Source organism: Mytilus galloprovincialis, chromosome 11 (genome assembly GCF_965363235.1).
Source record: "Mytilus galloprovincialis chromosome 11, xbMytGall1.hap1.1, whole genome shotgun sequence".
Lineage (NCBI taxonomy): Eukaryota > Metazoa > Mollusca > Bivalvia > Mytilida > Mytilidae > Mytilus > Mytilus galloprovincialis.
The window spans coordinates 63,041,404-63,101,920 of NC_134848.1; the positions used below are offsets into that span (position 1 = coordinate 63,041,404).

Genomic DNA, 60,517 nt, shown 5'->3' on the forward strand with positions numbered 1-60,517 from the left:
CTCTATGAAATTTTACAAGAACAAGAAGGTTCAATACAACAAAAGAAAGGTTGGGATTTATTTAAGGGTTATGGTACCAACAGAATTGGGGGCCAAAAACAAGCGTTTTTTTAGTTTAATTACAAAATTAATTATTATACTTGTGTGAAAGTGTATGGATCTCTTAGAAATTTTACCACAAGGTTCCATATCATAAAAGGCAGGCTGGGATTGAGTTTGGGGGTAATTGCTCCAAACATGAACAAATTAAAGGCAAAAAAAAAAATTTCTAGTTTGCACAGTAGCTAGCATTATATACCTTATGAACCTGTCTCAAGCTTTAAACATGTTATTCAGTGGTAAAGTTGTTTGTTGCTGTTTAAATGCCCCATTTATGGGCTTTATGGTTTTTGGTTTGTGCATCTGTTCGTTTGTCCGTCTATTCGACTGTCTGTTTCGCTTCAGGTTAAAGTTTTTTGTTGAGGTATTTTTATGCAGTTAAGCTGCATTATGCAAGCACCCTAGATTTGTGTTCTACCCAACAAATGCTGAAATATGAAAAAAAACAAAAAACTTTTTAATGTTATATACTTGATTTGTATATGGTTGTTGGAAACGTAGTTCAGTACGTATCATACAGGAATCACAGGGGTGCTCCGGGATGATGTTTGTAAATAGTATAATCATCTATATATCCTCCATATCATATTACATTAGCATGCCTTCTCTCTCTTTACCACCGCATGTTAAGGTAGTCACACACAAATATATTGAGAGCAGTAAAATTAGTTTTTAGAAAAGATTTCGTCCTTTATTAGTCCCCCAAGGACGTTGAATGGTGGCCGGCATGGATGTTGGTAAACGTAGGTCAGAGAATATAAAACTAAAATAAGACAACAAACATTACGAAATTTTATGAATTTCTTTTTCTTTCGGGCCGGGGATGTTATATACTTGATTTGTATATGGTTGTTGGAAACGTAGTTCAGTACGTATCATACCGGAATCACAGGGGTGCTCCGGGATGATGTTTGTTACCGTATCACCATGGTGATACGGTCTGATTAGTCAGAGGCTAAACGTCAGGTTCGGGTAAATCTGTTAACGGTATTTCTGTTATTTCATTGGTTATAAATACTATCTAATGGCTGCTTCGTGGCTGTTTCCGGAATGATTATGGGGGAAATGAAGGTCATTTTAACGTCTGATTGGCTATTAATGAGTGGCATGCATTATATGTTCAACGCGTCCGTAAGTGTGGTCGGATTGAAATCATGATACTAGGTTATAGGTACATATTGTGATAAAGTGTTCATTTGCTATAGTGATTAGTTATGATGATAACTCATCACAAACTGTCAATTTGGTACAGATTATATAATCATGTGACAATGTGATGATTTAATTTTGAAATTATGTTGCTATTTTGGTAAGAAACTGTACATTTATGTATTATTGCTATTCTCTAAAAATAGAACAGTAATGTGTATAATTTACACTTTAAACTGCGTATTAAAACGGTTAAATGATTGAGATACTTTTGTGTTAGATTTCTTCGTATAAAGCTTAGATTTTAAACAGTTAATACACAAAACGTATGCTCTATGTATAAAAATAATAACCATTTATTTTCTATTGCTTGGACATATCGATTAGAAAATATTAAAATCACGGAATTTACCGAAGATGTAATTTCGTTTCCAGCACTTTCAACGCTTCATTGATTTCTGGTGTAAATAAACAAACTCGACGATACTGATTAGAAGAATACAAAAATTACAAGGTGAGCAATATGGTTTCTTATGTGCAAAGAAGCCTACACCAAGCATCACGGTATTGTTATTGGCAAGGGTTTCAGTGCACTATAGGATACTATAGTGTCAGCTGTTGCAAATTATATAATTTAGCTTTTTACAATGCACAGCTCTATATTTGACAATGACCCCCAAGGAAATCATTTTATACGATCCTTCGAACCCAAAAAAACTTGCAACACAGTGAACTCCCAAACAGATGTTTGCATGTGGGGTAGACAGTTTGATGATCTTTGATGTACTCGTACATGATGATTTATTCTTTGGAGTTGTCAGGAGGCTGATTTAGAAGGGGGCCAGGGGGCTTGCCATCCTTTTCTGGGAAATTTTGTGGGCCTGCACTTATGAAAATTTCTGGATCCGCCACTGGTTGTTGGACCATAATAGTCCCAGTTTGGACACAGTGGTGATCAGCAGTCATTATAAAAAAGAAGATGTGGTATGATTGCCAATGAGACAACTGTCTACAAGAGACCAAAATGACACAGACATTAACAACTATAGGTCACCGTACAGCCTTCAACAATGATCAAAGCCTATACAACACAGTCAGCTATAAAAGGCCCTGATATGACATGTATAACAATTCAAACCAGAAAACCAAGGACTTATTTATATACAAAAATGAAGGAAAAACAAATATGTAACACATAAACAAACGACAACAACTGAATTACAGGCTCCTGACTTGGGACAGAAACATACATAAATAATGTGGCGGGGTAAAACATGTTAGCGGGATTCCTATCCTCCCCCTAACCTTGGACAGTGGTACATGTATAACAGTACAACATAAGAACAAACTATAAAAATCAGTCAAAAAAGGCTTAACTCTTCAGATTGCCCATTGATATATCAAAAGCACTGAAAACTTCATTTGATATGTCTGATTTCAATTTATTCACATCATGATGATCATCAGGTCTTACACTTAGTATATTTTTTCGTGATGAACATTACTATTTGGTTGATTATGTAGGAAATCACTGAAGCATGACTAGAGAAGTCGCCCCTTCCCCCAGCCCCCCCCTTATTGTCCCAGCTGACCTGAGAATCTATCCCATTTTAACCATTAACGTCATACAACAATTACTTTTCCATTGTGGCATCATATATTTTGTATTAAAACATCAAAATTTTACATGGAATATATGTGATGTACATGCATGTACAGTTTGTAATGGCAGACATATACATATTGTAGCAATAAGGTGTATCCAAAGCAAAATAATTAATAATAAATCAACTCAATGGATAGAAGCATACTGGTAAGTCAATTTTTTTTTTCACACAGCATCTGCATAGAGTGATGAGATATAAATCAGAAGATCAATCACTGGTTTTAGAAGTCAAGAATTTTTATATTTTACTTATTTGGGTAGATACATGTACATGTAACACAACATTTATCTTGTCATAATACCTGTACGCTCAGTGTTCTTCATGAAAACTATCACACTGATTTTAAATCATTATAGGAAAGCACAGTGTATAAGCAAACATTTCAGGAGGCAAAGAGTCTATTATAGGTTGACTGCAATAGTCTGTATATTATCTGAAAAAGCTTAGTTCTTGTCAACTTTCTTATTATTTCAAACATTTAAATAGATGTCTCCCAAATTTGGTGTATTTCTATTAGCTTTTTTTAAAGTCATTTTCATTTATTTTTCAGCCTGGCCCAGAAATATGTTTAATATAGCTGATTTAGAGAAAGGCGACCTGGGTCACCTCTAACAAAGGCTATATTTATTGTCACTGCAAACATTTTACCTGTTCAACACCAAATGCTATCAAGTTTGGGGCCCCTGGCCATGGCCCTTTTTTTTCATAATTCATCTTACATACATGTACATCTCTTTTGAATTGTTTGCTTATTTGTTCTATGGTCTATCTATGCATATCTATCTATATACCACATTTTCATGGTCCCACAAAAATGTTTAAAATGTATACATTTGACTTTTTTCTAGCTTCTCTCGTGTGATAGCCATACCTTTTTGGTCACTATTTATGTGTTGCGTTTAAATATGAATTGTAACACTTTACAGTGACTGAACAGGTAAAACAAATACTTCTCAAGAAACAGAAAAAAGAAGACTACTTGGAACAGCACCAGACTACATGTATGTACATGTATGAATAAAAACTCAGATCGGAATAGCATGGAGGATATGATATGTCCTTGTGAATAAGCAAGGAAAGCTTTTAATAATAGTGCCTATTTTTTAATTTACTAGATTTTTCATTCATTATCTGTGCAAATTTCAACATAAATTGTCATAAATCCTTTTCTATTAACTTTACTCAAACTTTCAGTGGTGGATCCAGAAATTTTCATAAGCGGGAGCCTACTGACTGCCTAAGAAGGGGCCAACTCCAGTCATGCTTCAGTGATTCCCTATAAAAACAACAAAATTTTTCCTAAAAAAGGGGTGGCCCAGGCCCCCCGAAAAAAACCCTCTAACTCCACCTCTGACTTTAATTTAATATGACAAGTGTTTCATTCACCAAAATACTGGTGCGTTTCTGTGATAAATATCATGCACAATTTTATAAATGAGAGGGGAAAGAAGATCCACATGTGGTGTACCTGCACATGACAATTGCAAACTGCCCCATTTTTCTAATCACAACCAATCAACTGATCATGCTGATACTGACATTACCAGAGAGTACACATCAAATGAAAAATCACAAATAACTGATACATATTATCAGATATTACAGAATTAAATATGTTTTAAATTTATTACAAAAAAATGTGTTCTCAATCTTGTAGATAGATATTACTGGATCTCATATACATGTACAAATGTAAGTACCAAAGACAACTGTCTATCCAAGTCACAATTTATAAAAGTAAACTATTAAAGGTTGTAGTTTGGTCTTCAACGCAAAGCTTGCAATTGGTTCACACCAAACAGCAATTTTATATAGTCCATATCAATCATGACAATGGCGTTTGGGGTTAAACATGTTTTCGTAGGTAAATAATATTGCCATGGAACTTTTTTCATGAGAGTGTTATAGTCTATAGAGTATTACTTCCTGTTTGGTGGAATAGTGAAATAGAAGTCAATACGTTCTTGCTCAATCCTATGTCGCTTTGAAGGTGTCATGATTGTAATCCTCAGCTTAAGCAATGTGTTACTGTAATTTGAATTTCAAAATGACTGAGTGACGTTTTTCGAAGCACTGGTCACCTCCACCATAGCGAATCACATGACTTTGACAATCAGTAAATTCCAGCGAAAAATATCTCTATAAGTAAAGACTTGTCGGATAAAAAATAAATAATAGAGTACACAGGAAATGGCAAAGTTCACATAGTCGCGTATGATTAATCATTTAAAAAAAAAACGAGCAAAGGGGGGGGGGGGGATGGGGCGTACACACTTTACGTCCCCCTCTGGATCCGCCACTGCCTTCTGTTGTTGTCCATTTTGTCAAGTAGTAATCCTCAAAAGTATGTGTAGGTTATATGCTATTTTTATCAAGTTGATTATAGACACAGAATACATTTTATTATAATATTATTCCCCATTTCCATTCTCAATTTTATTAAGTCTCCTTCCATTATAACACAGGTCCACCAATAATACAACAAAAATGACAAATTAGTAGAAAAAAAGCGCTATGTTTTCATATTGCTTGAAGTGCAATATTCCAATAAAAATAAACTACTCACAAACCACTGATCTCAATATAATCAGCTAAAATACGGCAAGCTTTTTAGAAAAGCTATTACTTGTAAATAGTATAATCATCTATATATCCTCCGTATCATATTACATTAGCATGCCTTCTCTCTCTTTACCACCGCATGTTAAGGTAGTCACACACAAATATATTGAGAGCAGTAAAATTAGTTTTTAGAAACGATTTCGTCCTTTATTAGTCCCCCAAGGACGTTGAATTAATGTCCCCATCACATTTGAGTCCAGTACTACACAGATGTATATGCATACATAAATAAATATTACTTCTTAAAAAAGATTTTAAAGTCTTATGAACATTATGGAACTTCATATTTAACAAAAAATATAGATATCATGAAAGTAAAAATTTCAGCTGAATGAGAGTGTTCTGAGTAATTACTACTTTTATCACAAGTTTGCCAGTCAACATTGAGATTGTTAGTTTAAACACCCCTCTTGTGGATGCACTGACCTCTAACCTTAATGATCTTTATTGACTAGGAATGTCAGTTGTACTATTGAAGGTCATTGTTTTCTCTGGGCACTCCAGCTTCCTCTACCAATAAAAACTGGCCACCACGAAATAGCCTAAAAACATGCTTACAAGTGGCCTTAATTTAAACACCAAAAATCATAAATCAAATCGGCTGAATGATCATGTTGATTCTGATGCTATGTACATACCTTTTAATAGTTTAGAAACATAAATTTTAGGCTCAAACATAAACATGCATTTGTTACTCACATGTGGAAATGTTTTGCTATAATTATGATAATGTAAGAAAAGTTTGTGCAAATGTTACATGCTGGTTTAATTGAGAAGAGTTGTATAAGAAAAATCCTGGCTCACTTAAGCGTATACTGTTATTACTTTATTATTACATGATTTAATACATACATGTAAGTCAACTTCAGATTACAAATTTATAATGTAGTGGAACTAACTGTTATAATTTGAAGCTTGATTTACATATATTTATTTTCATCTTTTTTAGAAAGAAATTAATTTGAACAAGGCAAAAAGGTGCAGAGCAGATTGATATATACATTGAAGAAATGGATTTAGATCATATTGGAGATATACCCGTTAAAAGTAAGTTATTTAAGAGTTTTCATAGGCGGATCCAGGATGGGGGGTGGGTGCCTGGGACCCCCCTTTTGTTGGACAAATTTGGTCGCTTATATAGGGAATCACTGAAGCATGACTGAAGTGGGCCTCCCTAAGGTCAGTCAGCGGGACCCCTTACAAAAAGTTCTGGATCACCACTGGTTTTGTTATACCCCTGCTGTAGTTGAGGGGGAAGTAAGTTCTACCCTTGTTTGTATGTCTGTCTTAGGGGCGGATCCAGCCATTTTAAAAAAGGGGGCTTCCTAACCCAGGACAAAGGGGTTGGGGTTGTTACAACTACATGTCCCCATTCAAATGCATTGATTGTCCAAAAAAAGGGGGGTTCCAACTTTTAATTTTTTGGTCAAGGTAGTTTTTGATGAAGTTTAAGTCCCATCAACTTAACACAGCTAATATCATTCAAATTAGTTTTTATAAGTACATGTATCCCTGTGATGAGAGTTGTAACTGGGAACTTTATCAATGGAAAATTAAAACTGAATAGATTTTTAAGTCCTCGCATTCTTGAGAAAAATTAAAAAATCTTGAGAGCACCATGAGCACTGACACAAAAATTGAGAATGGTACACAATTAAAATTCTAAAATATATTGTATTTTAATTTTAGATAATTAACTCCCAACTTTAATCAAATGTTTTGATTTAGGAGGTGCAGATCTCATTGGTCCAAATTGACTCCATGATGAATTCTTGACTAAGTAAACATGTAAATGAAATAACAATAAACCATGTAATTAGTTTCATTATTGTCAACCTTTCTATATGTTCTAGCTGTTCTTTGCTCATTCTTTGTATGTAGACTATCAAAAGATACCCCCAAAAAATAGAAACAATGGCCGTCTTTCCCTTAGAGCCCTTCAGCTCTTTAATCTTTTTTGAGAGGGGGGGGGTCTATTTTTTTTTTTGAGAGGGGGTTCTGGACCGAGATTCTTCTTATCGTTATGTCAGAATCCTTTATCCTGCTTATCGTTTGGTCAGATTACTGTATCAGGCTTCTTTTTGTCATAATAGCGCATGTAATTTCCACTGTCCAGCCCTACATCTTTTCTCCTATTCATGCTAAATTATTTGACTTTCATGTGTCTCATTTAAAAAAAAACGGTGAATCCTGCATCATGCTTGACCTCATTGATACCCTCTTTAGGGCAACAAGTGTCACCTGGTACGAGAGTAACAAAATTGGCTTAAGGATGTACTTAGGTGAGGTTTTGGAATTTGTGTCAAATGTTCGGACTCCTTGGTGTTTTTCCATTCAATACAATGTAAAATATTTTGCCCCATAATACCCATGGATTTATTTTTTCATATATGACTTAATATCTCATGAAAGGTCATTTACCAAAATTTTATAGGATTCTTGATTTTCTTTCTTCTGTTTTGAGACCCAAATAAAACAAATGCAAATATAAGGTAAAAGTACGAGTCAGCCTTTTCCCGCCATATTTTAAATCTTGAATATCAGAAAAGGAAGTCCATGATCTATCAATATTTTTAGCTTATCTCTGTGTATAATGTATAACCATGATAACAGATACTGATCAGCATGTTGAAAACTGATGATGTTGACCTGTTGATGTAATTATAGCTATTGATATTTTTTAAAAAGCAAATAAGTAAAGAACATTAAAATTTTGTCAGGAACTATAGACCCGAGTAGATGTCCAGAAACCTTATTTGCTGAATATTTTTAAGATTTAGTCCTGTTAAATAACAACCAAACAATATAGTTCCCTACATAAGATTACTTTTAGAAATGTTCAGCATGCTGAATGTTCTGTGTATTTTTTAGCCTGTCATCTGGTCATAGGGAGATTTACATGTATTTAACATCAAATAGTAGATATATACATTTCATGCATTTGTACAATTTGGTTACTGTAAATGTATTAATGATATATATATAAATGTATGTATACACTAGTGCAACCCTCAATTACTGTATTTGACATATATATAATTGTTAATTCATAGCTATTATTTGAGAATAAGAATTACTGAATAGTACAATTACGCCAATCTATGATTTAAGCCAAGAATTTTTTCCCTTACAGCCAGCTGCACTGTATTATGAATTGAAACATATTTTTTTCTTTCTTTATTTAGGTTATTTAAACGACATGACCTGGGATCCAACAGGTATTTATATATGTTTATATGATGAGTATTAAATTTTCTGTTTGAAATAGTTTGTGACATCAGAACAGATAAAATTGAGAAAGGAAATGGGGAATGTGTCAAAGCCACAACAACCGACCATAGAGCAGACAACAGCCGAAGGCCACCAACGGGTCTTCAATGTAGCGAGAAATTTCCGCACCCGTAGGCGTCCTTCAGCTGGCCCCTTAAAAATATGTATACTAGTACGTACAGTGATAATGGACGTCATTCTAAACTCCAAATTATACACAAGAAACTTAAATTAGAAATCATACAAGACTTTACTACTTTTTAGCTAACCTGGCTTTTCTCATCACTTGGTGTCCTTCATCGTCAGTTAACGTTCGTCGTCATTTACTTTTACAGAAATCTTCTTCTCTGAAACTACTGGGCTAAATTAAACCAAACTTAGCCACAATCATCATTGGGGTATCTAGTTTAAAAATTGTGTCATGTGACTCCGCCAAATTTAAACTGTTACCAACCAAAGTGGCCACCTGACTGCTTAAAATAGAACATAGGGGTAATATGTAGATTTTGGCATATATCTCTGAAACCAAAGCATTTAGAGCAAATCTGACAGGGGTAAAAATGTTAATCAGGTCAAGCAAGATCTATCCGATGAATCCTTGGGTTGCTGCCCTGAATTGGTAATTTTAAAGAAATTTTGCAGTTTTTGGTTATTATCTCAAATATGTAAACATCAATATTGTTCTGAAAAGTTAAAGATCTACAAATAAGTCAACATGACCAAAATGGTCAGTTGACCCCTTTAGGAATAATTGCCCTGTATAGTCAACAATTTTTTGTTAATTTTTAACTCACCTGGACCGAAGTATTAATATAGATAGAGATAAACTGTAATAAACAGCAATAATGTACAGCAAAGTAAGAGCTACAGATAAGTCAACATGACCAAAGTGGTCAATTGACCCCTTAAGGAGTTATTGCCCTTTATAGTCAATTTTGTGCTCACCTGGCCTAAAAGGCCAAGTGAGCTTTTCTCATCACTTGGCGTCCGTCGTCGTCCGTCATCTGTCGTCTGTCGTTGTCGTTAACTTTTACAAAAATCTTCTCCTCTGAAACTACTGAGCCAAATTAAACCAAACTTGGCCACAATCATCATTGGGATATCTAGTTTAAAAAATGTGTCCGGTGACCCGGCCAACCATCCAAGATGGCCGCCATGGCTAAAAATAGAACATAGGGGTAAAGTGCAGTTAGAACTCAAAAACCATTTAAAGCATTTAGAGCAAATCTGACATGGGGTAGAATTGTTAAACAGGTGAAGATCTATCGACCCTGAAATTTTCAGATGAATCGGATAACCCGTTGTTGGGTTGCTGCCCCTGAATTAGTAATTTTAAGGAAATTTTGCTGTTTTTGGTTATTATCTTGAATATTATTATAGAAAGAGATAAACAGTAAACAGCAATAATGTTCAGCAAAGTAAGATTTACAAATAAGTCAACATGACTGAAATGGTCAGTTGACCCCTTTAGGAGTTATTGCCCTTTATAGTCAATTTTTAACCATTTTTCGTAAATCTTAGTAATCTTTTACAAAAATCTTCTCCTCTGAAACTACTGGGCCAAATTAATCCAAACTTGGCCACAATCATCTTTTGGGTTAGTAGTTTGAAAAATGTGTCCGGTGACCCGGCCATCCAACCAAGATGGCCACCATGGCTAAAAATAGAACATGGGGTAAAATGCAGTTTTTGGCTTATAACTCAAAACCCAAAGCATTTAGAGCAAATCTGACATGGGGTAAAATTGTTTATCAGGTCAACATTTATCTGCTCTGAAATTTTTAGATGAATCGGACAACCCGTTGTTGGGTTGCTGACCATGAATTGTTAGTTTTAAGGAAATTTTGCTGTTTTTGGTCATTATCTTGAATATTATTATTGATAGAGATAAACTGTAAACAACAATAATGTTCAGCAAAGTAAGATTTACAAATAAGTCAACAGGACCGAAATGGTCAATTGACCCCCTTAGGAGTTATTGTTCTTTATAGTCAATTTTTAACAATTTTCATAAAATTTGTAAATTTTTACTAACATTTTCCACTGAAACTAATGGGCCAAGTTCATTATAGATAAAGATAATTTTAAGCAGCAAGAATGTTCAATAAAGTACGTAAGATGTACAAACACATCACCATCACCAAAACACAATTTTGTCATGAATCCATCTGCTTCCTTTAATATTCACATAGACCAAGGTGAGCGACACAGGCTCTTTAGAGCCTCTAGTTAACAATTTTCATAAATTTTGTAATTTTTGTAAATTTTTAGAAAATATTTGCCACTGTCACTTCTGGACCAATTTGATTATGCCTATAATAACATATTGTTTGTTTCCCCAATCCCGACCGACCTTGCATAAACGGTGCTACTCATAAAATTTTATTGTCCAAACTTAGTCATTCATTCAAGATGTTCAGGCTTGCCGCATCTTCCGATACTATTCAGGATTTTTGGAAAATATATTTTACCAAAATTTTGATCTGCCCATTTCTACCTAGACTCACTATTTTTTTTAAAATTTTGTGACAAGTAGACAGTGCCATAAGACAAACTCTTCTGAGACTGTATGACCTTGTTGCCATCATGTGTAGTTATTGTACCAAATTTTGATACAACCTTTTAAGGCATGTTATCGGCAAGTTTGTTCTAAGGATTTTTGTCGAGCCTGCAACTGTTGTTGCAGAAAGCTCGACATATTGATAGTGATCTGGTGGCGGCAGTGTTAATTAACTTCTTAAACGATTTATATTTAAGAAGGTGGAAGACCTGGATGCTTCATACTTTGAATATCGATGCCTCATGTTACAAAGTTTCTGTCGGTCACATGTCCAATGTCCTTGACCTCATTTTCATGGTGGTCCAGTCCATATCTCAGATACTTTAAGCAATATAGGTCTAGTATATTCAGTGTATGGAAGGACTGTAAGGTGTACATGTCCAACTGGCAAGTGTCATCTGACCTTGACCTCATTTTCATGGTTCAGTGGTTATAGTTCAGTGTTTGTGTTTTGGTCTGTTTTTCTTATATTACACATGTATATGCAATATGTCTACTATATTTGGTATATGGAATTCGAATGATTGAAAGGTGTAAATGTCTAGTTGGCAGGTGTGATCTGACCTTGACCTCAGTTTAAGGTTTAGTGGTCAAAGTTTAGTTTTTGAGTTTTTTTTTTTCTAATACTAATTGCAATAGGTCAACTATTTGGTGTATAGAAATATTTTATGATCTATTTGTCAGTTGTGCAGGTTTTATTTGACCTTGATCTCATTTTCACGGTTCATTGCTTTGTGTTAAGTTTTTGTGTTTTGGTCTGTTTTTCTTAAACTATAAGCAATCTAGCTCAACTATATTTGTTGTATGGATTGTATGGAAGAATTGTTAGCTGTACATGCCTGCCTGAAATGGTTCATATGACCTTGACCTCATTTTCATGGTTCATTGGTTTTATGTTTAGTTTTCTTGGTAAAGTTTATGTGACAGTTGTAATTAAGCTTTATATTTAGGACTATCAACATAATATCAATGAATAGTAAAGAAGGCGAGACATTTCAGCGTGTGCACTCTTGTTTTTGTAAAGGTATTCAACTCTTGTAATTGGTAGACTTTTTGCCATTTTGGTGTAATATATACCACCATTGAGTTTCCCCTAAATATTATCCTTGTTAAAGGTAAGGTCTGATATTGGCCTCAAATTTCAGGTTCATCTTACGAAAGATATTTGACATTTTTATGCCCCACCTACGATAGTAGAGGGGCATTATGTTTTCTGATCTGTGCGTTCGTTCGTTCGTCCGTCCGTCCGTTCGTCCGTCCGTCCGTTCGTCCGTCCGTCCGTTCGTTCGTTCGTTCGTTCGTTCGTCCGTCTGTCCCGCTTCAGGTTAAAGTTTTTGGTTGAGGTAGTTTTTGATGAAGTTGAAGTCCAATCGACTTCAAACTTGGTACACATGTTCCCTATGATATGATCTTTCTAATTTTAATGCCAAATTAGAGATTTTACCCCAATTTCACGGTCCACTGAACATAGAAAATGATAGTGCGAGTGGGGCATTCGTGTACTGAGGACACATTCTTGTTTAAACATTATTTAGTGTCTTTCAATTGAATCAAGCTTTAACATGAAAAAATCTATCAAATATGCCACAAAATGTCACTTTTCATATGGTTTTTGTCTAAAATGAAAGTGGCCGCATCCGTGTTCATCCTCAACCTATATAGCTTGTCAGAGCTCAGACATAAACAAGTCTTTTTTTATGCCCCACCTACAATAGTAGAGGGGCATTATGTTTTCTGGTCTGTGCGTCCGTTCGTCCGTCCGTCTGTCCCGCTTCAGGTTAAAGTTTTTGGTCAAGGTAGTTTTTGATGAAGTTGAAGTCCAATCAACTTGAAACTTAGTACACATGTTCCTTATGATATGATCTTTCTAATTTTAAAGCCAAATTAAACTTTTGACCCCAATTTCACTGTCCACTGAACATAGAAAATGAAAGTGCATGTTTCAGGTTAAAGTTTTTGGTCAAGGTAGTTTTTGATGAAGTTGAAGTCCAATCAACTTGAAACTTAGTACACATGTTCCCTATGATATTATCTTTCTAATTTTAATGCCTAATTATATTTTTTATCCAATTTCACGGTCCATTGAACATGGAAAATGATAGTGGGAGTGGGGCATCCGTGTACTTTGGACACATTCTTGTTGTTTTTGACTTAAAGAAGTCAAAACATGTATTTATTATAAAAATGTATTTTCAATTTTAGACTTATCTAAGTCAGAAAATGACAGACTTGTTTAGGTCTATTTATGTTGATGAAAAAACTTAATTTTACTTGGTGGCCAAAGTACACCACCTATGACAGCAAAAAGAGAGTTCTTGAGCTAGCTATATTTAATTGTCTAATTTAATATCCTTACTATACAGATGTTTTACCTCATTAAGTGTGGTTCCAGGTGGTTGCATTGTAAGGTTTATTAACATTATCTCTGATTTTTTAGACTCTCATTCATATTTTTCTTTAGAAGACAAAGCATTGTCTTTCAATGTTGTCATTATTTGATTTAGATGCATGACCTTTTTATAAATATGCGTTGGTCTTGAAGTTAACCAATTTTGTAGGAGTCGATAGTAAATGCAACTTTTTGATTCTGGTCAATTATTTCTTGCTTAACAATATTTGACTTATTAAAGTCGTATTTTGTCTTGCATTAAAGGAAGACAAATCCTAAAACTTACAAATTTAGTCCTCCACGAGTCAAAAGCAGATTCAGACTTATTTGTGTCTGAGCTCTGACTGACCTATGTTATGTACTATCATCAAATACAACTTTTAATTTCAATATTATGAATGAACACGAATGCGGCCACTTTCATTTAACACGGAAACTGTCTAAAATTTAACTAAAATACTATAATTGTGAAGATTTCAGTAATTTAGCACGACTTAATGATGCTAGTATACCTGATATATGTGCATTGTATTGTCAAAAACAGCCCATATTTATGTAGCAGAAGCATTCTACTTTCCAATAAATAGCTAAAAGATTACAGTTTCACAATTTTGTAAAACTGCTATATTTTGGGGCCAAAAAGGGGTCATACTGAACCTACTTCTTCGCACTTTTCAAAATATTGTGCAGAACTTATCTTTGTTTCATAATAAAGAATTGTCTTGAACATCTTAAGTAAAGTTTTATCCTGTCCAGTACTATAGACAATATTTTACATATCATTTCAATGCAAGTGGACATGACATACTATGATTTGGTGGTACAACATGTATTTCACCTGTTGTGCAGTTGAACATACTGTACAATCTTTTATTTATTCAACCACTTTTATGAGATTTAAACAATACATTAACTATCATAGTACAAGGACACATTGTGACACACAAATAAATTCCTCATTTATACGGTACTGATTTGAAAATAGTGCACATTTTGTTTCACTTATCACAGAATTTAATGATACTTCCACAGATTTTATGTTGTGCCTACTTAAAAAAAAACACTTTTATTTATAGATTTGGTAGTTGATGTTGAGGACAAAGTAAAAGATGTACATAATGTAGGACAAGAAGATAAGACAGGATTTCTGAATAAAAGCTACATGTATCAATTAGGTTTGTATCAAAATAAGTAAACTAACATTTCAATATGAATTTGTATTATGTCAGCACTTTAGTTAAACTGACAAAGTTTATTGTATATTGGTATCCCGTCATCGTCGTCTCATTGTTGTCAGTGTCGTCCAAAGACAACTAAACTTTAGTATAAGTAAATAGAAATCATTAAAAGTTTAATACCGGGTTTATAATCACTTAAGGAAGATTGATATTGGGGCCGGTTTCGGTCCCAATAGTTTAGAATTAGGGGCCAAAAACGGGCACAAATAAGCATTTTTCTTAGTTTTCGCACAAGAACTTTAGTATAAGTACGGTAAATAGAAATCAATGAAATTCAAACACAAGGTTTGTGACTACAAAAAGATTTGGATTGATTTTGGGAGAGTTGGTCCAAACAATTTAGGAGTTAGGGGCCAAAAGGGTCCAAATGACCTCTGCAGTCATATCAAGCTGCGCACTGCAGAGCATCCTGTTTTAGCAAAGTGTTTTGATTTTTTTCAGTCCAGTGAGTATTGATGTGCAATTTGTTACACGATGGTACCATATAGCAGGTTTTTTTTGCTGGTGTATAATTTCACGATTATTATTGAATAAGGTATTTTGGGCAGATTCAAAACCATTATCAACCTTTGCATGTACACTATTAAAATTTGAGGAATTTTATTTTGGCGATTTTGTTATATCTGCAAAAAATTTACACCCCATCAAAATAACCAGCTATACAGTATACATACTATTTTATTTGATCCAAATTAACATACCTGTCATGTAGGGCTGTTTTGGAAAATAGTTATGACTCCAATTACATCATCATGATCATGTACTATATATGTTTACTGAAAATAAGAATGGGAAACAAGCACATGAGGCATGTAGTCTTTTGAACTATTCTTATGTTTTACACTTTTTTGTATTTTACTAATAAATTATACATGTTGAATGAACTTTTAAAATTTTCTTTGAATTCATGGTAGAAATTTATGTCAAGATGTTATAATAAACATGATTTATAGACCATAGACTTACCATTACTTTGATTTGGAATTTTCTTCATGAGTTTCAATTGACTAATCATAGAACTACTGCATCTACTGCAGGGGTTGTTATCTTGTTTCAGATTTATATACCATAAATATATAACTTCATACAAACTCACAATCCCTATTAACCTTCTATAGAATAATGAAATTTGATTAATAATTTTTATCATGTATAGTTTGTTTGTTTTTTAATTTCAGAAGTCAATTTGACTGTAAAGTCAGATTTATTTAGTTGCAAGCAAAATCCATCTGTGGATGTTGTGGCCAATTTCATAGATGTTATGTGGAAGCAGGAAGATCAGAAAAAATGTCTGCCAACATTTTGCAATCTTAAAGTTTCCCAGTTTGAAATGGGTTTGAATGAAGGTAACTAGATTTAAGTTAAATACAATTTTCAGATCATGTCTGTATTTTGACCATACGATACAATAACGACCACCAATAAATGTTCTGATAACTGCCTTTTCTGGCTAGAGTGGCAGCAGTGTTGACAATTTATTAGTTTGTGATCAGGCCTAGTTTATGGTTAACCACAAATTGTAGGTCAATCATATTTTGCCTGAAGTTGTATTAGCATTTGCTCATCTCATTTCCATGGAGATTAGTTGGCCCTGTCCCCTCAGTCATGGTCTATTGACTTTGAAACTTTTGCTTATTTTACACGTATTAATTTGTGGTTAGGTCAGTTTATAGGGAACCACTAGTGGTAGGTCAATGATATTTTGCATGCAGTCCCGCCATCATTCAAATATCTTCCGCCATCCTCAAATAACCGTGCCATCGTTAAATTGTCTACTGCCATCATTCAAATTTGTTTTTCATTTTTTATAGCCTGATGCTATATTTATATGCTCCATTTATTATGCCCCATTTATGGGCGTTATGACATCTGGTCTGTGCGTCCGTTCGTCCTGCTTCAGGTTAAAGTTTTTTTCTTGAGGTAGTTTTTGATGAAGTTGAAGTCCAATCAACTTGAAACTTAGTTAACATGGTGCCTATGATATAATCTTTCTAATTTTAATGCCAAATTAGAAATTTTATACCATTTTCACAGTCCATTGAACATAGAAAATGATAGGGCAGATGGGGCATTCGTGTACTTGGGACACATTCTTGTTAAGCAATTATAATCAATTGGATGTAATTGCATAACCCTTAGGCTCTTTGTATTATAATCCAATCGGTGCATTACATTTGCGCGCATTACCACTACATTTGCGCGCAAAAATCATTACGTTTGCGCGCAGCTTTTGATTACAATTGCGCGCATTTTTTTGACAGGTAAACCCAGGTAAAATACAGGTATTAATAATACTTATTTATTTATGATTTGTTCAATTATTTACCCTGCTCACCAACGATGAGGTGGAAGTGGGATTTCGAGCAAGATAATTCCGTTTTATTTTGCACAAGCACTAAATCCTAGAAATCTATACAGATAAAATTGTAAAATGCTTAAACATAGCTAATCTTAAAAAAGGTAAAGGTATAATTGATAAATTCATTACTTCACATGTTGTTACGTGCCGAAACTCCATGTTTGTGCCTTGGTGTAACTTTAAAAAAATAACTTAAATTATTTACTAATTTTAAAAACGATCACTATTCATTGAAACACTTTTTATTCTGAAACATTCGCAATGAAGTTACATGTATGTCTTAAGCTATACTACGGAGTTTATAATGCTCACTTTAAAATTTGTTTTACAATTTTATATGAACAAATTATAATTTAAATTAAGAAATATTTTCAAAATTAATAATTGATAGTCATGTTTAATATGAAACTGAAAAATATATATAGTCAATTGTAATTTAATTTAAATTTTTACCTGAATTTACCTGTAAAATAAATGCGCGCAAATGTAATCAAAAGCTGCGCGCAAACGTAAAACATTTTAATCCCCAAATGCGCGCAAACGTAGTGCGCCCAATCCAATACAGTTCTAACGCCTGAGGGATATCCGGATTAAGATGGCTAATCACTTGTACAGGTACATCAACAAACCTGACTGAATAACACTTTCTGAAGATAGACGATTTATCGAATTATTCAACTAAGTTTCAGCAAAAGCTAATAATAATTTAGATTAAATAAATAAAATTATAATCCAGTTACAAAGTTAACAGTTTAACAAGTTGAGCACATGATTTTATACTGACTTAAGTAATCAGCATCCCCTTTTTAAGAAGTACAAAATAAGACGTAAAACATTAACATTATTTCATTGCAAATAACTGGAGTACTGCTGTAGCAATAATATAGAATTACTTTAAAAGTTAAAAAATTAACACTTAAATATTTACTGTGAAGAAACATCATATCTTAATTTTGAATTAATTTTTTGTAGTTTACAGTCAAATTGATACATCCGCGTCTCAGGTTTACATTCAGACTTGACGGATGAATGTTGCATATCATTAATGTGCTAAATAAAGACATTAAATACCTTGTCAATGTTTGTCCAACAAATGTCTTCAACCTTTTACATAACCCGTACTAATCGTTTTGTTGTTGCAAATCAGCAGTAGCGGTGATGTGTTCATTACTTCTGATTATTACAATGTCAATGAAAAATAAGCTTTACATGATTTTTAAACCTAACAAAACTTATGTTTAAGTGTATAAATCTCTCTTTCAATGAAATGCTATGAAACTCATACACAGTGCTTATTACAACAAAACAGAGAGAGTACAAATTAAGGTCACTTTTGCCGTTGTTGAGTTATGTCTCTTTATAATCTTCAATAAACATGATAAATGCATCATCTATGTCCCATGGACAAATTGCCCATTTATTTTTCCCTCTTTAGTGATTTTTTATAGCATAAATTAAAGAAGATAGAAAGGCAAAAGTTTCCATTCTGTGTTTTTTGTAGACTTGTAATAAAATTCACCAATTTAATTTTGAATCAATATTGAAATATAGAAAATATAGAAAAATGGGTTGAACTGACCTCCAAACGACCAATCATTCTGTAATGAGGAATAATCAAATTTTGGTACTTGAAGCTATTTGTGTACGGTCATTATACATTATGAATTGAAGTTCACATGAATACAGATTTAATGAGGTCAAATTATTCACTTGCAAGTGAACAATTCATAATCAATGTTTTTTTTAGCTTATTTTACAAAATTGAGCCATTTTGGCTGCTCAAAGTGAATTATTATTTCACTATTTGCATTTCATTAATAATTGAGCAAAAAAAATAAAAATTGAATTTTTAAAATATCTCGTAGCTAGTTCCCCTTTAACCTTTTATAGAATAATTAATAAGAAGACTGTAATAATGTACAATTTGCATGTTGTTTTTTTTTTTCAGATGTCAATTTGACTGTAAAGTCAGATTTATTTGGTTGCAAGCAAAATCCATCTGTGGATGGTGTAGCCAATTTCATAGATGTTATGTGGAAGCAGGAAGATCAGAAAAAATGTCTGCCAACATTTTGCAATATTAAAGTTTCCAAGTTTGAAATGGGTTTGAATGAAGGTAACTAAAGTTAAGTTAAATACAATTTTCAGATCGTGTCAGTATTTTGACCACATGATACAATAATGACCACCAATTAATGTAAGGTCTTTCCTAATTGAAATATATAAAATATACATAGTTTTACATGGTTAATCTTATGCAGTGTTCCAGTCTTTCCAAAATAAAAGGGTGAGCTGCCCTTGGTGCCCTTATCCCCATGCTTCTGCCCTTAAAATAAAAAAAATGCATCTAGTTATCAAATTACATGCATATCGTATTTCCTTGTGGTAAATGTGTTATCTTATTGTATAACACTCTTATTAATTGACAATGGCATAAAGCTTAATATCTCGGATTGGGCAATTCATCACCTGAGTCACTTATTCATTGTTATTGTTTACTGCTTATTAATTGATTAATGATCATTGAACAAATACTAAGTATTTAATGCAGAACGAAAATATCCACATGTAAGTCAAAGTAGTTTCAACTACTGAAACCATTCGCCAAATTTGTGTAGATCGTCATGAAAAAATATTTTTTTACATTAAATATGATAAGACAGGTGGATAGGTCTTTATACGACTGCAAAAAATTCACTTCATATAATGCTATCATGTTGCAATTGTAGTCCGAAAAAAACATTGGGTTTCTGACTAAAAATTTAGCAGGGTCAAATAGGGGTTAAAAACAAGCATGTTTGTAGTTTCTGGACAATAATTTATTAGCATTGACAAAACTCATTTCCATGGAGTTTGTTTAGCCCTGTACCTTCAGTCATGGTTCATGATCGTTCATTGACTTTGAATATTTGAAAAACTTACCTATATTGCTCTTTTGATTCCAACATTTGCATTATCCAAATGATAAAAAGGTGAAACATATCTCTGTGTTTACAGTTTATTTGTTTAATAGTCATCTTAAGTCTGCCTCTGGGGGCGTGATTTTCCTGCTGTGGCGAAGACCCATTGCTGGCCATTTGCTGTTTTCTGCTCTTTGGTCGGATTGTTGTCCCTTTAAAACATTACCCTTTTCCATTCACAATTTGATTGTAGATATAAGTTATATAGTATTTTTTACGGATTTATAAAAATGGTAAATTTTTGCATTGCCTGTATACATATATATGATGAAAATCTGAGTGTATAGTTAAGTTATAAACAAAAAAGTGAGAAGACAATTCTTCATGTGCACTCATGTTTTTTTTACCTGAGATTAATTCACCTATATTGGGATAGATGGTAATTGAAGAGGTGATATTCATGATATTGATTGGTTGCCTGTACGATCCTGTAGTCTATATTTATAAACAAATTTTAATTCATTTTTCAGGTTTCTGCAAGGTTGAAACATACCAGATCATTCAACGTGTTGGATGTGGGCAGAATAAGGAAGAAGAAAAAGTATTAGATTGGAATAAAAAAGACCCTGATAAAATGAACAAAATAAAAACAAGCACACTGAACAAGACAAAATATGGTAGGTTTTTGGATTTTTCATATTTTCATCATTAGAAATATGTTTAATTAAAGATAAATTATTAAATATTGTTCTGCTTTGACCTTATTTTACTATGATCATAGATTACAAAATTATTTCTATCTATGAGTTTCAAACACATCATGAAATTTTATTGTTGAGCCTGCAACATTTATGTTACAAAATAGAGACATAGCAATCCTATATTCTAGATCTGCATCATCAGCATTTAGGTTCTGTCTGTGGTTACGGTTTTTTTGTACAACCGCATTTTTTTTCCTTCATATAATGCTTTGATGTCATTGTCAGAGTCTGGAGACACATTTAGTTTCCAGACATTAACCATGTTAACTTTAGTTTAAGTTAATGGATCTCTATGAAATTTCACCAATACCACAAAAGAAAGGTTATTGAGTTGAGGGTAATGGTACCAACAGTTTAGGAAAAAAAGGGCCAAAAACAATTCTTTTCATAGTTTCTGGACAATATCTTGTGTGTAAGTGTATGGATCTCTCTAACATTGTTTCATATCACAAAGGGCAGGGAAGGCTTTGATTGCCTCAAACATGCAGGATCGTAAGGGCAAAAATGGGGTAAAAAACAAGCATATTCTTGTTTCCAGACAATAACTTGTGTTAAAGTGTATAAATCTCTCTTTCAACCAAATGCTATGAAACTCATACACAGTGCTTATTACAAAAAACAGAGAGAGAGTACAAATTAAGGTCACTTTTGCCATTGTTGAGTTATGTCTCTTTATAATCTTCAATAAACATGATAAATGCATCATCTATGTCCCATGGACAAATTGCCAATTTATTTTTCCCTCTTTAGTGATTTTTTATAGCATAAATTAAAGAAGATAGAAAGGCAAAAGTTTCCATTCTGTGTTTTTTGTAGACTTGTCCTTAAATTCACCAATTTAATTTTGAATCAATATTGAAATATAGAAAATATAGAAAAATGGGTTGAACTGACCTCCAAGCTACCCATCATTCTGTAATGAGGAATAATCAAATTTTGGTACTTGAAGCTATTTGTGTACGGTCATTATACATTATGAAATTTTCACTTAAGGGGGCTCGCAGGTCTAAATCTTTTTTTTTATTTAATATAGGATTTCTCTATTTTTCTATAAATGAACTTTATCTTATACTTAATAGAAAAATGAAATAAAAAAATGGGGTCACCGTTCATTTACGCTCACAATCTGCCTTCTAAAGAAGCATACATTTTTGTTAATGTCCTTTTTTTCTGTTGAACTAATAGAAGAAATAGTGGTAATATCGAAATAAAAAAAGAACTAAATTACAGAAATCTCTTAAATTTTAAATCATTTAGTTTATGTACAATTATTCGAAAACAACAGTAAAAAATATAGGTTACCGATGAGTTAAAAAAGATATTTCAATTTTATGCCAAAAAATGGCATTTTTGCACCAAAGGGAGATAATTTGGAGCTTTTTCAATGATATCTACATTTTAAAAATCACCTGGGGCCAACAAGAATTGATTTTTTGGAATAATTTTTATACGACCGCAAAATTTGAAAAATTTTTCGTCGTATATTGCTATCACGTTGGCGTCGTCGTCGTCGTCGTCGTCGTCCGAATACTTTTAGTTTTCGCACTCTAACTTTAGTAAAAGTGAATAGAAATCTATGAAATTTTAACACAAGGTTTATGACCACAAAAGGAAGGTTGGGATTGATTTTGGGAGTTTTAGTCCCAACATTTTAGGAATTAGGGGCCAAAAAGGGCCCAAATAAGCATTTTCTTGGTTTTCGCACTATAACTTTAGTTTAAGTAAATAGAAATCTATGAAATTTTGACATAAGGTTTATGACCACAAAAGAAAGGTTGGGATTGATTTTGGGAGTTTTGGTTCCAACAGTTTAGGAATTAGGGGCCAAAAAAGGGCCCAAATAAGCATTATTCTTGGTTTTCGCACAATAACTTTAGTTTAAGTAAATAGAAATCAATGAAATTTAAACACAATGTTTATGACCACAAAAGGAAGGTTGGTATTGATTTTGGGAGTTTAGGTCCCAACAGTTTAGGAATTAGGGGCCAAAAAGGGACCCAAATAAGCATTTTTTTTTGTTTTCGCACCATAACTTTAGTATAAGTAAATAGAAATCTATGAAATTTAAACACAAGGTTTATGACCATAAAAGGAAGGTTGGTATTGATTTTGGGAGTTTTGGTCCCAACAGTTTAGGAATAAAGGGCCCAAAGGGTCCAGATTTAAACTTTGTTTGATTTCATCAAAAATTGAATAATTGGGGTTCTTTGATATGCCGAATCTAACCGTGTATGTAGATTCTTAATTTTTGGTCCCGTTTTCAAATTGGTCTACATTAAGGTCCAAAGGGTCCAAAATTAAACTTAGTTTGATTTTAACAAAAATTGAATCCTTGGGGTTCTTTGATATGCTGAATCTAAAAATGTACTTAGATTTTTATACGACCGCAAATTTTGAAAAAATTTTCGTCGTATATTGCTATCACGTTGGCGTCGGCGTCGTCGTCGTCGTCGTCGTCGTCCGGCGTCCGAATACTTTTAGTTTTCGCACTCTAACTTTAGTAAAAGTGAATGGAAATCTATGAAATTTTAACACAAGGTTTATGACCACAAAAGGAAGGTTGGTATTGATTTTGGGAGTTTTGGTCCCAACATTTTAGGAATTAGGGGCCAAAAAGGGCCCAAATAAGCATTTTCTTGGTTTTCGCACTATAACTTTAGTTTAAGTTAATAGAAATCTATGAAATTTTGACACAAGGTTTATGACCACAAAAGAACGGTTGGGATTGATTTTGGGAGTTTTGGTCTCAACAGTTTAGGAATTAGGGGCCAAAAAAGGGCCTAAATAAGCATTATTCTTGGTTTTCGCACAATAACATTAGTTTAAGTAAATAGAAATCAATGAAATTTAAACACAATGTTAATGACTACAAAAGGAAGGTTGGTATTGATTTTGGGAGTTTAGTTCCCAACAGTTTAGGAATTAGGGGCCAAAAAGGGACCCAAATAAGCATTTTTCTTGGTTTTCGCACCATAACGTTAGTATAAGTAAATAGAAATCTATGAAATTTAAACACAAGGTTTATGACCATAAAAGAAAGGTTGGGTTTGATTTTGGGAGTTTTGGTCCCAACATAATAAGGGGCCCAAAGGGTCCAAAATTAAACTTTTGTTTGATTTCATCAAAATTGAATAATTGGGGTTCTTTGATATGCTGAATCTAACTGTCATGACTGTGTATGTAGATTCTTAACTTTTGGTCCCGTTTTCAAATTGGTCTACATTAAGGTCCAAAGGGTCCAAAATTAAACTTAGTTTGATTTTGACAAAAAATGAATCAGTTAGGTTCTTTGATATGCTGAATCTAAAAATGTACTTAGATTCTTGATTATTGGCCCAGTTTTCAAGTTGGTCCAAATCGGGGTCCAAAATTAAACTTTGTTTGATTTCATCAAAAATTGAATAAATGGGGTTCTTTGATATACCAAATCTAACTGTGTATGTAGATTCTTCATTTTTGGTCCTGTTTTCAAATTGGTCTACACTAAAGTCCAAAGGGTCCAAAATTAAACTTAGTCTGATTTTAACAAAAATTGAAATCTTGAAGTTCTTTGATATGCTGAATCCAAAAATGTACTTAGATTTTTTATTATGGGCCCAGTTTTCAAGTTGGTCCAAATCAGGATCTAAAATTATTATATTAAGTATTGTGCAATAGCAAGTCTTTTCAATTGCACAGTATTGCGCAATGGCAAGAAATATCTAATTGCACAATATTGTGAAATATCAAATTTTTTTTTAATTAGAGTTATCTTTCTTTGTCCAGAATAGTAAGCAAGAAATATCTAATTGCAAAATATTGTGCAATAGCAAGATTTTTTTTTAATTGGAGTTATCTTTCTTTGTCCAGAATCAACTTAAATCTTTGTTATATACAATATACAATGTATATTCACTTTTTACTACCAACTGATAAATTAAAATAATCTTTACCATTCAGTGATAACAAGCAGTTTTTTTACATCTTAATATTTTATGATGTATTTAAATGAGTAGTTATTGTTGCAAACTCCATTAGAAATTTTAATTGAGATTAGTTTTGGAATAAGGGAAAGGGGGATGTGATTAAAAAAATTGGGTTCAATTTTTCTCATTTGAAATTTCATAAATAAAAAAGAAAATTTCTTCAAACATTTTTTTGAGAGGATTAATATTCAACAGCATAGTGAATTGCTCTAAGAGAAACAAAAATTTTAAGTTCATTAGAACACATTCATTCTGTGTCAGAAACCTATGCTGTGTCAACTATTTAATCACAATCCAAATTTAGAGCTGAATCCAGCTTGAATGTTGTGTCCATACTTGCCCTAACCATTCAGGGTTCAACCTCTGCGGTCGTATAAAGCTACGCCCTGCGGAGCATCTGGTTTATTATTGGCCCAGTTTTCAAGTTGGTCCAAATCGGGGTCCAAAATTAAACTTTGTTTGATTTCATCAAAAATTGAATAATTGGGGTTCTTTGATATGCCAAATCTAACTGTGTATGTAGATTCTTAATTTTTGGTCCCGTTTTCAAATTGGTTTACATTAACGTCCAAAGGGTCCAAAATTAAACTAAGTTTGATTTTAACAAAAATTGAATTCTTGGGCTTATTTGATATGCTTTATCTAAATATGTACTTTGATTTTTGATTATGGGCCCAGTTTTCAAATTGGTCCAAATCAGGATTCCATATCAAGTATTGTGCAATAGCAAGAAATTTTCAATTGCACAGTATTGCACAATAGCAAGAAATATCTAATTGCACAATATTGTGCAATAGCAATTAATTTTCAATTGGAGTTATCTTTCTTTGTATAGAATAGTAGTTGATAATATATGTTGGAAATTTACCAGACATGACTACGATGTCATTTTCTATTTTTATTTGCCAATAACTTTATGTAAATAACTTCATTGGAAATTTGCCAATATAAAATGTTGCTGATGAAGCTTTTTTTCCTTATCTTATCTAAAATGTTTTTAGATAATGTATGTTGGACATTTGCCAGACATGACTATGATGTCATTTTCTATTTTTATTTGCCAATAACTTTATGTAAATAACTTCATTGGAAATTTGCCAATATAAAATGTTGCTGATGAAGTTTTTTTTATTGTTTTATACAATAAACAATGTATATTCACTTTTACTACCAACCAATCTTTACCATTCAGTGATAACAAGCACTTTATTTTACATTTTAATATCTTATGATGTATTTAAAAGAGTAGTTATTGTTGCAAACTCAAACTCCATTAGAAATTTGAATTGATATCAGTTTTGGAAAAAGGGAAACGGGGATGTGAAAAAAAGGGGGGGGGGTTTAAATTTTTCTCATTTCAGATTTCATAAATAAAAAGAAAATTTCTTCAAACATTTTTTTGAGAGGATTAATATTCAACAGCATAGTGAATTGCTCAAAGGCAAAAAAAAAACTTTTAAGTTCATTAGACCACATTCATTCTGTGTCAGAAACCTATGCTGTGTCAACTATTTAATTTTAGATTTAAAAAGTTTGAAGAAATCTTTAATTGATTTGTAAAATCTTGACATTTGTTTTGTGTAAAAAAAAAACATTTAATGTCAAAAATTTGATCACAATCCAAATTCAGAGCTGTATCACGCTTGAATGTTTTGTCCATACTTGCCCCAACTGTTCAGGGTTCGACCTCTGCGGTCGTATAAAGCTGCGCCCTGCGGAGCACCTGGTTGTACCATATGATAAAGTAACAACTACTCAAGGTAATAAATAAAATTTGTAATGAAAAATTAATGTTTAATTTTTTTCTGAAAATCTTATACCTGCGAGCCTCCTTAAGTCCTAACAACACTGTTATGAACATCATGTAATAAATGAGACAGATAACACATGTAATTATAAGTTAATTGTAAGTTTAATTATTTTCTTTCTAGGTATGATTTTAGTGCTACTATTGAGTGCTTTTTGTTCAGTTTCAAGTGCTACAAAAATAGGTATGTATACATTGCTACACTCAGTTTATAATGTTCAAGGCATAGGCCAGGTGGGCCTTTGGTTTTCAAATTTTAAAGGCCCACATGAAATTTTACAGGCCCCAAAATTTTTACCATTACTACAACGGGTTTGTGTCACAAACCAAACAAACCCTCTTGAAAATTTTGGAAAATTAAATGTAAAATCCTCCATTCTGAGGTACATTTTTGTATCTTGAGGTAAGTATAACTTATAAAAAATGCTGTTTTTTTTCCTAGGGCAAATGAAATATTCTCAATGTTTCCAATGTAAAATTATAACAGTTCTTTTGCTAAAAAAAAACTTTTTTCCATAAACTTGTACCATTTCAAGTAAAAAGACATTGAATTAGTAGTAAATTATTACTCAGGCCACGGTTTTTTAATTTGTTGGTTTACGGATTTTCCCCATGAAAAAGTCGGGTCGGTCGGTCGGGAAAGAAAAAGAAAAAAAATCATCTTTGAAGACAAAAAAATATGCAAAATCAATATATATTTCACCTTTCTAGCAATATGTTTGTTATGCTATTTTATCATCATTTAAGTTCGATGAAATATTATTGCTCATCTGTTATAAACTACGCATGACATTGTCTAGTAATTTACAGTAAAAAAAAAGGGGATGCACGGACAAAGACGAAATTAAATCATCATTTCAGAAACAAGAAAAATAGATTCGCGTAGCTCTTAATCAATTCCAGAAAACTTGGTAAATAATGATCTTCAAGCACGAAAACTGATAAAAGAAAAAATGCATAAACGTCGTACGAAAATAAGTTTCAACACACGTGTCAAAAACCTAATAGAATCGTCCACTGGAAAAACGATATCGGGTTAATCTGTTGTCTTGCATTCCCGTTTTTTTATCCAAATGAACGACATTTTTTTTATTACCTATAAAAACAAGAAAATTCCTAATGATTTGTTAATATTCAGTTCTTTAATTTGATGCCTTCACCCACATTTGGACAAGTCTATTTCTATGAGATGATGCATCTTACGGACTGATGACAAATAAGGTAAACGAACTTATTGTGTAATTGGTTTTAAACACAAGTTTCGTTCCGCAAAATTATTTGCGCAAACGACATTTCAAGGTCAGTTATAATTGATTTGTCTATATTTAGAAACGTAAACTGGAAGGTGGTTTTTTTTTCACACCAGAAAGTGTTGTCAATTTTGTTAGTGATTAAAATTTTGTTAGTGATTAATGCATTTCATTTCAGGAAAAAAATATTTTAATTATTTTTCAGGGATAATGCATTTGTTAAGGTCGGCGGGAATAAAAAAGCGTGAAAAGTGAATTTTATTTTTATTCTGCAAATCAGCAAAATCGGGTCGGCGGATCCGTAAACCAATAAATTAAAAAATCCTGGCCTCAACTTGGGGATTGTTACTTTGTAAGGGGAAAATTCCCTCCTTAGTGGATGTCCCCAACCAGTTTAAAATTATTCCTAATATTTTTTCATATTTTTTTTAGTCTTAACAAGGATTTGTATTTGTATGGTCTTATACATTAAAGTTAATTCTATGGTACTTCTTTTGGATCTCGAAGGGGCCTTCATTTCTGTATTATTTATTTTAAGTCCCCTACCGAAGAAGTCAAAGGGGACTTTTGGTTTGCACTCTGTCCTTCTGTCTGTCTGGCAAATCAGTTTTCCACACTTTTTTCTTTGTTCTTGAAGATATTGATTTGATATTTATATATAGTTTTATTATGACAAGTAATAGATCAAGTTATAATTTTGTTCCGGTATAATGATTTAGTCCAAAGTTATTGTCCATAAAAAAATTCCATATTTAATGTAAGAGTTCTATGTGTTAAACAATATTTGTGTACAAAGGGAGATAACATATTTTTTAAAAGACATTCTTTGATAATTTAATTTTGGATGTAACACGTCTTCTGATTGGCTGACGTTATTTTGTTATGGGCCCATAGACATAATTTAGTCATGTGACCGTGACGTCATCAACGTTTTTTCATGGTTTTCTAAGGTTCAAAATGGAATTTAGAATTAAATTATAAGAAATGACTGTAATATTTTTTCTGTCTATTCGAAATAACATAAAAAATATGGTGCACACTGTTAAATAACCCGCTACACGCGTTATTCAGTGTGCACCACATTTTTTATGTTATTTCTTCATAGACAGAAAAAATATTACAGTCATTCCTTAAGTGAATTGTATGTTATTTTGTATAAACTATTTTTCTCAATGCTATATATACAAGAAAAATTTTTAACTGAAATCCTTTAATTAGATAATAATCTATTTTCTAGTTTTTTCTTCTAGAAACTTTTCCTGTTATTTATGTGGGTATCTCAACTTATCAATTTCGTTGGTATTTAGGAATATTGGGCTGATGACTGGCTCCCTTTTATAAGATGGGTGAACAACCATATATATAAATAAATTGGGATACCAGAAAACAGATGTCAGTGACAAATTTATATAACTTGTTCTCATAGATTCAATAAAATGCCTACTATTTCGAAAACAATTTCAGTTGTTCACTAGACTTGTTTTGCAATCACCAGTGCTTCAGCACAAGTCGGATGAGATTTTTACTAATCAGGGGCTTCAGGCTACTGCTTTGTGTCACAGACTGCCAGGACCAATGGGCTTTCTCCTCAAGTGTTTTACAGGCCCCCATAATTTTGTCTGCAGCTTTGTTGGGGTTCATGTTTGCCATTTGTTATCCCTAAAGTTCTTAAAGAAATGTCATATATATTTACATTGAAAACATGTATAAGATAATAATGATGCTTACTGACTACATTTTTTGCTTGTTTTAGATGGAGACTGTTTGCAGACATCTGTAAGTGGGTTTGTTGGTAATGGAGAAGATTTGGTCTTGCATTGCAAGTGTAATTGTTCATGTGCACCGAGTTGGAGATGGTCGGGAGGTCCAAATAATGTTGATTTGACCAATAATCATCAGTTGATTTCATCAAACATTGAAAAAATCAACATTACTGAAAATCCTCCAGGTGTACATGATTATTCAATGACACTGAAGACAAAGGAGACTGATTTTTATTTGTCTGACTTTACCTGCCATAACGGTTTTGCTACAACGAAAATAAATAGATCTGAGTGTAAGTTGCTTTTAATTCCCTAGTTAAAACATTCATATAGAAATTTAGATACAATATATGCTCTTCCATTAAAGGAAATTCTCAAAAAATGTAAAAGGATTCTGTATAAATATTATTAAAAAAGTGGGGGTATACTGATAGGCCTCTACTAGTATCTGTTCCTGCATCTGTCAGTCTATCAATCTGTCTGTCCGTTCCATAAATATTTTTCATGACATTTTTTCAGGAACTACACTACAATGATTTCTGAAATTTTGTTTCGGGGTTGAATTAAGTCAACTATACCGTGTGATGCGTTTTCAGGTTCATCATTCAACAACTTCCTGTTTACCGAACACTTAAATCATTGTACAAATAACATCCAAATTGAAAAATTTTCGTCACATTTTCTCAGGAACTACTTTACAAGGATTTCTGAAATTTGCTTTCAGGGTTTATATAAGTAAGCTAACCTGTGAGGTGCATTTTCAGATCCATCTCTCTTCAACTTCCTGTTTACTGTCATGTTTTTAGACGGAGGCCTCATCTTCTTTTGACATTTTCTACTTGTTATGTTTTATTCTCCTGGATAATGAGCAAAACTGATTTGAAAATGCAACCACTGTAACTGAACAAGTGCGTATTGTGACTGCATCTTGACCCTTATATATCACAAAGTACCAAATAAGCAGGACATACCTTTGTCACCTTTCAGAAAAGAGAAATGCCTGTTATCCATCTTCTCTGCTAATCATATAACTTGAGGCCCTGGGTTGTCAATTTTAGAAACATAGAAATCTTTGCAAAAATAATGTGACATGCTGCCTATTTTCCTAATAGATAGGGTGGGTGATTTAGTAGAACCTCTAACAGAATAAGAAAATCTTGTTTTTGTCTGGCCTTGATAGAGTCAAAAAAGCAGGACTTAGGTATACAGTTTCAGATGGCAGGAGTACTAGTGTCAATGTTCAATATATAATTTATGATTAGGTCAGTTGTATAGTTAACCTCTAATAGTAGGACAATGACATTTGATATTGTTTTGTATTAGCACTAGCACACATGGAGATTGTTTTACTCCAACCCCTCAGTCATGGTCTGTTGACTTTGAATCTTTTACTTAGTGTACATGTATTAGGTCATTTAGTGTGGAACCACTAGTAGTAGGTTTATAAGCATTTTCCATGTAGATTATTTGGCCCTGCTCCGTCAGTCATGGCTCTATTGACTTTGAAAGTTTTGCTAAGTTAACTTGTAGTTATTTGTGATTAGAGTCAAGTGATAAATGTTAGTCTGACAGGGTTTAAACCTTCATGTTACAGACTTTCAACATGAATTCTATGAGAAGAAAGACAGGTGAGACATTTCAGTGGTGTTAAAACTCCTATTACAAAACAAATATATTACACACACTTTTGCAGTATAAATATAATAATAAATGATGTATTTATTTTCAGTACTACAGCACATATCTCTCCAGTCTACAGTTACCTCAACCATGTCATCACCTGAACAAACAAAGAGCTCAACCATGTCAACACTTAAACAAACAATGACAAGTTATTATAGTGAGTCTGAATGTTAGAAGTTATGTTCAATACCCCTTTTCCATACCTAACATGAGCAATTGTTTTTAAAGTTGAATAATTCCCATTTCAAATCTGTCAAGGGTATAACTCTATAAAGTAACTTTAAGAGAAAATATCATACATCTGATAATATGAATCCTTAAATTTGAGCAGTTAATTAAAACATAGCCTTCTTAATTAATTTTCCAAATAAATTAATATTTTTTTTCATTCACCATTTTAAATTAATGAGACAAGGTTTTAAGGGATGAACTTATATATAATTAGCTGTAAAAGCTATGCTTTAATATAAAATAATTGTTGCACCCATATAAATTACTACCAGAGACACTGGGGAATAATCTGGAAGCTTGTTCGATGCTCTAATTTTTTTTACAATAAATTAAAACACGTTGTGATTGAGCATGATATACTGTCATGACTGTAAACCAACTTATTTTTCGCAGATACTTCATTTCTCATTTAGTCGTTTCTTGTCCTTTCCCCCTGAAATTTTATTTTGTGATTCTTAAAATTATTTAATGTAGATAAATAAGGAGAAATCAAAATTACACACTCCTGACGATTTATTTTTGTATTATTTTTCTACTTGCCAAAGTTTCGAAAATACATCGCTTGCAAAAACTAGTTAATTACAGTATGTTTTTATGAGTTTGATTAATTTGAGCATTAACTATATATCTAAATGTTATATTTCATTCACCTTTGTTGTAAATTTAGGAAATAACTGTATTGTATTTTAAAAGCTCCGACGGCATCAATTGGGGATTTGATGGTTGCAAATTAAGTTTACTGGCGACGCGTTAGCGGAGACGGTAAATGGGTATTTGCGACCATCAAATCCCCAATTGATGCCGTCGGAGCTTAAAATACAATATTGTTATCTCCATTCTAATGAAACTGACAGAAAACAACATTAAAACATGTAATTAAAATCTGTCATATGCCATCTGCACTTGCGCGTAGGTCCCAAAGCATCAATTGTCAATTGATGACAGTTGATGCCATGTACAAAAGTGATGTTATCCAATCAAAATGAACGTTACAAATGTTGCATTAGAATAGATCTTGTACATGTGATATTTATGGTAAATAATTGTCTGTGCTAATAAAAGACATTGATTATGAAATTAATTATTTTCTTTGTATATTGTTAAAGGTAAAATGAGCGGTGGTAAGATTGCAGGAATTGTTATTGGATCTGTTCTAGGGGCAATAGTACTAGTAGTGGGAGTAGCTGTTACAATAGTCTTAGTTAGAAGGGAATGCAATCCACCAAAGCAGAATAATACAAAAGCAGAAATGCCTATGCTTACCACCCCTTAAGAGTAATATCTGTAGTTCCAAGAAATGATTGATAGGTAGGTTTAAGAAGTTGTTATACATAATCAAATGATCAATTTTAATATAAGAATAAGGAGATTTGGTATGATTGCCAATGAGACAACCCTCCACCAGAGACCAAGGGACTTAAAAGTTAACAAATATAGGTCACTGAACAGCATTCAGCAATGAGCAAAACCAATACAGCATAGTAAGCTATAAAAGTTTTAAAAAGATTAACGTAAAACAATATAAAAGAGATAACCAGCAGCAAATATGTACCGAGTATTGCATTGTGTTATGCTTCCTGTCATTCATAAAACACAAAGGTTCATATCAATGATTTGTTAAAATGAAAGGTTAAGTGTCAAAAATGAAAAGCAAAATATGTATCACTCATTAAAAAAATCAATTAATATATATATATATATACTTTTATCAATTATATGATTTTATTGTAGATCCAACAAGAACTGATGTCAATCCTGATTATTGCCTTAGCCTTTGTAACTTTGTTGAATTTTAAAATGAACAGAAATCATATCTTGTATTCATATTTTGATAGATTTTATGTTGTTTTTTTAAAACTACGAATTATACTTAACAAAGAAACATACCACATTATATCATGTCTTTGAATTTGAAAATTTGACATGTTTCTGAAGTCTTAGAATCCAATCATCTGAAAATTAAAATTTTCTAAATGTTTTTTTTTACATCTCAAAATCATTTTCTAATCATAATAGATCATTTCTTAAAAATTGCAAAAAAAAAATTAGATTAATGTAACTATAAATGGTAAAATGTGGTGTGTAATGTTTAGTATAGTGAAATGTATTTTTTTTAATAGATTTTACATTATTTTGTTATGTTTTAATAAACATGTTGTAAAGGCATGGGACATATTCAGGATATCGGATAAACCTAACACAAAACTCATTTTTTTACAGGCATAAACATTTGTTTTTAAATTCATCATATTAAAAAATATTTTTTGTGTATGGATCAGCTCAAATCTATGTTACATTCTGAAAATAAGGCTTTTTAACATTGTTTTATGCAATTTTGAATCAAATCCAAGAATTAAATGCCTATTTGTAAAACCAAATTCAATAATACAAATACTAGTGAACTACAGACTAATTTCTTATATATGATTGATCATAATAATGTTGTTATTTGATAGATTTTTAGTGTTCTGAAAGATTAAAGCTCTAAAAAAGTGTCTGTTGCATTGCTTCTTCTTTAAAATGATGTGTTAGGTTGATTACCTTTATATATGTAATCATGTTAGGAAAAATATTGAATGTTAACTAATAAGAGCTTTTTCCATGTTGAAATCGAAATGCCCATTAACGTTCATTTTAAGGGGCAATCAGTCATTCAATAAGTTGCAAGTTCTGAACTTGCTTTATCTTTTAAACATACCAAATTAAAGTTGATTTGAACTTTGTAAATTTGTCTTGCTAAGTGAAAAAACTACATGCATATTCAATTTTTTCTCACAACATGAAGTAGCGAATTAAAATTAAATGAAGAAAATTGCCTGGAAATATTTGTGCTAACTTTGACTAGCAATTTCATGATCAAATTTCATGCTCACTGTTTCAAAGTGTTTGTAATTTTTTTGTTAAAATAGAAGGAAATTCAGTATTGATTTCTAATTGATCATCAGTGTGCGATTATATCATTAATTTATTGAATCTTAAACTGCCAAGAACATTCTCCATGTGCAAGTATTCAGTATTTCACAAGTCAAGCCTGTACTGTCTCAGCGTTGTTGTATTATGGATTATTTTTACTTCAGATTTAAGATCTTTTACATATTTTATATTTTTATACTTGAATAGTTGTGATCATGTAAAATAAAATGAAGTGCCTCATTTTCAACACATATCATTTATATTTCGATTTGGTCTTTTATTGATTTTTCAATGAAATAAAGAATTTAGAATATAAAGATATATTATTAGTTATATATGTAGTGATTTATAGAAGTTTACATTCAGTTTGGCATAAAGGAATTCTATTTGTCTTTGGGAAAACTGTATCAGACATGATACAAGCCAGCCAAGTGGAGAAGTTTAGATGTAGAAGTCATATGGTTTGTTGTGTTGTTTTCAACATTGAGTTCAATCTGTGATAAACGTTTTTTAAGACATCAGTTACCTTGTGGGAGGAACCTTCAAAGATTTGTATGAAACTTGGCCAGAACCTCCATCTCAATTGAGTGATTGCATCTGGAACATTTATTTTCTTTCTATGATCTGTATTTTACTGAGAGATTAACTTTTTATCATTTGCAGACATAATCATGTATATATTGTAGGATTCAAATATCCATATAACTGAACAATTTGTTTGTATTTATTTAAAAATTTTATTTATATAGATGTTTAGACAGTCATACTTTTATTTATTCTATTGCATAGAATTATAAGAGTTACTACAATTCTTATTTTTATGCACCATTTATGGAAATTATGTTTTCTGGTCTGTGCATCCATTCTTCTGTCTGTCCATTTGTCGGTCCATTTGAGGGGGGGTTGGAGATGTCCTGATTCCGAAACCCCAGGCTTAAAAACATGAAATCCAGAGGTCCTAAATGTACAGAAATCTAAATTCTGACATCCCGATATTCGATAAAAGAATTCCCAGATCCTGAAAGGATCAATCCTGAAAGCCCGAGCTTTAAAACACCCGATCCTGATGTCCTGAAAAATGTCCTGCCCCCCTCTTTGTTTGTCTTTTCCGCTTAAAGTTTTTGGTCATTGTAGTTTTTGATGAAGTTGAAACTTAGTACACATGGTTCCAATGATTGTTCATGAAAAAAAACACATGTGTGTGCATAAATAAAATCTTAAACTAAAAGAGTTATCTCCCCTTAAATGACTTAGTTGAAAAACTTTTTTCAAAAATCACAAAATTTGGTATTTGTTATAATATTTTGGATAACACAATAGATCACCAAGTTTTCTTTATATAAATGCACACACAGTCTAACCAATAAATTGCAAATCTGTCTCCAAATTTCCAGATTTGTGCAAATAACTAGACTGATTGTGTACTGCGATTATATAATCCAAGATGAAGGTATACCATGATTCAACCTTAAAATATATTTGGCTTTAATCAAAATTGCTGTTGAAATTTGCGAGTGCTTAAAGTGAGAAATAAGTTAATAACTCAAAATTAATCAATAAGTGTGTCTTCATTCTTTTGTTTTCTCTTGTGGAAAAAGATCTGTATAAAATAAAAGTATTGGGTGCAATAAGGCTTTGACTTAAATATTACTGCAAATTTAGAAATTATCATACATATTCCTAAATAAACTAGACTTAAGTACAAGGTATTCAGAAAATATAAACACATTTCACATTGAAAGAGTAACCATGGCAACAAACCATGACAAAATTTGCATATTTTGTAAAATTTCTTGATTGTTCTTGTTTTCTTATCAAATTTTTAGTAAATTTTAGATAACAAATTTATATTTGGAGAGATTCTCTCGAATTATTTTGTTTTTCCTGGCTGCACACAATGTTTCCACAATATAAATAATGGAAAACTGCCTAAATTCTGTATATTTCATCGTTTTTATGAAAGCAATAAATATTATGACTTAATTGTCATGTCATCAGATAAAAATCATTATATTTTTCATTGATATTTCTTGACATTATGTGCCAATATTAGATAGTTGTTAAACAGTTTTTTTTTTCTTGGGCCAAGACCAGGCTTTAATGCCCCTACTCCTCTACCTATGTCATGAAAACTTACTATTACTTACAGATACATTATATGAGACCAGAATGTTTATGCCAGACCTATTTTATCTGGATTTATTTTAAGAGTCACCAAACTTAGCAAGAATTGTTTCCCTTAGTGCATCAAACTTCTGGTATTTGTTGGATTCAAACTATTTATATATCAAAATATTTCTCTGGTCCTGTTTATTTCCAGGTATTAATGAGAGTTGACTGTAGTTAGATTGATCTGTCAGTGTATGATATGAATTCCATTAGTTAGAAGCAAATTTTAGTCCTAGATCTCATCCAATGAAAAACTGAGATTATTGTCAAGGGCTAGATAATTTTCTGTATTGATATACATATTTGTACATGCACATTTTTTGGTGAATTGATGTCCGAAATGTTGTTTAATACTAGTATGCAATTCAGGACCATTCCAATTATAATTGTACTTTAAAATAAGTAACTTTATCTGTAATAAATTTTTCATCAAGTCAGAGCTAATTGAGATGAATAATAGGTAAATAAATGAATGCAAATGTGCCAAAAAAAATATATTTTTTTGGCAATATGTACATTATCCTTTTGATCCTATTGTCTAATGACTTGATACTCCAAAATATTATGCAATGATTTATTTTTTATTTCTGCAAAGTCACATGACATCTACATTAAATGATCAATGAAATTCATGTGCCTTTATATTTATTAAACAGAACAATTATCCCAACAGTTTGTATGTTTAAAGCAGTTTTACTAGCTTTTTCATCTTTAATTTAAGCAAAAAAAAACATACAGTTAAGGCAAAAACTGTTAAAAGAATAATGCATTTTTTTTATACTGTCTCCATCAGCTCGAATATAAGCTTGCAGGCTAGCTCTATAATCTGGCTGATCAAGTTAGAATCAAAAACAAAAATGCCATTATTCTATATATATTTCTTATTTTTTATAACCAAAGAATATAACCAAAGAATATAATATTATAAATATATATAACTTCCTGATTCTGTACATTCAGAAGTTTGTATTAACATATCCAATTGACTTCGTATTCTGATGTTAACAGAAGATGTTTATTATGTGTATGTGTTAAAACATACCTGCCAACTGTCATTATTTGTGGGGGATTTCCCCTATGAAGGCTCCAAATTGGAAATTTTGAAAGATCAATTTTGTCCACAATTTAAAACAAAATAATCATTCATTTGTATAGGATTGTAAAAGCTTGAAGAAGTAAATAAATAAGATTGCAATAAATTTGAAGGTCCCTTTAAAGGGTTTGTAGAACTATGAAAGCCATCTTGCACGTAAAACCCCGTGAACATTTTGAAATGTTGGCCGGTATGTAAACATTCCAGCCGATTTATGAAAATGTTGGTTATTATCTATATTGAATAAAGTATGTTGTTTTGTATTGTGACTTTTTTGTCTCATCTTGACAAAATTGAAAAAGTGATACTTAAGCATGCTATTTCAGACAGCTTCCGTGGTGTAACAATGTAATAAGTAACACTTCCTTAAATTTCAATATCTATTTATCCATACTGATGGGAAGATGGAATGTTTTCTCAAGAGTATGTAACAAAAATCTTGACATCAAAAGCATGTAGGCTTAGAATTCATCTCAAAAACAGTTAAACATAAACTGACAATGTTACACCATTCAATAAATAAGTTCATGCTTTCTGTCGAGCCTGCAACATTTATGCTGCAAAAGCAAGGCATAGCGATCCTTCATTCCATCTGGGATGTCATCAACATAAAGGTTTATTCTGTTGGTAAAGTTTTTTTTAGACAATTACTTCATGGAATTTTATGAAATTTGAACCAGCTTGTTGATGATTTATGTTTATGACCCAATATCCAGAGCTAAATTTTTTCGGTATTTTACTGATAAATGGACAATTGTCAGTCACCCACTGAAAAAGTCGAATGGAACTTTAGGTTTGCACTCTGTCCATCTATCTGTCAGTTCGGAATATCACTTTTCCGCACCTTTTTGCGCTTTATGAAAGTGATCTGATATTTGATGTACACTTTTACCATGACTAGTTTAAATACAGATCAAGTTCGAAGTTTGTCCCCGTCTGATGAGTTATGGGCATTGAACATAAATATTCAGTTTTCCTAATTTATGTTCATGCTTGCAGATATTAATTTGATGATTGGTATATGGTGAGGACTAATGATTTTGTGCGGATTTTGGTCCTTGAAAATTCACTCAAATAAATTAGTTTTACTAAAAAAAATTTTACCAAATTTTTCAGATCTGGCATCAATTGGTTTTTTTTTATGTGGATTTTAAAAAAAATAATTGGAATTCCAGTGTGAACCAGCTGTGCTCCTCTATCTTCCAGCTTATCTGATATTTAGGACTTGTATTTTCAACCATGACTTGATAGAGGATTGCTGCTCTCAAGTAAGCTTCTAAATTAAAGAGATCGAAGTGGTATTTTACGGACATCATCAAGCGTTGGTTGATTGTAACGGGATATCCGTTCATCAGATGACAACTGATATTCCATAACGTTATGCACTACATAACTACAATCCCGTTCTCTTTTCACCAAACGTGACCTACCGATTTAAACTAATCACCTTGTTTGTACCGACATGGGCAACACGCATCTGGTTATCCTTCCGGAGCACCTGAGGTTAACCTAAGTTTTTGCTGGCATTCGTATTGATGTCTTCTTTTATGTTGTGATGATTGTTTTGTTGTTTGTCTTTTTATTATGGCAAGCTGCAATTTCATACAAATTTAACAATAAGTTATTTAATGTGTAAAAAGCCAAACAATTAAGAAAGTAACAATAACATTTGTTGCTACAATTATGTTGCGTTATTTTTATGTTACATTTATTAAACTTTTAACCTTCTATAATTATATCGCTAATTTTTTTCGATATACTTGATAGTAATAATAATAATGATAATAACAACATAACATTAGAAGTGTACAGAAAGGAAATTGTATTTAATCAAACGTAAATCAATGTTTCCAACAAAAAATGGACAAAAGTATAAACATTTCAATAATAAACAAAATTCACCTGAAGCATTGCAGACATTAAAAGTTGATATAACTTCAATAGGGGTTGGCAAAACCGATGTTTACTTTGCTGAATCACTCGTTTAAGATGGTTGCCTATACTTGTTTCGCATAAACAAAATCGTGCTTTTAAGAGCACCTACCGGATATGTATAGACCGCCATAGTATATAAAAGAGAAAAATATGTCTGCAATATTATTGCATTGCAGTGTTAACAAATACAAGTTTTCAAATTATCTTATAACATTGATCAGAAGTGCATTAACACATCGATAATACAATGTTACCGTAGACACAACTAATAGTGTTACTCTGTTCCTTACCCCATCTAGTATACCGGCAATTAGTGTTCTATGTTACAATAATTTTTATAGTTATGACGGTGTCAGTTTATTTTCGGCTAATTAGTTTGAATGTCCTTTTGGTATCAATCTTCCTTTTGTTAGTAGAATTATACCTTAACTGTATTTGTTTACAACTCGTAAGCCTAATTATAACGCATCAAACATATTGTAAAAGAACCAGTCTTTTGTTCTATTCAAAACTAGTCTGGATTGAAAGACAGAATTGAAATAAGTCATATTAGCACTCAGTATGTGTTGAGTTGACAACATTTTCAAATTTCAATGATTTTGTATAGACATACACAAATTATGTTTCTGAAATTAAAAAAAAAAATGACTAGTTTGCTCTTAATCAATGAGCAAATTTTAAGAAAGATACAAATGATGTAATGGGCAATATATTATAGAAAGATACTGATGTGAGAACAAGGAGGGTCGTCTATGGCAAGCCGTTCTCGTCAAAACAATGTTTAAACCATTTTCCGAAAAATTTACACACTGAACACACTGAGATTAAAAAACTAAAAAACACACACTGAGAATTAAAAAAATACACAGAGATTTCAGAAAGACGCACTTAGATTACAAAAAATGAAAAACACACACTGAGAATTGAAAATTGTAGACTGAGAATTGAAAATTACACACTGATATTCCAAAAAGACACACCGAGATTAAATAAACTGAAAACCACCGTTAGTCCTTTATTTTGGTTCCAAATTATTTATAAAAATCTTAAGAAACAAGAACAAGAAAAATATCCATTTTCTCCTATTACAAAATATAACCAAATGGCGAAAAACTTTACTAAAATAAAAAGAAAACATTGGAACAATCTGCAAAAAGACAAACTATGCATTGAAATTTTTACTCAAGTGTCTATTATAGCATATAACAGTAACAAAAATATAAAAGATTACCTTGCGAAATCAGGTTAACAGTTGGAAGACTTTTGAAAGGGGACCCATGCTTGAACTGTTTTAAGTAAATAAAACCCAGATACACTGGTAATAATCTGAATTAGAGTCAACAAACTTATGAATATGAGTTAACAAAAATCGATGTTTAGTCTTGAAATTTATTACGAATGCTTGTTGAAGGAATCGCAATTCATTATAATGACAAGAGTTCGGGAGATCAAGATATCAATCTGTTGAATTATTCATCTCATGAATATTCATTAGTAATTTGCATATTAATCTCAGTGTGTATTTTTGAAATCTCAGTGTGTAATTAACAATTCTCAGTGTATGTTTTTCAATTTTTTTCATCTTATTGTGTCTTTTTAAAATCTCTGTGTAATTTTGAATTCTCAGTGTGTGTTTTTTACTTTTTTAAATCTCAGTGTGTAATTTCGATTTCTCAGTTTTTTATTTTAGGTTTATAATTCTCAGTGTGTATTTTTTTTCGAAAAAAGGGTTAAAACATAGTTTTGACTAGAACGGCTTGCCGTCGTCACTTAAAACTTTGAATTTCAAATGATAAGTAGAGTTTACTCAAATAAGCATTAAATAAGAATTTCGTGTATGATACAAAAATCCAGAGCTTGAGTTTTCTATCTGGAAAGAGCGTTAACGTTGTGGCTTACAAGGAGGCTTTAAAACCAAGAGTTCCGAGTTGCAAAGTTGCAATCATTTCATTTTCGAAAATCACAGACGCTCTCACGATTTTTCTACCGTTATGAAATATCCGTTTCACAGATAACGACGGATATGACATAATTGTCTTGACCACAATATCGTCCTCGTTACTTGAAAGTGGCATGACACATTCTCGGATGGAGAGGGGGGCTACTTCAATACTTAATTGATAGGGGTGCCACTTGGGTTCAGTTACCCCACCCTTTTCATATATATATTTCTGATAGTTTTCCCGACCTATTCGCATACATTCAAGCGTGAAAAGGTGGCCTATTCCAGCGGCATGTCCTATATCACCTATAGGAGGTGGACCCCAAAGCCATAATAGACTGAAAACCAAATTTGAACTTACATGAGTAACAAATGTAAATTGTAATCCAGTCATATAGATCAATTGGCATATGCAATAAAATAAATGAGGCACACTACGTGTACATTAAATGCATTTTAAACAAAAAGATATATCTCGACTTTTTGTAATTTTGTTAGAATAATTTAAATATTTAAGCTAGAACGGCAACACTGTATATTATTATAAAATATGAGCTGCGTCGGATAGATTTCGACCTTATATTGATTTTGGAACAATCTGTTACAATTAAAAGTCTTGCATGAGTATGTATTGTTTTGTAGGGTTCTAATAACGACCAAATTCAATTTTTAAACTGTTACAGACTGTTTTGAGAGATTTTTTCAACCCATGATAGGTTAACAGGTGTAATGAATTTCGTTTGCAGAAGGTCGATTTCTATTTGACGAAGCTCATATGTTAGTTATAATTAAGTAAGTATGCAACAAAATATCATAGTAAATGAACCACGTGGAAATGAGAACTGCCAATGCTTCTACAGGACATTCAAAAACCGAATGGTTCTTACGTAGAAGAGAAAGGCAAAGTTTATCAAAGAATATTCAAACTCATCAGTCGAAAAAAGCTGAAAATGGCTTGCAGTCAAATGACTATGAAAAAGAAACAAATTCTATAAATTCTATTGAGGAAACAGGGCATGAAAAATGAGACATCATTCATTTATGTTTATTTCAATATTCTCACAATTGTTCTTAATTTGCATTAAAAAATTTGCCCCTACCACGAGAAAGCGAAACGGAGAAATGCTCTTTACATTATCTTCTTTGAAACCGTAGGGTCAACGGGTGCTAGACTTGACCCTTATTAAATGGTCTTGATTCAGAAACAAACCATGATGACCGCTGATCATACATGTATGATATTGTAAAAAAAAACAACCAAAAAAACAACGTAGATATTATTGCTTGAAGGGACACTAGCTTTGAGACATGTTATTTTCTTTTTCATTTAATCATCATTGGAAGTGAAAAAGTGAAATATTTTTTTTTACATCCAGACGAGTATTGTTTCATTTTGTCAAAACAAGCTAAGAAACATCATTGGTGAATTATTCACTTGTAAGTGATAACCTCAACCTCATTGAACCAATATTCATGTGACCTTTAATGAAACCCATAATCTAGAGATGGATTACACATGAACTATATGTGTTCAGTTATTAAAAGGTAAATTATATCAATATTGCAAGCGAAACAAAGGTAAATCATTTGATTGTCCGATTAGATCCACAAAAAATCATTTATATGTAGATAAAAACGATGATTAGCATATATTTTAAACTTATAATATGAAATTAAGCAAACCTAGAAAAATCCAATTGCACGAGTCCGCTATCCATTTCTATCTATATCTATGTTTTAATCGCTAATATGAATATCGGCAGTCGTTGGGGCACATTATACCATTAATTAGGTGACTTCTAGAAGAGAATGCAATCGATACGATGATACATATTATCGAGCTCATGCCTCACACATTGTTTATTGTAGATTTTTTTGGGATATACGTTTTGGTATGCTATTAATGAAACATGGAAGTTTGAGTCAATTCGGTGAATTTAAATTTGACATCTAATGACCCTTTAATACAAATAAATGGGTAAAATGTCATTTGAGCATACGCTTAAGACCCAGTCCCACTAGACCACAATCGCACTACGCTCACCGCTCACCGCGATCCAAAATAAATCCAGATCGTGGTGAGGTCGCGGTATGAGCGGCATGCAAATGTAAATTTTCGTTGCTTTCACGATGTTACTACGTCCTAATTACGCTTCTACAACGATCCCGCTACGATACCTAATGTATTGCTGTTAAAAATACTTATTGCTTACAATATTAATCTTCAAGCATTGTTTCCATTAGAGATTTGATATCCCCCCAAAAAATTAGATAAAATAAAACAATACAAAAAGGACCAATTACTACCAATATCTGGAAAATAACGCGTGTATAACCCTAATTAATACGTATGGCTAATGTACTTTTATCCATACAAGGCTATTTTTACTGAGCAGCTCAACTAACAAAATATTCTATAATGAAAGATAATGAAAGATAATATTAAGGCCTGTATCCGCTTTCAATCATTTCAGTCAATATGACTACAAGACTATTACATGTATTGTACAATTTGGTTATGAGCCAATGGATGCAAAGCATTTATTTTATTCATTTTCCTATGGTGGATGGCCAAAACTAAATACAAACAAAAAGTAAAAAAATGTGTATTTTTGTAGATATCATGACGCATTTATAAACTAGTGTGGCAAAAAGAAGGAAGCTGATATGATAACAAATATTTTTTTTTTTAATTTCCCTGTTGAATGTGTAATATTTTTATCATTGTAATGTTAATAACTTTAACTGATGCCATAAATCAAAATTCGCGCGACATCAATGCGTCTTATGTAGACGTAACGCGCATCTGGTGTACAACGTTATAAGCCTGATGTTTGGGATACGTTTTCCAATACCAAACATAATTCAAGACATGTTATAACCACCACTTGGCTCAGTACCTACCTTGAAGGTTGACTGTTTTCTTTGGTTTTTGTTTAGTTCTGTTTATTTTGAAACAAATCTTCAATGTTTTTATTAGGTGAATCTGGTATAGTGAAATTGTTATTGATAAATAATACTTAAAGAAAAAAGGTCACTGATGAATATCAATTAAAACACATGTAAACAATGAGCATTTAAAACAGGAAAAACATAACCTCAGAACAGGAAAAACATAAATGCAGAACAGGAAAAAAATAAATGCAGAACAGGAAAAACTTAAATGCAAAACAAAATCCTTGTCATCATATTACAATGACTAGATCGGTTGATCACGTTGAGTCATGTCAATTTATTGAAAATCTCTACTATAGACCGACGAATTTTTGGAACCTAATATTTGTCAATCTTTTAAAAAGTATTCATGCTTTTTTTTTTTGCATATTCTATTACTTAAATTAGATATTAACAAAATATATTATTTACACTAAAGACAAAGACAATATGAACACTAGCTGTAAGAGTTGCTGGGTTCTACCTCGGTGACGTAATATATGTCACATCTCTCCTTCATATTTGTCTTGTTTGGGATAAAACACCTTATTTCATTTGATGATTTTTTTTCTGTTCGTGCTTATTTGTTTACTTTTGGAAATTGATAGTTAGTGGGACATTTATTGTATACAATTATTAATTCATGGGCTGAAAAATATACAAACATTCTAACTGAACTTTTATAAAACAAAACATTTACAACATTCAATAACAATACACCAATAATAAAACAACAATAAAAATATCAACTGTTTCAAATCACAAAAGTAAAAAGAAACTTAACGAAAAGCTGCTCCCAATATTATATGTACATCTAAAATACTAATTATGTATCAGCAAAAGATATGTTTAACGTCTTCTATTTCGTCAAAAGATGCTGCTACAAATTACCCATTTGACTTGGGTCAGCAATGTTGTGCATGTTGTGGTAATCATTCCCAGTTTGAAATGGTGGACATTGTGCATATGTATGGGAGTAAAGTCCCCGATGTTCAGCATGTTCAGTGAGGGGTTGATAAAGGTTGCTCACATAGGAATAGTCGTGGGTCTGTTCGGAAACGTTTGCTTGATCATTACTGTAGATTTCCTGTGATGGACCGGTCAAAGGGTTTTCCTGATTCACCAATATCATTTCGACATTTCTTGAATCGGGATAATGGTAATATGGTTCATTATTAAGAGAATTGTTTTGAACTTCGCAAGACATCTCCTCGTAATCGACCTTATCATAATAATGATCATTTTGCTGGACTTCTTCAATCTCGGCCGGTTGATTATTCACTGGTGAAGATGATACTTTGTTCTGCCGTCTTGTTTGAAATAATATAATTGCTGCAATCAATGCTAGAACAATCACAATAATCATTGGCGGTATCGATAGGATTGACACAATGGGAATTGCTAAAATGTAACAATACAATTAGTACATAGATGGATGTGTTAGATTTCTTATTTTTGTTTATTATTCCTACATACTACAGTGCAAAAAAAAACTGTAACATTAAAGTCCATTCTTCATATACACAACAACTCATTATATCGAAATACATTTTTTGTAAGAAAGATAACCATTATGCATACCTTATTTGTGCGTGGTAATCTGTCTTTTTGCCCTTGGAAGGACAGTACACAGATTAAATCTAAGCTATCCTACGGTTTCAAAATGTCAAGCATAACCTGTTTTCCAACTGATATGCCAATTTCTAGGTTTTTTTGGCTTTCTATTATTTTCTGGTGATATGTGTTTTTACTGTTACTGTCAATTTACTTTTATTTTGCAATGGTAGGTATTTCTCAGATTTCATATTATTTCTTGAGGTCCAATATAAAAACAATAAAAATATGCATAAAAAATGGATGCTATCTCTGAGATTTTTGTCGGTTGTTAATGGAACATGTGTTGTAAAGCAGTGTAAATTTTTTTATTATGTTTATGTTCTTTAATTGTCATGGAATAACGATTATGTTATTTTTGTTTATACCGTATATATTTTTTTACTTGAAATTGGCATTGCAAATGTTATGAGGTAAATAACTAGAGGCTCTAAAGAGCCTGTGTCGCTCACCTTGGTCTATGTGAATATTAAACAAAGGAAGCAGATGGATTCATGACAAAATTGTGTTTTGGTGATGGTGATGTGTTTGTACATCTTACTTTACTGAACATTCTTGCTACTTACAATTATCTCTATCTATAATGAACTTGGCCCAGTAGTTTCAGTGGAAAATGTTAGTTAAAATTTACAAATTTTATGAAATTTGTTAAAAATTGACTATAAAGGACAATAACTCCTTAGGGGTCAATTGACCATTTCCATCATGTTGACTTATTTGTAAATCTTCTTTGCTTAACATTATTGATGTTTACAGTTTATCTCTATCTATAATAATATTCAAGATAATAACCAAAAACAGCAAAATTTCCTTAAAATTACCAATTCAGGGGCAGCAACCCAACAACAGGTTGTCAGATTCATCTGAAAATTTCAGGGCAGATAGATCTTGACCTGATAAACAATTTGACCCGATGTCAGATTTGCTCTACAGGCTGCGGTTTCAGAGTTATAAGCCAAAATCTTCATTTCACCCCTATGTTCTATTTTTAGCCATGGCGGCCATCTTGGTGAGTTGGCCAGGTCACGGGACACAATTTTTAAACTACATACCCCAATGATGATTGTGGCCAAGTTTGGTTTAATTTGGCCCAGTAGTTTCAGAGGAGAAGATTTTTGTAAAAGATAACTAAGATTTACGAAAAATGGTTAAAAATTGACTATAAAGGGCAATAACTCCTAAAGAAATCAATAGACCATTTTGGTCTTGTTGACTTATTTGTAGATCTTACTTTGCTGAACATTTTTGCTGTTTACAGTTTATCTCTATCTATAATAATATTCAAGATAATAACCAAAAACAGCAAAATGTCCTTAAAATTACCAACTCAGGGGCAGCAACCTATCAACGGGTTGTCCAATTCATCTCAAAATTTCAGGGCAGATAGATCTTGACCTGATAAACAATTTTACCTGATGTCAGATTTGCTCTAAATGCTTTGGTTTTTGAGTGATAAGCCAAAAACTGCATTTTACCCCTATGTTCTATTTTTAGCCATGGCAGCCATCTTGGTTGGTCAGCCAGGTCATCGGACACACTTTTTTAACTAGATACCCTAATAATGATTGTGGCCAAGTTTTGTAAAAATTGGCCCAGTAGTTTCAGAGGAGAAGATTTTTGTAAAAGATGACTAAGATTTACGAAAAATGGTTAAAAATTGATTATAAAGGGCAATAACTCCTAAAGGGGTCAACAGACCATTTTGGTCCTGTTGACTTATTTGTAGATCTTACTTTACTGAACATTTTTGTTGTTTACAGTTTATCTCTATCTATGATAATATTCAAGATAATAACCAAAAACAGCAAAATTTCCTTAAAATTACCAATTCAGGGGCAGCAACCTATCAACGGGTTGTCCGATTCATCTCAAAATTTCAGGGCAGATAGATCTAGACCTGATTAACCATTTTACCCCATGTCAGATTTGCTCTAAATGCTTTGGTTTTTGAGTTATAAGCCAAAAACTGCATTTTACCCCTATGTTCTATTTTTAGCCATGGCAGCCATTTTGGTTGGTCAGCCAGGTCATCGGACACAATTTTTTAACTAGATACCCTAATAATGATTGTGGCCAAGTTTGGTAAAAATTGGCCCAGTAGTTTCAGAGGAGAAGATTTTTGTAAAAGATGACTAAGATTTACGAAAAATGGTTAAAAATTGATTATAAAGGGCAATAACTCCTAAAGGGGTCAACAGACCATTTTGGTCCTGTTGACTTATTTGTAGATCTTACTTTACTGAACATTTTTGTTGTTTACAGTTTATCTCTATCTATGATAATATTCAAGATAATAACCAAAAACAGCAAAATTTCCTTAAAATTACCAATTCAGGGGCAGCAACCTATCAACGGGTTGTCCGATTCATCTCAAAATTTCAGGGCAGATAGATCTAGACCTGATTAACCATTTAACCCCATGTCAGATTTGCTCTAAATGCTTTGTTTTTTGAGTTATAAGCCAAAAACTGCATTTTACCCCTATGTTCTATTTTTAGCCATGGCGGCCATCTTGGTTGGTTGGCCGGGTCACCGGACACAATTTTTAAACTAGATACCCTAATAATGATTGTGGCCAAGTTTGGTAAAAATTGGCCCAGTAGTTTCAGAGGAGAAGATTTTTGTAAAAGCTAACGACGGACGACGACGACGACGACGACGGACGACGGACGACGGACGACGGACGACGGACGACGGACGCCAAGTGATGAGAAAAGCTCACTTGGCCCTTTGGGCCAGGTGATCTAAAAACATGATTTACAAGAAAAGATTCTGGTATCTTCTGTGTTCTTCATAAATGGAAATGTTGTATTATTTACGGTATATGCAGAATGGGTTCTCAGGTCCTCAAATTTATCTGAAAAAAGTAACGTGAAAATGCTTATTCAACAAAGAAGATGTTTGTTTTTTTACAAGCCTTTTTGAAACTTTTATCACTAAAATTCTGTTTTGTTTTTGCTAAACACAATTATAGGAAATATATCTATAACAGTGGTAAAATTTTATTTCTTTCACATAAGAGACGAGATTTGAATTGATTGATAAACAAAATCGGAAAACCGCAAAACGTCATAGAAAAAGCTAGTAAATCTAATATCTGACTCAGGATCACTGCAAAACCTGCAGTAAGGATTAAATTCTACCAAATTGAAGTGAACTAGATCCCTAGCAAATATGTTTACATGTTTCATTTTAAGTCTTGCTAGAAATCAACAAAGCCACAGTTGTGCATTGGGAAATTCAAGTGCAGGACAAAAATACTGAACTCCGTAAAATTCAAAAAGGAAAGTTCCTAATCAAATGGAAAAATCTCAAACACAAAAACGAATGGTTAACAACTGTCATTTTCCTGACTTGGTACAGAAAGTTATAATAGACCAAAACGTCTTACCGAAAAAAAAGTAACTGAACAATACAATCACATTGACAAATTCAGAAACAAAACAAACGGTATGACACGTCTATGATATGAGGGAACACAACTTAATCACTATGAAACGGACCATGGTTTCAAAGTACAGATTATTCGCCTGATTGTGGCAGGTCGTAGATAAGATTTCAAGTCGGATTACAATAAATTAAATAATCATTGTTCCTGTTAATCCACCAAATACTCGGTATTTAAAAGTCAGAGCAAAGACTAGTTGTCTTGGAGTCAAAATAAAGTGTCTAGGCAGGGTGAGATGTCTTCCTGTGCACTGAAAACTTAAGCTTGTGAACCAGCATATAAAAACGCCAGCTCAATTTGGCTCATGTTGATATTTATCTTCATGAGTATTCATTTAACTTGCAAATGGACAATTAACAGTCATATATCATCATCTTCCTCGTCATCATTATTATCATAATTTATGCATTCACAGAACATGAAAATATTTCAATAAAATTCAAAGGAACCCAAAGACATCTGGAGGGCAACATAAACTCTACACTAAAAAAAATGAAAATCATTATGATATGTAAAACATTAAATAATCTACTTTCGAAATAATGACTAACATCATTATACATGTTATATGTACAATATTAGAATGATACAATCATTAACACAATCATGACATTAGACAACTTCTTAGAAGGTACAGTGTCTACTGACTTTGGACGGACAAATGAAAATTAAGCAGGGTTGAACTATTCGTTGAGATTTCACCCCCCTTTTTTTTTTATCTAGGTCAGTAGAATAACAAAACGATATAAAAAAAATAAGGTCAACTGGCATAGTGTTTTAGTAAATGTATAAGGAAACAGATATTTTTTTTTATCACGTTATTTCCTTATAATAAGCATACAAGTATGTATTGTACAGCAAATTGGAAACATTGAAATACTATAGTAATGATTTATTTGCAATTATTATAAATATTTCCGAGTATTTTTCCGGTTCAAAACATGAATTCGAATGAAACAATCATTGACATTTTCAAAGTTCAAGCTTTAAGCCTGAAAATAACCATTTTTTATATCAGAATTCATGCGCTTTTTATTTCCAACAGTTTTGCACTAAGATACATATTGAAGCATAATTTGGCTATGCAATTTAAACTGACATTTTATGACGATTACAAAAGTATTATACTTTTAACCTGGGTATATAAATGCACATTTGTTCACGAACATGTTTACGTATTAGGTTACGGTTGATGATTAGATAGACTTGCCTTTCTTTTAATATCTCCGTCAAATTAGCACAAAGCGCAGGCCTTACCAAAAGGGATAATTGTCAACTAGCAATTTATAAGGAGGTGTACATTGTATAACATTATTAGCATATATGTGTCCAATGGATGCAATTGTCACCAAATTCACTTTTTTTTTCAGGACTACGAAAAGTAAATATTTAAAAATACATTATGATTGATTCAAGTTCATGGAATAATTTTTATATATCTGAAAATTCGGGAAAAAAAATCCAATTCAGTTTTGGAAAAAAAGTCACCAAAATCGTACTATACTCCTTTTGTAACACAGATATTGGAGAAGACTTTTATGTGAAATTCTGTTATAATTTATGTTATTGGTAGACCCCTCACCTTCAACTTTTAAAGTAACAAAAAAATAAGTCAGATTAGTTATGGTATCTACTGCACATCTGTATAACCCAGAATCTAACATTGTTACATTGGATATTTGTAATCCATAATCTTGTCCATCTCTCGAACCATTGATCATCAGTCGTTCGTGAAGTCGCAAACCTGTATTTATTCGCCACCCATCAGTGTATACAGTTGTGAAAGATTTCTCAGTATTTTTGTCTCGGCGAGTCCATTGAACTAAGTCTGTGCCTTGTTTGTTTTTACAAGGTAGAACAACTGTTTCTCCAATAATGCTGTCTGTATTGCTATAAAAGCTGATGACAGCACCTATAAAGACATAAAACAGAGCAACATCATTATGTTTTACTTGTTAGTTAAAATTTCCTGTTTAGGGTTTAGTGTCATAAATTAAGAGAAATATCGCTTCTTTTCCTTTAATTTATTTAATTATTTTTTTTAAACAAGAGGATGTATAAAAAACATCATGAAAATATTCATCGACATATAATGTCGAAATTTTATAGTCTTTCAAATGCAAGTTGTCAATTGAATATAATATATTTAATAGTTTTACAAATTTATATTTTTCGGCATCATGACAAATGTTTACCAATACTAAGAGTACGAAGAAAAGATCAAATTATCTGACATACTCGCAGTGCCATTTATTACGGCAATTGTTCTTGATTTTTTTTAATTTCAACAATTCTTAACTTTGGTTGTTTTTTTTAATTTTTTTATTCATCGGCAGTAAATACTTTAATGTTTACTTTTCAAAATATTTTGCTTTACCTTTCATAAATACATTTTTAGAAAAAAAAGTGTCAGTTGTTAGTGGAAAAAACATAAGAATGCTTCACTTTTTACTGAATACGTAATCCCAGCTCGTCCAGTCGTTCAATAAAACAAATCTTCTGTTATTATCGAACTAAATTAATTAAATAATAATATGTAATTTCAAAATCATACACGAACTATACCGAGAAACTATACTGTTGGTCCGGAAGAACTATACCGAGAAACTATATTGAGGGTCCGGAAGAACTATACCGAGAAACTATACTGAGGGTCCGGGAGAAGTAAAAAAACTGAAGTGTACAATAATACAAAATATTTAATACGATACAACTGATAAACCAGTTATCTGCTGGTATATTTATTATAAAAGTTTTTAAGGCACTTTATACTACAATCAGTGTGATTTAAAACATCAGAATTTTACATAATCAGCATTCCAAATTACGAACAACAATCCATTATATAAATTAGTAATTTTTCAATTTAAAACAATTACCACAACGAAGCCGATTACTTTAAAAAAAAAAAAAAAAGGTATAAATTGTTCAATATTTCCATACATTTTTCATAAAATTTAGAAATATATACAGTATAGTAATTCGTTAATTCATTGTAAAAATGGTCATAGGAAAGTTTTATAAAAATTGTGTCGCTTTTTCATGTGTAATTTACTATGTTGTCAATTTTGTCAATTTTGGATTTTTTTAGTTCTATTTTAGATCAAAAAGCATTTTATTCCATCTTCAATATTATATATGATTTAAAAAATATATATCTTAGAAGTTTGAAAAGAAAAAAAATAATGGTTGATGTACAAGTTTCTGGTAAATCATTTCTTGTACCACTCACCCATTTTTTCAACACTTTGGCTAACATGGCTAATGAGACTAACTTGGTTGGTCATAAAATTAAAAAAGTGTACTACTCAAAAACTTCTTATTAGTATACCCTTAATGAAAAATCGATCTCCTGCAAATACTTGCAGCGAACAGTCTGTATTGGCGGCATGTTTGCTGCAATTACGCTGCAGGTCTGCTGCAAACAATTTACAATGCAAATGAGTGTTTTCAGCAGACCTGCTGCAAACATTGTTATGCAAATTAATCTTTCACCTGTGTGTTTGCAGCAGACCTGCAGTAAACATTTATTTTCAAATAATGTTGTCTCCTGCGTGTTTGCTATAAATTTGCAGGAACTGCATACATCATACAATTATCCAACAGCATTTATAGTGCAATACAGATGATTTATTTGTTTCAAAAACAATTAGCCAGTGTAATGTTGTGTACATATCACATATATATTACACAGCAAATTATAAAAAGTTAGGCTACTTACTTACATACAATAATTCAAAAACTCTATCATAGCAAAAGTTTATATTTTTTAAGATTAATAAAGTTTTTTTGTTTTGTTTTTACGTACGTGCTCAAATGACATTGCAAATGATATGACTATCTAATAAAATTGAGAATGGAAAACGGGGATGTGTCAAAGAGACAACAACCCAACCATATAACAGACAACTGCAGAAAGTCACCAATAGGTCTTCAATGCAACGAGAAATTCCTGCACCCGGAGGCGTCCTTTAGCTGGCCCCTAAATAAATATATATACACTAGTTCAGTGATTATGAACGCCATACTAAACTCCACTATACATTAGAAACTAATGTTAAAAATAATACAAGGCTAACAAAGACCAGAGGCTCCTGACTTTGGACAGGCGCAAAAATGCGGCGGGGTTAAACATATTTATAGTATAGTATTTTATAATACAAACATATTAAATTATTCTAAATTAATGGTGTGCATAAAAGCTGCAATGTTTGCAAGAGGTTTGCAGCTAGCTATAAACTTCTGCAAACATTATCAAAAGGTTTCCTGCAAGCTTTTTGTTTGCAGCAAACCTGTAGCAAGTCTGCTGCAGACCTGCTGTAAACATTTCAGTTCTGTATATAGATACATAATTTTATCCCAGAGTTCAGTTTGATTATAATATTTTTTTTCAAACAATGCCTTGATATTTTCCGCTAATAGTCCATTTGTCAATTACCGATTTGATTCTGTTATTACACACTTTTGAACAAATTACTTCCCTTTGTCAATCGTCAACTGGTTCTATACCGGACAAAATTGGCCATTGCCAGTGCAAAGCATGACGAATTGAAAGTGATGTATCGGCGGTTTAACTAATTTCTCATGAAAAACAAATTCTGATATCATAAGTATTTAGCTGAACAACAAATTAATGCAAGGCAGAGCTCCAGATAAGCTGCGTATTTGCGTGATCACGCAATACAAATAATAAAAAACCCAATGCAATTGCCCATTGCAGGGTTCAATAACCCAATTAATTCAAAGGAAAACCCAATTATATTCCAAAACCATGAGTTCTCAACCCTTTTGTTGGCTACCATTTGCGTTATTTACCCTTATCTGTTTACAGTGGTCGCGTAAACTATTTTTATAATATTTATAATTGGAAATTTCCTTTCGTTCTAAAAATAGATCCCTGCATCAAGTAGCTGAAATGGGTCCCTGTTAGAGTTTTCCGTTGCTCAATAGGTACACATGTTTTTGAAAACATTTCGATCTTCTCGGCGTTTATCCAATTAGCGTGTGTCATGAAGTCATATTTTTTTTCGCATTGCTTGGGATTTATCATTACATACATTGAATTAAAACAAAAGTGAATGTCCGGTAAAAATATTGAATAGAAGCATGTTTTCTGCTTCTTTTGAAAAGCTTAGGGAAAGTTATGATGATAACAAGACTCAGCCAGTGTTTTTAGGAAGCGTCCATCGAACACATGGGCGTGTGTATGTACCTTAACGAGAACATTGCTAATAAAAACAGGGTTTCCTCAAAAACGAAATCAGTTGGAAAAAGTGAAAGGCCAAATTAATTTTGACATGATAAAGCATCAGAAACCAAAAGTTCTAATAAAAGACAACTAAACCCAGATTTATGAAAATTGGAATAAAACAAAAACATTCAAGTATAATTAGAGTTTATATACTATTTTTTTTTTTCATTTGTGGTTAATTAATGAATACACACACAGTCACTGGTCTCAGAATTTATTATATAAAGGTATAAGACGAGTGCCTGTGAATATACATATCCGTTTTTTTACAGTTTATATGAGAAAATACAAAACTGGCAGAAGGTTTGAAACGGAACACAAATTAAACCTACAATTGCTTCTCAGTCAATAAACCAAATAAAACAGCTAGCAAATAACCCTAACCCTAACCCAAATAAAACAGCTAAACAAAGAAAGAAACATATTTAAGATGGAAAAAAAATCTGGGGTTGATATTGCCTAAATATTCAATATTGTGTTGATGAAAAAACCCAATACATTAAGGAGCTTGGTGGTGAAAAACCCAATTTGATATTAACATGAGGGGTGAATTGGAATTGATAATGCAATCAAAAAACTTTATCACACAATTATATAAGAATATGGTGGGTAAAAAACCCAATTTGTGAATTCTTATCTGGAGCTCTGCAAGTGAAATATTAGAAAACCTTACAGACTACTCACATTACGCACAGGTAAATTTACTCTTTCTGCTAGCTCTCCATTGTAAATAAAAACTAATGTCCCTCATAAGGGAGACAACTAAAAAAAGGATCTCTAGATACAAGGTCAATAACGGGAATTGGCAAATGGACTATTAGAGATCCCTTTTTTTTCTCCCTTATGAGGAACATTAAATTTTATTTTCATTGATGAGCTAGCAGAAAGAGAAAATCTACCTGTGCTTAATATGAGTAATTTATAAGGTTTTCAAATCTTTTAATTGCATTAATTTGTTGTTTAACTAAATACTTTTGACATCAGAAATTATTTTTCATGAAAAGTAAGTTAAACTGCCGATACAACACTTTCAATTCGTCATGCTTTGCATTGGCAAAAGCCAATTTTTGTCCGGTATGGAACCAGTCTACGATTGACACGGGGGAGTAATTTGTTTAAAAAGTGTGTAATAACAGAATAAAATCGGTGATTGGCAAATGGACTATTGTATTACATGTTTTGGAAATAGTTCCAGAACAATATTTAAACGAGACTGAAACGTAAAAGAATACAACCTTAAACATGTTAATCGCCTTTCTACGTATCATGCGTGGACAAACGTCAATTGTGTCCGGTATTGAACCAGTCTACGATTAACAATTAAAGAAGAGAGGTAATTTGCGTAAAAAATGTGTAATAACAAAATAAAATCGGTAATTGCAAATGAACTATTTTTATAACATTCTAAAAGTACAACAAATTTTATCAATTAACATATATTGATGAATGCTTTGAAAATATGTTTTTTATTTCTGATTCTAATACAATTATGATCAATTATAATCTGCTCAAGTCATGACCGAAACGACTACACACAGTATGACCGAACTTGCAGACTATGCATGCTGTGGAAGAAACGATTATGGCCGATTATACTGCAGTGTGGCATAAAAGTCAGTTGCATCGGGTCGCGAGCTTTGAGACGCTCCTTGGCCTTTTTTTTTTGTTTACTTGATCATGTTGATGTAAGAAATGTAATAAAATAGTTTTAGTTGTTAATCAATTATTTAGTATAATGTTTAGGACTTTTATATCTTTTTTTTTAATTATTTGTGAACAAAATCAGTAGATCGTCTCTTTTGTGATCAGTGTATTTAGCTTATACTTTAAATAATATAAATGTATAAGCATGTATTTAAATGATAATCAATTGATCAAATATGAAAATATGGAATATATGCATGACCTGAAAGCATAAAACAAATCAATGATTTAATTTCAGGCTAATAAAGCTGTTATAGAAGATAAATAAAGGTAACTCTTTATTTGCAAAAGAATAATAAGGTAAACAAAGACTTGATACTGCAAACAGAGACAGAATATATATTGCAAAGCACAAGTAATCAGTAACTTTCATTTCAAATTTAGGAACACAATCTTTGCTATGCATTGTTATAACATATAATTTATATACCTGTGACTATCGCAATAAGGTTGTTTATTAAAATAAACAGGATCATTGTCTTATCCAATTAAGCCAAATAAAAAAATCCAATTCATCAGAGGTACCAGTCAGTGAAAGAACTTCAACATACAAGGTAATATTCAAAATATCGTGTGACCTATTTCCGGGAAACGATAATTTATCCTTTAAAACGAAACTAGAACTATTTATAAATAGTTTATTTTCTTATTCATAGAGCTCATTACAATCATATCAATCAATGTATTAATATACTACGGAAGCCGATAAGGGCCATTCAAAAAAAAAATTATGTCGTAATTACGACATCGCTATGTCGTAATTTCGACATAACATGTCGTTATTACGACATCGCTATGTCGTAATTTCGACATAACATGTCGTTATTTCGACATAACATGTCGTTATTACGACATCGCTATGTCGTAATTTCGACATAACATGTCGTTATTACGACATCGCTATGTCGTAATTTCGCGACATAACATGTCGTTATTTCGACATAACATGTCGTAATAACGACATCGCTATGTATATAAAAGAATATTTATTATGATTGCCAAGAGACTAAATGACACAGAAATTAACAACTATATGTTATCATAATGCCCCCAATAATTAGAAAAGCCCCCGCATAGTCAGCTATAAAAGAGGGACGAAAGATACCAGAGGGAGAGGCCCCGAAATGCTGTGTGGCAGACAGTGTTAACATTATTAATTATTAGCTCCCTTGGTAAAACTCCAAATTTCATATTTAAAGTATTTCATTGTTGATTAATTTACATGATGCTTAATAAGTATATATTTGTTAATTGCATAGCTTTTGCTATTTGCATTCATTGGTTAAAGATATTTATTCATATTGTAAAGTTTAATATTTGTATCGTTTTTTGCAAAATCTTTGGTCACCTTCTTTGGTTACCTTCTGTGAGAAACTTATATAATTTATAGATCCTAATTAAGTGCTTCAAGATACCGACCGTGGAAGGGATGCAGAGTCAGTCAAGGTCTTATAAACCTTCTACTTGTTCGAACTAATTAGTGTGGAATTACGTGAGAACTGACACACAGTCCTACCTATAAACAAGCGCTAACTACATGCCTTCGTGTAATAAGGGTGAATTGAAATATTGATTGCTCTTTTTCTACTTTCAAACGTTGGACACGATGTTCCTACAACCTCTAGGATTTAAAACAGAATCTTCGAAATTTCATCCGCAAAACAAAATAAAAATGTTAGAAAACACGAACCAATATTAAAACAAATTCAATATATGTTTCAAATTATGTTTTTACAGTTCTTGATCATATACTAAGTAATATCTAGTATATTTGATGATTAGATTAGCAAAGCTATGTGAAAAAAACCGGATGTCCAACGTTACATTTATGAAAAACTGTTTTAAATCTTATGTATAGTGATCCTATTTCTTATTCTCTGATCTTCCTGATACTTGACAGGAACAACGACAGGTGTCGGTTCTTTGTGGCGTTAAAGCCGTTATTTTTGCCAAATTTTATTTGACTTCGGTGGCTTCATATTAAGCGGGAATAAGAAAAATGTCCAACGACGTTTTTCGTCATCTCAACGACTGAAAGTGAATTTTGTAAGTAGCAGAAAATGAATAAAAAGAGTAAGACAATAATAATATCTAACAAAAGTACAAATATTTGCCTCATTGTTCGTGAGTTCAAATATTGCTGATTCAATAAAATCTTCTCTACACAGTCGTTTTTCAAACGGTAGCCATTTTGTCCAAGTTGATATTTCATTTTTCAAAGCATTTAACGCGTATTTTTTTTTATAATTATTCAAAACAAAAGTTAGATACACGAAGAGTAAAAAATGCCAAGATTCTTTTCTTATTAACTACATGTTTGGGTCTTAAAGGAATAAAATGCTTCCACACATTACAAAACAGTAGCCAATTTGTCCAAACGTCGAAAGTTTGAAAGACGCTAATTTCCGTCGTTACATGTGCTAAAGTTTCAATTAAATGATCATGATAATTAAAACAAATCGTGTTATGAAATTTGGAAAAACAGGTTGATGATTGCTGCCGAAAAAAAAGAATAGCGCATGTTGCTATAGATTCCACCCGGGGACATAGGTTCGACACAGGTTAAATTTTGCAATTTTTATTAATCGTTTATAGCTTTTAACGATTTATTTAAAAGAATGGGGAAATGGGGAAAAACATCTCATTACATGAACTTCGTCCAACTTTTGCAAAGACAACTTTTAGACACCAAGACAGTCCTCTAAATGTAAAATTCGAATTGAAATTTATATTGTGGAAGTACTCCATAGATCATTTAAAGTCGTCACTTCAGTAAGGTGCAATCACCAATATTAAAAGACTTATACCAGTTCACGGAGTGTTTTACTTCGCGATTTGTCCTGCTATTCATGTTATAACTGTCGTGATGAAATAAATTCCTGTACTAGCGAAGCCGGAACTTTTCGTCAATATAAACTTGTGCATGAAATGGAGGTACTAGTAATTGAAAGACAAATCCCAAACAGCGACGAAAACCGTTTCATCGAATTTTAAAAACCCGGGATTATTTAAGCCGTTTTCGCGGACAATCCAGGAGTAGATTACTATATTTTAAAATGTATATCAGAAATTAAACACTATAGATGACTTGCGGAAATAATTCTCAAGCCAAGGTTCAAGTAATTGAAGGGGTGTATTTCGACAACTTATGTACCAGGGAAAATACAATTCTATTCAAATTTAACCAAGGGTAAAAATGTTCGATGTACTTGCAGAGTGTCAGATATATTTGTATTGGGGTTGAGTTAAGATATAGAAATTTTACAATGACAGATGATATGCACCTTGAAAGTTAAACATCATATGATAAAAGTTTCGTACATCTAAAAAAAAATATCTTTTTTTATGGAAAACTGTAACACATCTTCCTATATCTACTTCCGTCCCATCTTTCTTTTCCACATTACTTGCGACAGTAATGCATTTTTAGTTGAAATAACGTAAAGGGTAAACATTATTAAATAGATTTCCACAACTTGAGGTAATTTATGATAAAATGACATCACAAAACGAACAGAACCAGAATCAGAAATTTTAAAAATTTTGTAATATAATGAATAAATCAACCAACATATAAAAATACGAATAAAACTTGTAAAAATTAATCAAAAACCCTTTTAGACGCCGCTTTTTATGTCAGTGTATTATCGTGTTTTAGGAACATCGTGCCCATGACAGTAAATACAGAGCAATCAATACGTCCTTTCACCCTTATTACAACAAACCATGGAGTTGTGCGCTTCTTAAAGAGAGGTGGGGAGCTTTGCTTGCCTTGATAGGACATGACATTAGTTCTTATAG

At 32.1% G+C, this 60,517-nt stretch overlaps 1 protein-coding gene and 1 long non-coding RNA gene across 2 annotated transcripts; one reads left to right on the forward strand and one right to left on the reverse strand.

Annotated features, from left to right (window-relative positions):
• Window positions 1–5,551: 5,551 nt before the first annotated feature.
• LOC143052588 (uncharacterized) lies at window positions 5,552–38,151 on the forward strand. Its single transcript, XM_076225650.1, has 10 exons — window positions 5,552–6,584; window positions 8,723–8,755; window positions 14,833–14,931; window positions 16,173–16,340; window positions 19,302–19,469; window positions 20,784–20,930; window positions 26,911–26,970; window positions 29,790–30,092; window positions 31,529–31,639; window positions 32,820–38,151. The coding sequence occupies exons 1-10, from the start codon at window positions 6,548–6,550 to the stop codon at window positions 32,984–32,986; spliced, it is 1,293 nt and encodes a 430-aa protein (XP_076081765.1). The 5' UTR covers window positions 5,552–6,547; the 3' UTR covers window positions 32,987–38,151.
• Window positions 38,152–45,860: 7,709 nt separating this feature from the next.
• Window positions 45,861–57,252, reverse strand: LOC143052589 (uncharacterized). Its single transcript, XR_012971160.1, has 4 exons — window positions 57,147–57,252; window positions 51,344–51,673; window positions 49,075–49,170; window positions 45,861–46,100 (listed from the first exon to the last, which is right to left on the reverse strand). It is a non-coding gene; the product is annotated as an uncharacterized LOC143052589 (long non-coding RNA).
• Window positions 57,253–60,517: the final 3,265 nt, after the last annotated feature.

Bases quoted from the DNA above. Each gene is read 5' to 3' on its own strand.
- LOC143052588 (XM_076225650.1), top strand. From the start codon at position 6,548: ATGGATTTAGATCATATTGGAGATATACCCGTTAAAA. The intron at 16,341-19,301 runs GTAACTAGATTT...TTTTTTTTTCAG, and splicing joins TGAAATGGGTTTGAATGAAG to ATGTCAATTTGACTGTAAAG. The intron at 19,470-20,783 runs GTAACTAAAGTT...TTCATTTTTCAG, and splicing joins TGAAATGGGTTTGAATGAAG to GTTTCTGCAAGGTTGAAACA.